This window comes from Punica granatum, chromosome 1 (assembly GCF_007655135.1).
Source record: "Punica granatum isolate Tunisia-2019 chromosome 1, ASM765513v2, whole genome shotgun sequence".
In the NCBI taxonomy this organism is placed as follows: domain Eukaryota; kingdom Viridiplantae; phylum Streptophyta; class Magnoliopsida; order Myrtales; family Lythraceae; genus Punica; species Punica granatum.
The window spans coordinates 47,950,954-48,022,445 of NC_045127.1; the positions used below are offsets into that span (position 1 = coordinate 47,950,954).

At 38.0% G+C, this 71,492-nt stretch overlaps 5 protein-coding genes, 3 long non-coding RNA genes and 1 pseudogene across 13 annotated transcripts; 2 read left to right on the forward strand and 7 right to left on the reverse strand.

Annotated features, from left to right (window-relative positions):
• Positions 1-3,865: 3,865 nt before the first annotated feature.
• LOC116192488 lies at positions 3,866-5,069 on the forward strand. The gene is made up of 2 exons (XR_004154088.1): positions 3,866-4,282; positions 4,441-5,069. It is a non-coding gene; the product is annotated as an uncharacterized LOC116192488 (long non-coding RNA).
• A 1,995-nt stretch (positions 5,070-7,064) lies between these two features.
• LOC116192518 (geraniol 8-hydroxylase-like) lies at positions 7,065-9,232 on the reverse strand. The gene is made up of 3 exons (XM_031521090.1): positions 8,707-9,232; positions 8,162-8,590; positions 7,065-7,837 (listed from the first exon to the last, which is right to left on the reverse strand). Exons 1-3 carry the CDS (start codon positions 8,968-8,970, stop codon positions 7,223-7,225), a joined length of 1,308 nt encoding a protein of 435 aa, XP_031376950.1. The 5' UTR covers positions 8,971-9,232; the 3' UTR covers positions 7,065-7,222.
• Positions 9,233-15,521: 6,289 nt separating this feature from the next.
• Positions 15,522-18,682, reverse strand: LOC116192546. The gene is made up of 2 exons (XR_004154104.1): positions 16,987-18,682; positions 15,522-15,866 (listed from the first exon to the last, which is right to left on the reverse strand). It is a non-coding gene; the product is annotated as an uncharacterized LOC116192546 (long non-coding RNA).
• Positions 18,683-19,832: 1,150 nt separating this feature from the next.
• On the reverse strand, positions 19,833-22,073 carry LOC116192000 (geraniol 8-hydroxylase-like). The gene is made up of 3 exons (XM_031520380.1): positions 21,461-22,073; positions 20,896-21,324; positions 19,833-20,736 (listed from the first exon to the last, which is right to left on the reverse strand). Exons 1-3 carry the CDS (start codon positions 21,926-21,928, stop codon positions 20,125-20,127), a joined length of 1,509 nt encoding a protein of 502 aa, XP_031376240.1. The 5' UTR covers positions 21,929-22,073; the 3' UTR covers positions 19,833-20,124.
• A 3,443-nt stretch (positions 22,074-25,516) lies between these two features.
• LOC116192001 (copper chaperone for superoxide dismutase, chloroplastic/cytosolic-like) lies at positions 25,517-28,105 on the reverse strand. 4 transcript variants are annotated; one of them, XR_004153994.1, is made up of 5 exons: positions 27,946-28,105; positions 27,691-27,762; positions 27,432-27,586; positions 26,324-26,558; positions 25,517-26,097 (listed from the first exon to the last, which is right to left on the reverse strand). XR_004153994.1 is itself a non-coding variant. In XM_031520381.1 (4 exons), the coding sequence occupies exons 3-4, from the start codon at positions 26,359-26,361 to the stop codon at positions 25,809-25,811; spliced, it is 327 nt and encodes a 108-aa protein (XP_031376241.1). In that variant the 5' UTR covers positions 26,362-26,558; positions 27,452-27,586; positions 27,691-27,934; the 3' UTR covers positions 25,517-25,808. The 4 variants fall into 4 exon arrangements, 1 of the variants encoding a protein (XP_031376241.1); XR_004153993.1 differs by having other exon boundaries at positions 27,452-27,586; positions 27,946-28,104; XR_004153995.1 differs by having other exon boundaries at positions 27,452-27,586; positions 27,691-27,812; positions 27,946-28,079.
• A 15,312-nt stretch (positions 28,106-43,417) lies between these two features.
• On the reverse strand, positions 43,418-44,627 carry LOC116205526. The gene is made up of 2 exons (XR_004156526.1): positions 44,085-44,627; positions 43,418-43,597 (listed from the first exon to the last, which is right to left on the reverse strand). It is a non-coding gene; the product is annotated as an uncharacterized LOC116205526 (long non-coding RNA).
• Positions 44,628-45,244: 617 nt separating this feature from the next.
• Positions 45,245-48,535, reverse strand: LOC116190824 (geraniol 8-hydroxylase-like). The gene is made up of 2 exons (XM_031520185.1): positions 47,589-48,535; positions 45,245-46,025 (listed from the first exon to the last, which is right to left on the reverse strand). The coding sequence occupies exons 1-2, from the start codon at positions 48,486-48,488 to the stop codon at positions 45,414-45,416; spliced, it is 1,512 nt and encodes a 503-aa protein (XP_031376045.1). The 5' UTR covers positions 48,489-48,535; the 3' UTR covers positions 45,245-45,413.
• A 3,076-nt stretch (positions 48,536-51,611) lies between these two features.
• On the reverse strand, positions 51,612-54,932 carry LOC116192036 (copper chaperone for superoxide dismutase, chloroplastic/cytosolic-like). 3 transcript variants are annotated; one of them, XM_031520432.1, is made up of 7 exons: positions 54,583-54,932; positions 54,448-54,474; positions 54,221-54,293; positions 53,984-54,118; positions 52,905-53,128; positions 52,585-52,677; positions 51,612-52,096 (listed from the first exon to the last, which is right to left on the reverse strand). In XM_031520432.1, exons 1-7 carry the CDS (start codon positions 54,835-54,837, stop codon positions 51,833-51,835), a joined length of 1,071 nt encoding a protein of 356 aa, XP_031376292.1. In that variant the 5' UTR covers positions 54,838-54,932; the 3' UTR covers positions 51,612-51,832. The 3 variants fall into 3 exon arrangements, with proteins under 3 accessions (XP_031376292.1, XP_031376293.1, XP_031376294.1); XM_031520433.1 differs by lacking the exon at positions 54,448-54,474; XM_031520434.1 differs by lacking the exon at positions 52,585-52,677 and having other exon boundaries at positions 54,583-54,929.
• Positions 54,933-55,940: 1,008 nt separating this feature from the next.
• On the forward strand, positions 55,941-57,850 carry LOC116206996 (annotated as a pseudogene).
• The last annotated feature ends 13,642 nt before the right edge of the window (positions 57,851-71,492 follow it).

Below are 71,492 nucleotides of genomic sequence, written 5' to 3' on the forward strand. Positions count from 1 at the left end.
CTTATTAGTGAAATCAAATAACTATTATCATATTGGAGATGCTACAGTGGTTGGTAGAAAAAAGTAACCACCACTGCTGTTTCTTTTTTGGCCATTGGATCTCCTTATATAAGATCTTGGCCGTACACATGTCATATACTTTTTTAGTTTAAGATTCACCTCCGATAATTTATCTATTGATATTTTTAGCTATGCAACTTCTCATTGATGATTGGTCTCGCCCGAGAACGAGTTGAATCCTCTTCAATATTAAACCGAACTAAAATGCACATATTCAACCAAATAAAAGACAATTTGCATTCCGTGATGTAGGTACAGTGTTGGCTGAATAGGTTGCTTAGATCCAGTCGAATTTGCTTGAATCTATAGGATTAGCTCTTGAAGCCGAGAAGGTCAGTGTTGATTAGCCCCAAAATTGCTAGAATCCGGTTGTACAGTTCTCGGATCCTTAGGAAAGTCTGTCCAAATTGATTAATTGTCCAGAATGGAATAATCAAGTTTGTACAGTATCGTTAGACATGCCCATGTTAGAATTAGGGTATAAATTGGATTAATTTGATGAAATGGATGAATATCTGTGTGTGTGTCCATGGCCGAATTGAGTAATTAGTGTCCAGGTGTCATTTTTGTGTCCGGTGCCGAATGTCGATGAGATTGAAATTTTCGTGGCCGATTCTAGGGATTCTTCGAGACTTCAATTGGTTCTTGTTCAATTGGAGAAGAAGAACATTAAAAAACATATATTTGGTGTTTCTTTGTAATTTCGTTTATGTTTTTAATTTTTTTAAGTAATTAAATTATTTTTTATTTGGTTGAACCGGTGTGATTTGGTTCAGCCAATATCAAAGAGGATCTAGCTTATTCTCGGGTGAGATCGATCGTCGACAAGAAGATGCGTGATCGAAAATATCGATAGATGAACTATCATGGTGAATCTTAAACTAAAAATATATAGAACATGTGTACGGCCAGAATTTTATATAAGAAGATCTAATGGCCAAAAAATAAACAATCGTAGCAATTATTTTTTGCTACCAACAGTGGTAGCATCACCCTTATCTTATATATCTAATAGCATGATGTTATTGATTTTAAATTACTATTTTCAAATTAAAAGAGGAAGCAGTGCAGTAACGCACGCTCTCACCTGACCATCAAATAGTTGCAGGTTCGATACCCAGTAGGACTATCTGTATCCCTTTATTAGCGATTAGTCCTTTTCTTTCATTTTACTAAATCCATAAGCCTCTCTTGTAACAAAAAAAAATACTTTTTTCAATAATTCATGACATACATTTTATATAATAAAAATTAGCAAAAAATAAAAGGATCATATTCTATCCCGTGTTATACATGTGTTCTACTCCTAGTTTTAAAAGATTTCAAGGAAGGAGAACGAAATTTAACTGCACATTATATTTTGCAAGTTGGGAAAGCGTTAAGCTGACAGCTCAATTGTGTAGTCTCTCATTAAATTAATCCAATAATTGCCATTGGCGTAGGGATGCATTGCTGTGTTCACCGAAAAAATTGCGATGCATCGCCGGGCTTCCCATGTGCTTATATCATGATCGATCTCATATGTTAATATAATTTACTATCATCTCATTTGATAATGTACTTCATATGGGGTTAATTGGAACTCAACTAGCTAGCTAGCAAGTTACATTTAGGGGCTGACAGATCCACGTGAAATTAAACATTGATTATCAAATCGATTCATTATCACTTAGTGGATGAACTAACATCGCACATAACACCGATATACTGAGACTTTTCTGATGGCAAATGATTTTATAGGTTGTTTGAGACCACAGATTTGCGGAGATGAGTAGGACAAGGTTACCCTTAAGGTTCTCATTCTAGCGATTATCGTTAGAAAATGGACCACGTGAGTAGCAGAAACTTTAAAATCAATAAAAATTAATTTTTTATTGCATGCTCGATTATAATCAAAACTTGAGATCACATCTCGACATGGAATATTACCTTATAATAAACAACGAGATATAATGAATTCACAAGTAAAGTTATTACCTTTATACTTACTCTTGTCAGATTCGGTTTGTTTCGATTGATCAGTGGAACCGTCCGATTGTCCGATCTGTAGCTCGTCCACACAAGCGTGTCACCACCATGGATAGCTTCTTCTCGATCCGTCCACTCTGTTCTAAGTCAACAAACTCGAACGGATCACTACGGAAGGAGAAGACCACGTCAAGGATGTCTTGGAGAACACCGGTTCACCAAACCAAGACCAGGATGGCCTCCAATCGATGAAGGCAGAGGTGTGGCTGAGCTGGGGTACTTGGCTGAGCCTACTTTTCTCCCTCTCTCAAATTTCAGTATTGAGAACAAACGGCGCACCTTAGGGTTAATCGTAAAGAGACTATATCTTTGTGTAGATTGTTAGATTTACCATAAGGATCTAATTGCAATTATTCATTAATCTATATTAATTAATAAATCACAAACTAGTCCTTGCACTTTATGTCATCTAATGACTTGCCCTCCAAGTAAGAGAGAAAGATCACTTTTGTTCTTGACACAAGTTTCCACTTATAGGTAATCCATTTATGGAAAACTTTCCAAATAAGAAAACTTTTGTATTTCCTCAATTGGATTTACCTTGACATTGGATTCGGCTTCGAGATGTGCTAGCACTCTTGCAATCACCTTGCAAGCCTCCTCCAATAATTAATTCCTAATTAACTTCCTTAATTAGAATTAATTTTTTCCTCGGCTTAAACACGCTCAATGCGTGTGACTAACTAGGTTCATCACCAAGTGGTAATGAGATTATAATATTAACTCAGTTGACATTATCGGAAACTCTTTCCATAACCAAAAACACAATTTTCAAAATGCCCTAAGCTCCCAAAGTTCATGAGTGACGCCTAACAGCATATCATGACAATCCAAATAGTGACGAATGTATAATTAAAATATTCTAGTGAACTTGTGACCATATACACCATGCACTGAGTCCTTTCATTACAAGATCCCGATCTAGCTAGGGCCGTGGTAAATGTCAAACACTTTAGTCAACCATATAGATCCTCTGGTTTCATTCTTAGATTTGCAGTACTTAAATAGAAACTCTTTTTTATTCAAGTCTATCTATGCCAGCCGAGGATTCTCGATCCACAATAAAACTCATATCCATAAGACATTTTCCTTGTTTACTCATGTTAGTGAATCCCTTCTTGATCAGACACATACCTCTAAGTATAACTAACTAGGACCACCATCTGCCGAATACTCATACTAAACACAAATCCAATAGCAGTAGCAAATTCTAACTACCCATACATGAGATATCGTTCCATATCAGGTCTAAGGACTATATACACTAATACGGTCTAGATAATATTCATTAACATTAGTAAATTACCATATGACTATTATCTAAGCGTCACGTTCGACCATTTATCACATAAGCATCCACATATCTATCCTAATAACGGTTGTAAGATAACATGTGACTCACTAATCTATCTTCATTAATCTATATACTAATCATGGATACAGACAGAGGTGACGATCTATCCGGAGAGATAATGCCCGGTTAAATCTCTTATGATTGTGAACAGTTTAAAAATATTTTTACCGAATTACCGTGTCACTCATATTCTTAACTTTTTAAGAATGAAACATTCAAAATATTGTAGGGACTTTATTCTAATAAACACGGACAATATATGAATAATATAATAAACTTCATTGCCATAAAAAGAATTATCCAAATATATAAACTGGCTCTATGGCATATTACTAACAATTATTTCTTGGTAAAGACACGGATTGGAGAGGTAGTGCCTTTTGTATGGTGATCACGAACTTGTCTCCCATTTCCATGGTTTCCGGAGAAACACCATTTCCGAGCTTCCCATTAATCTGAGGAGTTAAGGAGCGATCTCCCAAGAACCTCTCGGGAATAAAAATCGTATGGATTCTTCCACGTGGCCGGATCTCTGCCTATAATATGGCCCAGTCAATGATCCTTTCGAAAATATCGAGCCACCATGTGGTGTAACCAGGCGTCCTCCACCTCACGCCCTGCAGGTCTAACCTCTTGAGCACTGGAAAGTAGTCCGCTGGGTTCGGCTTTCCCTGCCTCCACCAAGCTCTGCCCCACTAATTCCTTTAACTACCTGGCTGACTCCGAAGTGGTGTCCGCCAGGTCTAAGGAGAGGATCGTGTTCCCCAGTAGGTTGAGTGAAGTCCTGAATCTCGCCTGGCCTATGTTCATGGAGCTTCCCGTCTCACTGCACTTCCTGAGGTGAGGCAGGAGTTTCTGGAGCTAAATATGTCAATTTTCACATGTTAAAAAAGAAGACACAGGAGTTATTAAATGCTTTGGTATGTTCATAGATTTCATTTTCGATGCATAGTATTTTTCATTTTTTTTCACACACCTGGATTTTTCCGGTGGCGTAGGTGTTGGCTTGTGTCGAGGTTCTTTGGTGTGAACAGGCACACGTTGCAAATCCAGCGGGGGTTCCTCCAGAGTGGATAGACAGGCATCCAAGCCAGCCCGAGGTCATGAGACGGCGGAATGGCACAACTGAATCGGGGATATAAAGCTGTTGGAGAAGGAGACAATGTGGGTATAAAGGATCTACCATGCCATTTGAGCCGAGGGGATGACCATGGTGGTGATGTGGCCCAGCTTCAGGCTCATTATTGGGCCGTGGGCACTGGCAAGCTTGGTTAGATACGGGCCTTGGACCTGGAGGCAGCTTTCCACCTTTGCTGGACTTACTTTTGTTGCTGTTGCTTCAGTGGGCTTTGTTGAGACAGCAATGCAACTCCAATGAGACTCCAATGACCTGAAAGACACAGAGAAGGCAAAACTGGGGTAGGTTGTTCGATTTGGCCCTTCGATACCGAAATCAGCATTGACAATAACGCACACAGCTAGTATCCTAGCAAGATAAAGAGTGGAGAGAAAGGGAGGGAGCAATGAATTGTCAGTCGAAAGTAACTACTTGAATCGGATCGTTTCAGATGTATTTATATTCTAATTCATGATCATATGGCCTTCATGGCCCCCAGTTTGATACAAATATCCATTGTAATTTAGTCTCCATCATAAATTACTTACAAGGAAAAAGTTATATCTGCAATATACCCCTCACTTGATACATAATTAACCAGTTAATTTCTAGATATTTCCACTCAGCCACGGATCAATTCGACCAAGCATGTGATGATTTTTACATGAATTACAGGACTTGTCGCTGCGGATGGGACATAGTCACTTATATAGTGGCGTGTGCGGAGCAACATCTGAAATATGATATTGCAATGCCGCAGAATCGTCAAGCTGGCTAACAGTTTCATTATATCATTAATTTATTAATCTAACAATGTCATTACTTGAGAAAGGGTGTATTACGGGATATTGATATCCGGATACATCCCTGTGTATAGCTGTGCATACGATTAACTAGGACACGATTAATTAGGACATGTATGTTTCCCTGTATATCATAGGAAAATCAGCTGGACACTTTCCTGACTTTGTTTTCTTTGCTTATCGTGCACGATCTGCAATCTATATGTAATGACTCCCAAGTTAATGAAGGTCAAGTAATTCAGCCAATTCAATCTCTGATTCTTCACATGGTACTAGAGAAAGACATCGATCATATCATCATTGATATTCATCGTCTTTTCAATTCATCATTTGTGGCTGCCTCCAATGCATATGCCTTCAATTCTTTTGACAATCCCGGCAACATTTTTGATTTCATGTGTGCTGAGTGGTAAGAATTATCTCACGTGGTCCAACATTGATGCAGAATGCTCTTCAGGCCAAGAGCAAACTTGGTCTCTTAGATGGCTCCATTCCGCAACCAGAGGCAGGCTAACCTGATGAGGCGAATTGCAGACTCTGCAACTCCATGGTCTTAGCTTGGATCACAAACACATTAGAGGCGGAACTGCAACTGAGTGTGGCGTGTACCAAAAACGCCATAAGTCCCAGTGGGACGATTTATGTTTAATTCTGCCAATTCAATCTCTGATTCTTCACAGGGTGTTTGTTGAGAAAGGAAATTTACAGAGAGTGCTTGAGGTATATGGTGAGAAGTTTAATTGTTTTTCCTAATTTTTAAGAAGAAATAATATTTGGATGAAATATTTCGAATCATCATTTTTAATTGATAATAGAGTTGCAAACGTCACTTTGAGCTGCAGGTAACTAGCTGCTTATGATGAAAACTGTTTCTCCTGACTCTCTGTTTTTTAAGTATAAATCATATAATATCGAGGAGTTTTATCTCCCAAATTAAGATTTGGGCTTTCTGAAAATCGTATTTATTTTTATGTAATAAAGCCTTAGTGCAATAGGGATGACCATGATGGAAATCAAGAGATATTAAGTTGAACTCTTTTTAGGACAATTTTTTATTTTACAATTTTTGCCTCATAGATCTCACTCTATATCCATAGCTGGAGTTTTCCCTTGTGCTAATATCATGAGTAATTTGTCAATGATAACGACATACTTTTAATTTTATAACATATATAACCTAATATAATTATCTCATTTATAGAGTAACGCAAAGGGAAGAGGATAAAATAATGCATATTATCCCCATGGGGCTTAGCGGATAACCATGTGAATTGTTAGGTTGAATGTGAATAGAATAAGACGCATATCCGGGCGTGTAAAAGAACTGATAAAGTTTCATCTGTACATCGAGAAATTTTTTAAATTTATCGAAAGAATATTTTTAAATATTATTTTTAATATTTATTATCTAGTCAAAAAGTTTTTTTATTATATAATAATCAAAGATGATCATAAATAGTAATTTTCATTTTCCTAGCAAATGTAAGAGACATATAACTACAGGTTGAACGATATAAGGAAAGGATTGTGGTGCGATGATTCCTTATTGCGCTTTATGACTCTCACGGATTATAATTGACGGTTGATTGGTTGACTGATTGATGAGTTGATTTTAAATGAATATATCTAATAAATAATTCTACCTCAATCAAATGACGAACATTGAATCAATCTCTTTGTTTTGGAAGTATGGGATTGAATCGATCCATTAAAAATGCCGCATAGGACATATATACGAAGCCTTTAATGATGCCAAATTTATCATGTAGTCCGAGACCTTAGTCCCTTCAAAGAACAATGCCGTGAGTCGACACTTATAGAGGACCTCAGACAATACACATAAGTTTCTCATTCTAGAAACTATTTCTTGATCGGTAAAGGCAAGGCTCTGAGAGGCTGCGCCTTTTGTACGGTGATCCCAAATTTCTCCACCATTTCCATGGTCTCCGGATAAACCCCATCTTCGAGCTTCCAATCAAAGGAGTTAAGGAGTGAACCGAGCATCAGGTGCAACATTCTCATGGCCAATGGCAGCCCCGGGCATAATCTCCGTCCTCTGCCAAACGGCAAGAGCTCGAAGTTTTGTCCCTTGACATCAATGTCCAGCTGCCCCAAGAACCTCTCTGGTATAAACTCGTCCGGGTCATTCCAAATGGCCGGATCCCTGCCAATGGCCCAGACATTGACCAGGATTTGGGTACCCTCCAGGATGGTGTAGCCGCCGACCTGCACTGTCGCTCCGGCCCTACGGGGGACTAGCAGTGGGAGCGGCGGGTGCATCCGCAAGGTCTCCTTTACCGTTGCTTGTAAGTACGGTAGTCGAGCAATATCAGATTCCTCGACAGCGTTGCCCCTACCAATCACCTGTTCAAGCTCGGCCTGAGCTTTTAATAACCTTTCAGGATTACGCAGCAACTCGGCCATTGCCCACTCCAACGTACTTGAAGGGGTCTCACTCCCCCCGGTAAAAAGGTCCTGGACATGATTGAGAAATTAAAGAAAAAAAAAAACAGTTACGAGAAAGTCACTAGAAGACTAGTTCATCTCACCGTAAAACGAAAGAAATCAACCAAAGGTGTTATTGAAAGCATAAATTAACCACACCGTCTCAAACAGTATTAACCTTTTGGATTAGACGAATTTGGTCACTTCAAACTCTCAAAAAAGATAAGGTCATGGTATTAACAAGGTAAGGTAATGGAATTAATTCATCATATCATCGAAATTCATTTTTGTTTCTGTTCTGGCGGAGATTTTTTTGACAGGAAAACATTAATAGAAATAAAAATTTAAACTGACCAAGAACAGATGCTTCATGAGAAACAGATCCATGCCCTCCTCTTTATCTTCGCTAAGGTCAAGAAGAGCATCCAACATGTCATTCTTCCTCACAAAGCCTGAGATCTCCCTGTCCTGCAGCCTGTCGTTGATGATCCTATCGAAAACATCGAACATCCGCCCGAAGTAACCGGTCATCCTCTTTCTCACACCCAGTGGGTCCACCCTCTTGAGCACCGGGAAGTAGTCTGCCAAGTTTGGCTTCCCTGCCTCCACCATGATCTGCCACACCGACTCCTTGAACTCTTTGGCCGACTCAGAGTTGGGGTCTGCCAGGTCCATGGAGACGATCGTGTTCCCCATCAGGTTGAGTGAAGACTTAAACCCCGCCTCGCCAATGTCCACCGAGCTTCCCTTCTCACTACACTTCCCCATGTGCACCAGGAGTTCCTGTAGCTAAATATGTCAAATTTCATATGTAGAAGAAGAAGAAGATAGACAGGACTTTTGAACAGCCCACCATTTCTCGCTTTTTCTATGATGTATATTAGTTTTCTTGTTCACACCTGGATTTTTCGGCGGCGGTGGTGTTGGTTTGAGTCGAGCGTCTTTGGTGCAAACAGGTGCACATTGCAAATCCGGCGGAGGTTTTTCCAGAGTGGATCAGAGACGGGGACCCAAGGTAGGCCGAGCTCATGATGGCGGAGGGAGGTGATGGACTCGGGGATGTGGCGGTTGGAGAGGGAGACATCGTGGGTCTGGAGGATCTCTCGTGCCATTGGGGCCGAGGAGATGACCATGGTGGTGACACGGCCCAATTTCAGTCTCATGATCGGGCCGTGGACACTGGCAAGATTGGTTAGGGACCTGTGGGGTCAAGAACCAAGCTCGAGGAGGTTCCCGATCACTGGGAGCGGCCTCGGTCCTGGAGGCAGCTTCCCGCCTTGGCCCATTTTAACTCTGTTTGCAATGTAGACGAGAGCCTGGAGCAGCCCCCAAGAGAGGTAGAGTCCCAACATCAAGACCAACAAGTCCATAATCTCTCTATGCGTGCTCGCTTGAGAGCTTTCGTTTTCTTGGTAACTAGCGAGAGAGCTTTACTTACGTGCTCAACTATATTTATTGCACAACCAGTAGTGATAGCCTATTGATTTTAAGCTCACTCCCATGTAATTTAGAGACTCCCAGGTCTCGAGTTCGAATTTCCGAAGACATGCTAGGGTGGACTCTTTGACTTGAGCTTGGGATTATCTTCGACTTCTGTGAGTTATACTAGGCTCCTGATTGTCTGATATGTTCACGATTGAACACGAGAGGTCGAACATTGCGTAGCGGGAATGACAATATTGCTGTCACTCCTGCCCACCATTATTAAAAAGAAAACTACATTTATCGCACAAGGGAAGCTTTCAACGTTGCCAGGTGTGTCCAAAGTGACCATTTCCAAAAAATAGGGCAGGTAGCAATGTCTCTATCACTCTTTAAATTAATCCCATAAAAAAATTTTAATTAAACGGCAATTTAGTCTTCTTGGATTATAAGGAGGTCTTATCAATCTGTTAAGAAATAGAGAACGAGAAGGCAACGGGCATGAGAAGCTCTAAATCAACACGGAACGAAGCTCTTAACACTTACAGAACCTTTTGTGGTTTCTGTAAAATACCCACTTGGGTCTACACGGACTTGAGCCCATCTGCAACTCAAAAGCTTAAACTGATAGGGTTACTGGACCCAACCTAACTAGAGGTGCACCTTTAGCTACCTCGGAACTGGACCGGACCACTCTTGGGCCTGATTAACATAAGGCGCACTCTTGGCTACCTCGAAATTGAATCTGGCGTGGTGTGAGCCCACATGAGCGCGCGGAAGCATAACCCGCTCTGATACCATGTAAAATACCCACTTGAGCCTACACGGACTTGAGTCCATCTGCAACCCAAAAGCTTAAGCTGATAGGTTACTGGACTCAAGCCTCATATAAGCTTGTGGTTTCTTTCTCAATTTTTCGATGTGGGACAACATATCTCAATAGTTTCTTTTATTTGATAAACAAAAGGTGACCAACAATAGTGGCAATTTTGTTGCCTCTCGCTATGAACTAAACAACCAGAGCATACACTTACCTCATCAACGCAGTACCACAAAAGATCTAGTATAGTTCACGGAAGTCAATGTCCTCCAAAATCAGGTCAAAAAGCACACTTTTAGCAAATTAAAATAGAACTTGCCCCAATATTCAACTTTGAATTTTAAGTAATTATCCTCCTCTCTTGTGAGTTTTTGATGAGTTACCACAGTCAGTGATACTCGATCTGGTTTTCGATCATAATTTTCTTTTATGAGGAAGATCTATGTGTCTAAAAGAGGGTGTAGCGATCAACATGACTTAGTTTAAGCGGTTCGTAGCGTGTTCTCCTGAAACAAGGTATCGAGTTTGAGTATTATGAATGGAAAAAATCCATGACGTGAGCATTTTTCCTTAGTGGACCGACCCCTCTATACTGGATTAATCGGGTCCAATTGCACTTTTGAATACCAGTATTCTCGCCGAAAAAAAAAAATGGTGTAATACAATGGCGCATGCTCTTGCTGGCAATCAAAAGCTTCCAGATTCGATATCCAGGGAATTACCCGTATCCCTTTATTAGCTCTTAGGATTTCTATTTTATTATACTAGACCTACCAACCTTCCATGTAATTCAAAAAAAAAAAAGAGCACACTGGTTTTATTGGCGAGGATTTAACCCAAAACCCCCTCGTTACAAGTTAGCATTTATGCCACTCCACTAATATTTCTAACTCATTTTCTATTATGATTTACCGTTGCTGTTATAATTGTACTTGAGGTCCGATAATATGTCATGATGGTCATTGGTAATCCTACTACAAAAAAATCTAACCATCAGTTTACCCACGTGTTCTTTTTTTATTTTTCTCTTCATTTTATGTCCTTACTCCTTAGTCCTTACTAAAATTAGCTCATTTACACCCATGGAAGTGCAATTTATTGATCAGCTCTGTGGGACTTGATCCATAGTTTACTTTTCAATGCTTACCTGCACATGTCACGCCACTCTGGACACCCATTCTCAACAATTTACTAAGAGCTGGACTCTCTTCTGTACTCAGGTAAACTGTCACGAGGTGAGCTTCCTCTAATCTTTCACATACCCTGCCTAGGGACAGATCGCACAGATTAACATGAATCGCACAATATTGGTAATAGCCTGCATTTGTACTTTGGGCCTGCCTTGGTGATAGCCTATACAAGCGCTTAAAATTCGCTTTAATACTATGTTCAATTTTCATTAAATCTATGAGTGGTTAGACCCATTTTCAACTTAAAAATTTGAGTAGCACGGTGGAAAGCTCTATATAAACTCAAGAAATCGCACTTTATAAGCCCGTATAGGATAAAATCCATATTGACTTTCAAAACTTACCTTATACATTATAAGACCATTTGGAAGGGGGGAAAACAATGGGTACGGGAGGTTTTTTTTCAAAATATTCCTGTTTAATTCATACCAATTTTTCTAGAACAAAAACTTAAAACCATTTGGGAGGATAAAAAAAACCGCCAGCCCATTGTTTCGGTTTTTTTGAACGGTTTTTTCGGGGACTGAAAGTGGAAAACGTATGAGACCAATTGAAAAAATTTCGAAAACAATCGAGAATCGCAAAAAAAGAATAAATATATTTTCCTTTCTTTTTTCCACAGGAATGAACTAAAATATATAATAACACTACAATATAATTATTTCTGAACAATCTAACAATGATTTTACTAGAAATATATATAGATATGTACATATATGAATTTTGGGTGGGTTCAGGTACCACCGAGATTTTCAGTTGATCCCGTTATTTTCGTGTGGATTTTTCATGCCTTTAAAAGCCATTCATTTAGATTTTAAGTTTTATGAGTTCGGTTTTTTCCAGTCAAGTTAGGTTCAGTTTGTTTGGGTTTTCGATTTTTCAAATTTTTTTTTTACACCCTACCTTTATTGAATTGGGGCCACGTGTTGCACCATTTACTTACAGAATATTAGTATAATTATATTGTTATTCCAACTATATCTCTTGATGATAAGCAGAAGAATGTACCAACTGGAATACAATATTTTTATTTCACCAATGTGTCTTTCTTCTTTGGTGTACATCACGATACTCAGAAGTCCAATTAGCCCCGCCAAGTTAAATTCGAGGCGAGTTGGCTCATTAAGAGGTAATACTCTACCAATCACATGAATTTTCTACATTCACAAAACTTGAGTCGAAAAATCTTATTTAAGGTAAAAAAAAATATCAAACCGCTTAAATCAATTCATTTTGGTTGTCACCTATTTCAGCATAATGCATTAGTATTTCTTTATTTTCCAGAACCTATACATAAACATGCATTTACTTAGATCATATATTAAAAGTTCTCAACATGACTTTAACCTATAAAAAAAATCAACATGGATTGTTTCAAGCAATTTGATACTTGTTCTTCTTAAACAATATCTCAAATTTAAGTCCTTTAAATACAGAAAGTCCGTGATTTCGAGCGATTTATCCCGAACTGGATTAGTTGGGGCAGATGGATTTCCAAACATACCAACATAAAAACATAAAAAAATAAAAGTAGAAAAAAAAAGAGCAAAGAATGAATAATGAATAATGATAGTTGTACATGTTATTGATGTAGGGTGATTCTAGGACGAAACGCTAACTTGTGTTTCATGATAGAACATTAATTTCAGCCATTAGATCTCATAAACTTTTAATTTCATCCTTTTTTATTTACATATTTTGTCCCTGGTATTTCTAGTCTTTCGTATTTTTGTTTCTCAATTTTCGCCTACAATACTATACCGCTACTCTCGAATATTCCCACCACATGTGCCAATTATATTCTGCCACGTCACTCATCATTGCCACGTTACCCACGATTGCCATGTCCACCACAACTGCCACGTCCACATTCAACCCGACACATGTACCAATCATAGTATGGCATGTCACATATGACTGAAATGATCTAATAAGTGGGTTTATTAACCATGTTTACAAAATCAAATTTCAAAAATTAAACAAGAAAATTTAGATAAATGATTTTCAGAAAATTATGGTAAGATAAGTATAATTTATTGTTGGTTTATGTTATAAAAAATTAAATAAAGTTAAAAAAACAATATAATTTTTGTTTAAAAAAAAGACTGGGGTCTTGCCTGAAGAAGATGGAGGGGGGTGGCTGCTCCAGGCGCCGACTATCTTCTCTAAGCGATGGTGGCCAGTACTCGGGCCACTACCGCCTCGGATCTCCCCAAACTCTCTCTTCATGCGATCTCGCCATTCTCATTACAACTCTTTCCGTTCTTTTATTTTGCAAGCCTTACACGCAGATAGTTATATTATGACTTTTCAATCAACCTTTCACGATTCATAAAGAATCACCCACATTCAACCTAAAAGACGTGTGGTCGAAATCCCAATTTCAGTCAGAAGAGATCTAAGCCATTCCATTATTCACACAAACCCTTCGATGACTTATCAACGGACTACCATGAAGCTGCCTCTAATAACAAACAAAATCAAAGAGTCATCGGCCGAAATAGATGGATCTTTACACAATTACTCACAAATCGATTGACTGCATAAATGGGGAAAATGATTTAACTCAAGCGACAATTGTCCTTCGAAATGTAGTTAAGATCACACTCTTAACATAGGGTAAGAGGCTCTTCGGAATCTACTCTTTCGTTTTTTTTTTCCTTGTAATGTCTTGGCAGGTTCAATGTTGAATCGGTCTATTAAACTGGTCAAGATTTAGGTGCGCATCATCAACACGTAAGTAGTCCTCCACTTTTATTGTACTTTACATGTGACACGATAAATTTGTAACATCATTCAAAGATCTATGGACCAAAATGTTGTCTTTATTATTGAGACGGTTAAAAAAGAAACTAGCGTTGCACCAAAAAATATAATTTACCGTTTCATTATAGAATTTTCCATTGACGTACTTGCCGTGATATGTATATTTACCATATATTATGTACATTAGTAGCCTTTCCTACTCCTTTTCTCTATCTTAGGAAGGTACACTCGGAAATTTCTTAGGCTTGGCAAGAAATTAATTTATTAATCTACCCAAAAAAAGAAATTAATTTATTGGAAAATTTTCGTAATTTATCGAGATACTTAACATTTTTAGAAAAAATCATTTAATCTCTATTCGCACAAATGGAGAAAGCAATTATTTTTCTAGAAGAATTTTATTGTTTGTCCACGATTTGCAATATAATTATTGATAGCCATAATTTCATCAAGGTTAAAAAAAATTTAAAAATCGAGAGAATTTAAAAATATGAGAAATATCGGCATTGATCTCCCATACTTCACGCTTTAGATTTTATAGGTTATTTACTGGAGTTTTCACTGTGCTACGTGTGGCGGATAGATTAAGCAAACTTATATTAATATTTTCAAGTAATAAAATAAAATTATATTAAAATGAATTGAAAAGGAAAACTAAAGAGGAATAGGAGGTGGGGTGGAAGAAACGGAAGAGAAAAGGAGGGGGAAAAGGGATGTGGGGAGCGACAGGGATAATAAGTTTTACAGTTTGTCCTTATATCTATAAATCTATCTATCTATAAAAAAAACTAAATCTCTTGTCTTTTATTTTTATTTTTTATAAATGGCTTATACTTGTGAGCCTTATATATATACACATTTTTTTTATATTTTTAATAAAATTTTAAGTATATATGTACATAAATTTATATACATATTTTTTTAATATATGTATATTATTTTTTAAATAAATATACATATTTTATATTTTTAATAATTTTGCCTATATATAACAGTTTTATTTCAAATCACCACCAATTTAAATAGTTTTTACCATGAGGTTGGAAATATCCTAATTTTTTTTTGGTAAAATGCAAGGTTACACTAGTCTATTAACAATCCTTACTTCGGCATTGGTTTGGTCATCGTCACAGCATGCTTTAAGTGAATTTCGAAGACCACTTAAAATTAATGGGATTCTCAATTATGATTTTTAGACTAATTGAAATAAAATTTGTTCAAACTGAACTTTTATTTATTTATTTATGCATTCATGTTCTTTTTATATTCATTCCATATATAACATTAAGTTATCTTAATAGATTTCGATCTTTTCTCCCACGTTAATGTATGCTTTTCGAGATAAGATTAATATTAGAGTCTCAATTAAGTTTGTACATAATAAAATTACAATAATTATAATTATAATATTTCATATTTACAAGTTTGTTGTGTTATTATATTTGGTGGATCTTTTCAACATCACAATGCACCCCATATATTTTTTGCTCTTTATGGCTAAATAAAAGAATCCTCATATTTAAGTACATCGTAGCTGTCACGATTTGAAATTTCATCATCGTTTCCCCTATATTATCACATAAACTATTACTATAAAACTGTTTTTCACAACTCCCAAAAACATATAACCAATCCAGCAATATCTAATATATATATATCTACATCTCGAAAGAGAGTAATTTTTTTTTCTTTCTCAACCACATCACTAAACCAACTAAATAAAAATTTCAAGTCGTTATTCAAATACATTCTATACAAAAAGAATACTCATCAAATAATTAAAATCCATACATAGTCCTCTGAGCTGATCCCCGATATTCCAAAAAGTTCTCCTGTGCTGCTAGTCTAACTCCTAGCTCATCTGAAAAATATTTATGCAGAGTGTGAGCTGCATCTCAGTGAATACTATTTCCAAAGCAAAATGACTTATTATTAAATAAATAATTAATTTCAAACAACCAAATATTCAAATAAATAATACAATCTCATCCAATCCAACTATCAGTTCACCCGCACAATTACACAATATATATATATAGATACAAACTACAATAATAATCATATCTAATGCAGTAATTAAATTTAAGTTCTACTAATAACAAATACACACAGCTTTTCCAACTATTTCTTTAATATCCAATATCATATAAATATCAAATATCTATTCATTAGCATTCCATAGAACCCCACAACATAATCACCTGACAGATCAAACTCGAGCAACAACACAGCTTTCACAGAACATCTTCAAACAATCTCAACAATCATCACATCTCCAGCAATCTCAGCAATGATCACATCTCCAACAAACATACCAGACAAAAATGTACAACACAACCAATCAATATAGCCATAGGGTTACATTTCCTCGCAACAGAGTTATGACGGTACCGTGATCCCGCACATCTCATTCATATCATTCTGAACTCCCAATATCCATATCTCATAAGCGGGGGCCGCCTATTAACCATTGGCGGTAAGAGTTGACCTCAATTTATATTCCGTCAGGTCAAGCGCCGATTGAGCCCCTTTTTCTATTCCGCCGGGTCCACGGCCGATTAGGCCCCTATTTATATTCTGTCGGGTCCAGCAGCCGATCTGGCCCATATTTATATTCCGCTAGGTCCAGCGGCCAATCATGCCCATTTTATAATCCACCGGGTCCAGCTATCCTATGGCTATATTAAAAAACACAAGTATAATCAATTGCAACAATGCCATCTCACCTCATATATCATCATAATCAGCATTCACAATCACACTGCATATCCCAAATTAAAATGAAACAAAAAGACATCTCTCAAATCAATTCACTCAACATAGCAAGACCAATTTCTTAATCTCTAACTATCATAATATTCTTCTTCAATAATTTATATGACTATAATACATCATTTTACAATTGAATAGAGTATTCACATAATATATATATATATATATATATATACATATATCATTTCACAATGGAATGAAGTACTCACCGTATACTCAAAAATATTTCTTCAAACTTGACCTTGAGGGTGCACAATCGATGTCCTCAACTCCTATCAATCATGAGTATAACCTGAAAAACAAGTTATGCCTAACAATCATTTTCTCCATTAATTCTCATACTAAATCGTCCCGCAATAGCCTTGGAGGATCAACGAAACTAAGATATAAACACAACAATAGCACTAGCAATCCAACACTCCATATAAGACAACAACAAAATTCTTATTATTAGATTCTTACTCTAAGTAATTTATGAAGATTACTAATCCATCATAACGTGTGTATATATTGAGGTAACAATTCAACTCACTAAATCAGCCCACATATCTTAAATATCCAAAGAAAATAATCTCATCATACTTAAAAATAAATATCAAAACCAAACTAGCTCAGATAATGGCACTTAGATCAACAAAAAAGAGTTAATTATAGGTCTCCTACTTGACATCTTTCTTTTTATTATCACTAATGAGATAAGTTCCTATAAATTCCCATACGTGAATACTAATAAGGTTATAAGCACAAGAATAGTGTCAATAATCATATCCTTTACCAATATTCGTTCATAATAATAAGGTACCGAACAGAACCCTTTTGGCCTCAATAAGAAATAACTCACGAGTTCACTCTAATAGCTAATTATTCAATTCTCCTAAGTTTTTCTAATAAAATTACATAAACTTCTGTTTTGAATTCCACTTTTAATTTCCCCAATTTAGCAATTCAATTATACCACGTTCTTCAATTCACCAAGGAAAAGACCTAATTGTATAAATGGTGCCTCAAAACTCTAAGCTCAATAATCTGTACCCAACACATCAATAATCTAAATGGGTCTATAAGCTTTACCCTCCCTTCACTATCAATCCAATTAACCCAACTTCTAAATTCACAAGAATAATAATTTAGTAAATGAGGCTTAAACTAGGAAATCAATTAGAAGCTCATACAATAGAAAAAGAGAAGCTCGAATGAGCTCGACGAAGACCAAGAAGGTCGTTAATAACAGACTCCTGTTTTCCTCTTTTTTTATTCTTTTTTTTCCTCCTAGCTCTCTCTGTCTCGCTCTCTATCTCCCCCTCTCTGTTCTTCATTTTCTTCCTCATTTCCCCCCAAGTCAAAAACAGGACAATGAAAAGAAAAAGAAAGAAAACCCCGATTCATCAATAGCACAGCCATGAAAGAACCAAACCAAAAACCCACAGCTTCCCACGTTTGACAGAATGGTTAAACTCGCAACAAATCAAACTTTCCCCAAACCGAGAAATTCGAATCATATAAAGTTCAATCAAAGTTTAGGAAATGAACAAAGCAATCAATCGAGATTTAGCAAAATGATGAAGCAAAGTTCCAGTCCGTTCCTCGCCTTCGGGTGAGCTCCATTCCGATTCTCTCTCTTCCCCTGCGTCTCTCCTCTTCCCTTCTTCTTCTTCTTCTTCTTCTTCTTCTTCCACCGGCTCCTTCTCGAGCTCTCTGTCACTCTCTCTCTTGAACCTTCTCTCTCTCTCTCTCTCTCTCTCTCTCTCTCTCATTGCAAAAAGCAATGAAAGAGACGGTGGAAAGCTTCAAGAAGGAGATAATTAAAAATTAATTAAACATAAAGTATTATGTGCTAAGAGAATATTAGAGGACTTGTGGGCTTACTAACTCCAAGCCTACACTAGCATATCAGCCCATTAGCATTTTTTTCTTTTTCTTTCCGTTTCAAGCCACCTACATTATAGTTATATGTATGTGTGTGTGTATATATATATATCAACATCTATATAAGTCCATGGTGTCAACCAGCAGCTATGTGTAGACATATATACATATAAAATACATATCGCATATATGATTAGTTATATTGGAATCGAAATTACCGGATTTCACAGTAGCATAATATTATGTGTCAAAAAGTTATCGGGATGAAATGAAATATATTGCAGTAATAACAAGCTACAATAGTAACATAAAAAAATGAGATAATTATCAACGCAGAGGAGCTAGATAGAATTATATGCTAATAAATATAATGGCAAATCTATGTGTACTACAAATAGATATTGGACGGTTCTATATATACAAAATAAGAATTAATATTTTCAATTTTATAAAATTAGTTGAAACTCTATCATATATAATTCTGTTTCTGTTTTTATTCAAATCTCTATATTTAGAAAAGATTTTATTTTCAAAATACTAGTAGAGACACGCGTGCGTTACAAGCAAAAGCAATTATTACTACTTATTTTAAAATAGTTTTACTATAATATGGATTTTACATGAAATAAATTCGAGAGAAAGAAAGAAACTACAAAAGAAAACTGTACTCTATATTCACATATAGCTCAGCAGCTTCCACCTAATGGGCATTATTTGCTCTAGACAGCATTTCTAGCAATGGAGGAAGGATAACTATTTTATTAACTCTATATAATTTCTATAAGGCACATCTAAGTAAAAACTACTGGTATTATTACATGTTTGAGCGCCTAAAAGTGCATGGCCATTCCTCTCGCAATGGAAATCTAAGATGTTAGAAAACTATATCAGGAAAATAATAAATACCGAAGTGCTAATTATCATAGGAGAACACTTTTGATTGGAAGAAGCATGAGATGAATCCAATAATGATAAAACCACATGGATATATACAAGACACATCACATACGACGAACATTTATCCTGAAGTCAAAAGCTATATTAAGTTTCACTCGATTCATATTAAGCTATATTAAGCAATATTAGGTTGGACCTTTGATTGCTGTACAAGAAATGCTGCTGAGGCTGAAGAAAAGACAGAAGGCACTACCGGAAATCGCATGGAAATCGATTGGTGGGTGTTGAATCGAGAATGAAAACTGGGTGGTGCTTAATTGATTGCATAACAAAAGATGAACTGCCCGAAATCAGAATATTTACTGGGTGCTGAATCTAGCTCATTGAGTAACCAAAATGAATTGGTTCACAAAGCAGACAAGATCAGAATATTAATATAACCAATTGACATAGCAGACAAGATCAGTTATACTCTGATCAGACGAGACTCTGCCTATTCTGATGTCCTCTGCTATGTGTATCTTAAGGATATGTGGGCTCAGAGTCGAACTATAAGTAATTATATAAGTTTCTCATTCAAGATATTATATCTCGATTCGTAAAGGCACGGCTCGGAGAGGTTGTGCCTTCTGTAAAGTGATCCCGAACTTCTCTCCCATTTCCATGGTTTCTGGAGAAACACCATCTTCGAGCCTCCAATTGGAGAAGTTAAGGAGCGAACCAAGCATCAAATGCAGCATTCTTATGGCCAATGGCGTGCCCGGGCATATTCTCCGCCCTCCGCCAAATGGCAAGAGCTCAAAGTTCCGTCCCTTGACATCCATGTCCAGTCCCAGGAACCTCTCTGGAATAAACTCGTCCGGGTTTTTCCACGTGGCAGTATCTCTGCCTACAGCCCAGACATTGACTAAGATTTGTGCGCCCTCCGGTATGGTGTAGCCGCCAACCTGCACCGTGGCTCTGGCTCTTCGGGGGAGTAGCAGTGGGGCGGCTGGGTGCATCCGGAAGGTCTCCTTCACTGTAGCCTGTATATATGGCAGTCGTGCAATGTCAGATTCTTTGACAGGGTTGCCCCTGCCGATCACCTGTTCGAGCTCGGCCTGTGCTTTGGATAACTTCTCAGGATTACGAAGCAGCTCAGCCATCGCCCACTCCAATGTGCTTGAAGTGGTATCAGTCCCCGCACCAAACAGATCCTGGACATCATTGAGATATTAAAAGAGAATAGTTAACAGGAAGAATACTAAAAGGCAATTTCATGGCACCCGAAAACCAAAAGAAACCCGACATGTTCCTGATTTGCATATTTGATGTCAAAGGATAATCGGAGAACTCAAGAAGAAATTTTTACTGACCAAAAACAGGTGCTCAATTAGAACGAGGTCCAAGCCCTCCTCTTTATCTTTGCTAAGGTCAAGAAGAGTTTCCAGCATATCATTCTTCCTCCCAAATCCAGAGACATTCTGGTGCTGCAACCTGTTTTTGATGATCGTACCGAAAATATCGAGCATCCGTCTGCCGTAACTAGTCATCCTTTGCCTCACACCCTGTGGGTCCAGCCACTTAAGAACCGGGAAGTAGTCCGCCACGTTCTGCTTCCCTACTTCCACCATGATCTGCCCAACTAACTCCTTGAATTCCTTGGCTGACTCCGAGGTAGGATCTGCTAGGTCCATGGAGAGGATCGTGCTTCCCAGCAGGTTGAGTGAAGTCCTGAATGCTGCCTCGCCAATGTTCACCGAGCTTCCTGTCTCACTGCACTTCTTGACATAAGCCGAGAGTTCCTGGACCCGAATGCATGATCAATTTGATATAAGAATTAGACAGGTAGGTGATGAATTAGTATGGAATGTTCACTAAGCGTACAAAGCATGCTATCTCGGTTTCATCTTCCATGTATAATACTTTCCATTTTCACACCTGGATTTTTTGGTGGCGGAGGTGTTGGTTAGAGTCAAGGGCCTTGGGTGCAAACAGGTGCACGTTGCAAATCCGGCGGAGGTTCCTCCAGAGCGGAGAGACAGGGACCCAAGGCAGCCCATGCTCATGATGGCGGAACGGGGTAGAGGAATCGGGAATAAGGCGATTGGAGAAGGAAACATCGTGGGTCTGGAGGATCTCTCGAGCCATTGAGGCTGAGGAGACGACCACAGTGGTGATGGAGCCCAGTTTGAGGCTCATGATTGGACTGTGGGCACTAGCAAGCTTGGTCAGGGACCTGTGGGGTAGAGACCCGAGCTCGAGAAGGTTCCCAATCACCGGGAGCGGCCTCGGACCTGGAGGCAGCTTCCCAACTTTGCCCGATTTACCTTTGTTTACAATGTAGAGGAGGGCTCGGAGCAGCCCCCAGGAGAGGTAGAACCCCAACATCAAGATCAGTAAGTCCATCCTCTCTATCTGCTAAACTTAGCTTACGGTTTCTCCAGGTAAAATAGCTCGAGAGCACACTTACGTGCTCAACTATATATCACGCGAGGAAGCTTTTTATTTCGAATCTTTGCCAGGTGTGTTCGAAGGGATCATCTCCAGATAAAAGGGTCGGCATGCAATTTCCGTCTTTTAAGTTAACGGACAAGAATTTCGGATAAGTTGCAATTGGCTTTCTGGATTAAGTGGAGTCACATCGGTTTAGTATAAAATGGAAAAGTATTCTTACTCATTTTTTCCGTGAGTAAAAAAATAGCGTTGTTTTCTAAATGCATTCATCTTTTGGTTACAACAAAAATGATGGGACAAGGGGGTACTCTTCCCTTTCCATCCCTCCTTTCCAATTCAATCCAAATAATGGTGGAGAGTAAAGGAAGGGGGATCCTTTCACTCATATATTTTTCGTGCGTTTTTTTTTTCTCCGATTAATAAAAATCTCAAGGTATGGGCCTTAGGAACGGGAAAGATAATATAAAGGGGTACAGAAGTTTTGTTGGTGAGAACCGAATATAAGACTTCTTATCCAAGTAAGAGTGTATACCACCTGCACAGCATTCTACGGGCTAACGGGATATCAAATTAGATGACGGGATTACTTCTCGGTAGTGGAGGAGCTCTGCCATTGCCCACTCTAATGTGATTGATGTGGTTTCAACTTGCCCAGCGATCGGATCTTGAGTAAAAATAATCACTGATTCTATAAGCAGTTAGGCAAATATCCATCTTAAAAGTTCGAGTTAATAGGACGGTAGTCCAATCTTCTCATATTCCCAAGATTTTCCGATGTGGGACTCTAACTCTTAACATCCACTCGTGACTTTAACACTTGCCAACACGCGCCACATGCATTGAACAACTACCCTCAACAGCAAACTACGGGTCGAACTTCCACTCATGTGCTTGAACTTATAACTGGGGTGGGTCTTCCACCTCCACTTTCGGGCTAAACTGACTCCGAAGTGGGGTCTGCCAGGTCTAAGAAGAGGATCGTGTACCCCAGTAGGTTGAGTGAAGTCCTGAATCCCGCCTCGCCTATGTTCATGGAGCTTCCCGTCTCACTGCACTTCCTGACGTGAGCCAGGATGCTCACGTGGATTCCAAAATTGATGCAGAATGCTCTTCAGGCCAAGAGCAAACTTGGTCTCATAGATGGCTCCATTCCGCAACCAGAGGCAGGCGAACCTGATGAGGCGAATTGCAGAGTCTGAAACTCCATGGTCTTAGCTTGGATCACAAACACATTGGAGGCGGAACTGCAACTGAGTGTGGCGTGTACCAAAAACGCCATTAGTCCCGTGGGTGTTTGTTGAGAAAGGGAATTTACAGAGGGCTTGGGGTATATGATGAGAAGTTTAATTGTATTTCCTAATTTTTAAGAAGAAATAATATTTGGATGAAATATTACGAATCATCATTTTTTTATATTAATATTAGAGTTGCAAACGTGACTTTGAGCTGCAGGTAACTAGCCGTTTATGATGAAAACTGTTTCTCCTTGCTCTCTGTTTTAAGTGTAAATCGTATAATATCAAGGAGTTTTATCTCCCAAATTAAGATTTTGGCTTACTCTGAAATTCGTATTTATTTTTATGTAATAAAGCCTTAGTGCAATAGGGATGACCATGATGGAAATCAAGAGGTGTGGAGTTTCTATTTTACTATCTTTGCCTCATGGATCTCCCTCTATATCCATAGCTGGACTTTTCCCTTGGGCTGATATCATGAGTAATTTGCCAATGATAACGACATACTTTTAATTTTATCACATATATAATCTAATATAATTATCTCATTTGTAGAGTAAAGCAAAGGGAAGAGGATAAAATAATGCATAATTCCCCCCCGATTAGGTATTCAGGGGCTTAGAGGATAACCGTGTGAATTGTGAGGTTGAATGTGAAACAGCCGAAACCACTACATCGGCGCCCGGGTTAAGCCCTCTCGGGCATTAAAATGTTGTTCAACGTGTTTAATCTGTCACCGATATGACCTTGACTGATTTCATGCTCTCTCTCTCTCTCTCTCTCTCTCTCTCTCTCAATGATGTCAATAAACGACAAAATAATTTGTTTGACCCGACACCATTACCTCCAAACTAAGTTTTTTTTTTTTTTTAAGAGCTCATCCATTAAAAGGATTAATAGAGTACAACATAGAGATCAAGACCTCAAAGATTATGCACTATAACAAAACATTTTAAAAGTGAGTGCAATGAAAAAAAAAAACAAGATAAGAGCAGCGCTACATATCAGAAATGAAATCTGAGACTCTATTGATCCCCGACTTAGCTAACAATTTTCGATTCCTTGGGTGAGTGCTAGTAGCAAACATGAGCAAAGTGGACGGAGAAGAGAAGGATGTAGTGAATAAGCTTCGATAATCGATATCTCCACGGAAAGCCAGATGATTCTTTTGCAAATCCAATTTGGTCTTATTTATTCAACCGGTTTGTTCAGTTTTTTATTGGTTCATTCCACGGAGAAGAGAAAGATGTAGTGAGGGGGACAGCCGTGGAATACTTGGAGCAACTTGGGCCTGATTATACAAGATTGAGTCGCTATCAATCAAGGTAATGTGAGCTTTCGTCGGCTAGCAGGAGGACGAGGAGAAAGTAAATAAGGGGGACCGCCGTGGAATACTTGGACCATCTTGGGCCTGATTATACAAGATTGAGTCGCTATCCATGGAGGTTCCGCGAGCTTTTGTTGGCTAGCAAGAGGACGAGGAGAAAGTAACTAAGGGGGGCCGCCGTGGAATACTTGGGGCATCTTGGGCCTGATTATACAAGATTGAGTCGCTATCCATCGAGGTTCCGCGAGCTTTCGTTGGCTAGCAAGAGGACGAGGAGAAATGGACTACGCTGAAGAGGAAATGGACTACTCAGACTAGCTTCAGCCCAAGTCCAATGCAACTGAAGAGGCCTATTCCCCCCGTTATTGATCGAGCGCATAGCTCAATGGTCATCCATTAGTTCGACTTGCGAACTCTTGTTCCACTGTTTGTATCGCCGAAACAATCGTTATTTGCGAATAAAAGAGAACAGATAAGGGAGTACAAAGAGAAGGGGATCGATCTATTTCTTAAAAACATTATGGTAGATCTCAAAAATAAAGATTCAAGAAGACGTAGGATGCTAGTGGTTAAATATCAAGCGCTCCACTTCAACATCACGAGTTCGAACCTCACTGACGACGTAGAACTCTCCATTATGTGAATGTATTATGGAATGACGGTGACCGGCCATAATGCTTGATCCAGCTTAATTGAGACAGCCACAGCGGACTAATAATCCTACCTATGAGTCCTTTTGTTTTTTTTTTTTTGGTGAATAAGACATAAGAGTCTTCATTTTCGCCTGTCTGCCATCTTATGTTATTCAAACGTCTTTTCCAATGTCCCTTTCCTTACTGATACGTATCAATTCCTGTAACTTTGATTTTATTCACAAAGCAAGCTATTTGTCAGAGAGGTTCAAGAAACATAGGAATTATTGTACAGGAAACAAACAGCTGGCGGGAAAATTTTACATCAGCTGTGAACAATGGCATGTGCGTCAATAGATGGAAGCTCAAACTTGTTCTCTGAAGTATGCAATAGTTAGCACATAAATCTTATGGTCATGATGAAAACAGTCATGCTCGCCAACATCTTTTAATCAGGTGAAGGCCCTACATGAGCAACCTGCAGCCTTAAGATCCGACACTATGAACGACAGAAGAAAAGCTCCTCAATCAGTGTATAGTGTTGCCAATAATTTCAAGCACACACGGCTTACAAATTAGTTGTACGAATCTGATGACAAGACGTGAAAATTCTGGCATTTACAATAGGGCTAGAGCAATCAAACCTTTGCAGTGACAAAATCATTACTGCTAGACTCCCATATGATTGTTCCGTCACACGTGCAGAGCTTCTTGTAGTTCTCACCTACACCGGCACTTCTTGCTATTACAGCAGCTTCAATGCCTGCCTCCGACTTATCTTCAGTTCGGTACAGAACTACTGACTGCCCAATCAGATCAGCAACCCTCAGATTCTTTTTTACACCCAAGAAGAAGGCCTCGCCCTTCTTGTCAGCTTCCAATGTTTCCAGGTCGCCAATCCACATGTCCAATGTGGCAGCACAGGAACTGCATTAGCCCAAAAAGTAGTATGGGGATCAAATCAGCAATAAACAGAGAGTATTGGAAAGCCTGACTCCTAGCATCTATTCATCAAAACAATTACTCTGACGAATGATAAGATTATTCCCTGCTTATGCACGATTTTGAGAGAAACGCTAATCATTATAATATGGAATCCAAAAATAGTTTCATATGCATCAGATGCTAGTAGAAGCATAATTTGCAAATCAACCTTCTCCATGGTCCCTTCAGCCTCAGGATTGAAGACATCCCCAGTGCTAGCTGCGCCTCTCTTCAGATCATCAAACTCATTGATGGACCAACCATGTGCTCCAGGAGAGAGTCCACTAAAGTCGGCCTCAATCCGTGCCAATTCAATATTCAATTGAGCAAATCGAACTACGCCGAAAATATCAGGGCCTTTGAACTCAGCGACAGCAGCAGAAATTAAGAAATGCAACTCGAATCTGCAGATATGTTACTCCCATGAGATTTATCGAACAGTCAAAGAGAGACTGGACTGAGTGACTACAACATAAACTTATTAAAGAAAAAACAGAGAGAAATATAAATAATGAATGAATACAAAGTGTAGGAAGTTCCAATAGACTAAAGTTTGTACTTTTTTGCCTACTTTAAATCAGCCTCTGTTGATTAAAGATTCCCAGAAAAGACTTACTTTTTCTATCTATGAAGCATTCAAACCGAAAAAGTAAACCCTTAGCATCTGCAATATTCCTGTAAGGGTTAAAGTTCATATTTTAACATAGCCTACATATGATCGTCCAATACCCAATTTAACAAAGTGCATTGCTGAGCACAAATAAATGAAAGGACAAAAAACAAAATAAAACTAAAGTTCCATCTGATTATGTCAGAATTTCGAGGTGACATAAAACACACTGCATGATTCTCATCTTTGAAATCACTTATGCCCTTAATTGCCATTTGCCAGTTTAGCACCTAGATAAGTTCTATACTATAGGCTGTTGCTAAAGCAGTGAAATGATGTCTTCATATTCATGTCATTTCCTGTTCAAGTCATTGGAAAAATAAAATCCTGATCCCAGACAATTCTCAACGTAATCGGAATTTGAGAGCCAAATGATACCGCATAAACTTAGACATCTGCATTTCCCCATCCTAATTAACAAACCCTGTTTATCATTATTTTCACAACTCAGAATCTCACTGCTTTCAGCCTTTGAGGATATCCAAGTTATCTCTACTTTTGATAGACTACTTCCAATCAGGGTAAGAGGCATAAGCGTAACTGACGTCCAAACGCTACATAACATTCAAAAAAATGATGTCTAAGTAAGATAGAGCAGCAAACTCACAGATAAATTCGATTACAGACCTTCAGGTACCCCTTGGCCTATCAGACGGGCTTTGCAGCCTGTCTGCTCCAATGCTTCTGTCAGAACTTTCACAGGAGAACGACTCAAAACTGGCAACACCTGATTTGTCAAATCCGCCTCAATGTTCTTCAACCCTGGAAGAAGTTCATCACAGAAAAGGACCAGATTACTTTTCAAGATTCCCGGAAAGGCTTGATTGGAGTTTTAACATATATATTCACTGATTTTCATCACTTACCATCAACGTCTGCAACTTATTCTTGACCGAGTTAACGCATCCCTCGCACTTCATATCCACCATAAACTCAGTCTGAATCGTAAAACAATACTAATTCAGAATTGACCAATGCCCCATTTCAACTGAATTAACAAGAATGGACGAAAAACATCATCGTCCCAAGAATTATCTACATCAGTTGTTACAAAATCTACTAAAAAAAATTGAAAATTGAAGAAAGACTTCTGAGAAGTGGAAATGCCATTTTCGTTTGACCTTTTCTGCGACTTTTGATGATGAGGAGAAATTTCTGGGTTTAGCTTCTTTCACGTTCACGAGAAAATAGAAAATGAAATATGATTATTATTTTTTAGAATATATGTATCTATAATTATATATATACATATATACTTTTTCAGTTTGCTCCGGAAGGATTTCAATTAATTGGAGTTTCAATCAGGTTAAATGATAAATAATTTTGTTGAGATATATTGTCCAATTTGAAAAAACTAAAAAAGAAATCTATAGCACAATCTATTACTTTGAACTTTATAACCCGCGAATTTCTTTTTAAGAAATCATATTAAGGGAAAAGACGTGTTAAACCACCGGAACTAATTTACACTGGTAAAGTATATTTATTTGTTACTAGAAGAGCTTAATATATAGTTACTTCATAATGGTTGTCAAGTATATATTCTCCTAGTGAAAATGTTTCACTCAATAATCTAAAGAAAGCCAATCCACTGACAAAAGTGTTGATTGAGTGGTAAGTAGCTCACAAGAGGATAACACAGGTTTGAACCCTAGCAAGCGCACTTGTATTTAATCTCCCGACTTAATTACTCAGAACCCATTGGGCTTCTGAATATTAAGGTAGACACCGAAAAATAATAATAATAAAGCCAATCCGGCCCCGCTATATTAATTAAATGGCGTAGCCAATATCTAATCCATAACTCAAGTATATTGGTAAGGGCGTGATCATCAGAGCTCTGGACTCAGGAATTAATCTTGGTAAGCGCGGCGGCTGGGAACTTTGGGAAGGGCGAGAGTGCTGCCGCTAGATCATGCAGGGGCAAGCGGGGACTCTTCCTCGGCACAATGTTATCCTGGGTCATTGAGAAACTCTGATGTAAATGGTAAGGTAGTCCTTTGAGCGGAATTGCTGCTTTGCTCAAAAGCATGCGCGCACCCTGACTGGTCCCCTGCTGTGATCAAATCAGTGATCATGACTACTGCCGATATCCTAACCCGTGACAAGAAACCCATCCTGGATGAAAAACTGTGTCCTGCAAACTACTTCGCCACAGGCTCAGGCCACGTTGCCCCACCCACAGCAAACCACCAAGGCCTCATTTACGACATCAGGCCAGACGACTATATTCCCTACTTGTGCGGATTGGGATATAAGGAGGCCGTGATAATACAAATAGTACAGACAATTCAGAGATAGCAAGATAACCAGAACAGAGAAGAAAATTTGAGAGAGAACACACAAAACTTGCTTCATTCATTAACTGCAAGTCTACACACTTGTTACACAGAATAACTGAAACATAAAGGACAGAAAAATAACTGTCACTACACCTGGTAACTACCTAATACTCATGTTCAACTTTCCTACAAAACAGGAACTAAAAAACAACTAAAAGATAAACACATGTAACTTGTTCTCTCCTGCAGAACACAACACACTACACTGATTTGCCTTCTGCAGAACATCACACAACACTGATCCATTTCCAACATTCTCCTCCTTGGATCAGAGGCTGCTACAAACTCCAATTTGCCTCCTAAGCCACTCAAACCTGTTAACTGAAAATGCTTTGGTAAAGATATCAGCCAACTGGTCTTCTGTCTTGCAATAAACTAGCTTTATATCTCCAGCTTCCTGCACTTCCCTCAGGTAGAAAAACTTCACTTTAACCTGCTTAGTCTTACCATGAAATACTGGGTTTTGTGAAATAGCCAGAGTGGCTTGATTGTCCACAAATATCTGAGTCTCTTCTTCTTGTTGAAATCCCAAGTCCATCAGTAGTTTTCTCAGCCAAATAGCCTGATTAGTTGCAGCAGTTGCAGCCATGAACTCGGCTTCTGCAGTAGACTGTGTTACGACCTCTTGCTTCTTTGAGCTCCATGAAAAATACCCTGAGCCAAGAGTGAAACAATACCCAGATGTGCTCCTCATGTCATCCACACAACCAGCCCAATCACTGTCAGCAAATCCACTAAGTTTTAACTGGTTTCCCTTAGTGAACTTTATTCCAAAAGTAGCAGTGCCCTTAAGATACCTCACAACCCTTTTTGCTGCAATCATATGCAATTCACTTGCACAATTCATGAATCTCGAGAGAACACTTACTGCAAACATAATGTATGGCCTTGTTGCAGTTAAGTACATAAGACAACCAATTAGACTTCTATAGGCTGTAGCATCAGTAGCTTCTGCACCATCACCTTTATGCAATCTCTCTTTTAAGTTCATTGGAGTGCTTGCACTTCTACACTCTTCCATCCCAAATCTCTTCAGTATTTCCTTCAAATACTTCCTTTGGCAAACAAACACTCCATGATCTCTCTGATGAATCTCCATGCCCACGAAAAATGCCATTTCTCCCAGGTCTGTCATTTCATACTTCTTCATCAAATCAACCTTCAGTTTTTCGACTTGATGCTTATTATTTCCAGTCACCAGTAAGTCATCTACATAAAGTGACAAAACTACAACATTCACTCCTTCCTTCTTTACATAAAGAGTGAACTCACTCAGGCTTCTTTCAAAACCCAAATTCTGCAGATAGCCATCAATCTTGTTGTACCAAGCCCTTGGTGCTTGTTTCAAGCCATACAAGGCCTTTATAAGTCTGTATACTTTGTCTCCAACACCCTTAACAGCAAATCCTTCTGGTTGCTCCACATATATCTCCTCCTCGAGCACTCCATTTAAAAATGCTGACTTCACATCTAGTTGGAAGATTTTCCAACTCTTCTGTGCTGCAATGGCAAGCAGTAACCTAATAGTATCCAGCCTTGCTACTGGAGCAAAGGTCTCAGAGTAGTCAATTCCCCAAACTTGTGCATAGCCCTTCACAACTAATCTAGCCTTGAGCTTGTTCACAGAACCATCAGGGTTCAATTTGGTTCTGTAAACCCACTTTACTCCTATAACCTTCCTGTCTCGAGGCCTATCTGTCAATTGCCAAGTCCCATTCTTCTCAATCATCATCATTTCTTCTTTCATAGCCTCAATCCACTTCTGATCTTCATAAGCTTCTTCAAAATTTGCAGGTTCAAAGACTGCAACATTGCTCCTCTGATATATTTCAGCTAAAGGCCTGGTTCCCCTTACTGGTTCATCATCTATCATCTCATAAATCCAGTCATTTGCACTGACTGGAACTTCTGGTTGCTGTGGAGAACTAACTGATGACTTCACTTGATTCTCATTGTTCCAGCTCCATTTTTCTTCCTCCAAAAACACCACATCTCTACTCATAATCACTCTGTCAGTTTGAGGTTGAAAAACTCGATAACCTTTAGACTGCAGGCTATAGCCAACAAAAATTCCTGGCTCAGACTTCTCATCCAACTTACTTCTTTTTGTCTGTGGAACATGAGAATAACACAAGCATCCAAACACTCTAACATTCTTCACCACAGGTTTAACACCATACCATGCCTCATAGGGTGTTTTACCTTCCACAGCCTTAGTTGGAAGTCTATTGAGCAGAAATACAGCAGTATTTGCTGCCTCTGCCCAGAACTTTTTAAGTAGCTCTTTCTCGTGCATGAGACACCTAGCCATCTCCATGATACTCCTATTTTTCCTTTCACTCACCCCATTTTGTTGAGGTGAATAAGGGACAGTAAACTGGTGCTCAATCCCAGCAACTTCACAGACAGTCCTGAACTTACCATATGTGAATTCAGTCCCATTATCTGATCTTAACTTCATTATTTTTCTGCCACATTGATTCTCAACATAGCTCTTAAACTTTTCAAACACTTCAGCTACCTCGGTTTTTGCTTTCAGAAAGAAAATCTAGCTCATCCTACTCATATCATCCACGAAAATTAGAAAATACCTGCTGCCACTTAAGGAGGCTTCAGACATTGGTCCACAGACATCTGTGTGAACCAGTGCTAGCTTCTCAGTTGCTCTCCAGTTGGATCCTTTGAATGGCAATCTGTTTTGCTTGCCAAGAAGACAAGCCTTGTAGGTTGAATCTTTCTCCTCCAGTATTGGTAGCCCATCTATCATTTCCTGCCTTTGCATAAGAATCAGGCCTTTGTAATTGAAGTGGCCTAGCCTTTTGTGCCATAATTCTGGAGCAACCTCTTCTGTTCTCATGGCCAAATGCTCCTTTTTCAATGGATCAAGGGAGAAGCACTTACCCTTCATAGGAACTTTAAACAACTCCTGGCCCTTTGAGTCTGTGATCAAGCAGCACTCACCTTCAAAAACAACCTTATATCCTTTGCTCAGTAACTGACTCACACTCAGGAGATTCTGATCGATTTCAGGAACATAAAGAACATCAGAGATTACTCTTGCACCTGAGTTACTCCCTATGACAACATCTCCTTTTCCCTCCACTGAAATATATTCACCATTTCCAATCCTCACCCGAGACTTCACAGTGGAATCTAGCTCCTGAAACAGGCTTTTGTTACTTGACATATGGTTTGTGCAACCACTGTCTATGAGCCAACCATCTCTTGCTCCAGCTGTATTGAAGCAAGAAGCAACAAAAAGTTGCTCAACCTCCTGATTATCTGCCACCTGAGCTTCTCCTCCTTGCTTCTGACCACCTTCTCTGCAGATTTTCTCGATATGCCCCAGCTTATGACACCTTCTACACTTTATATTTGGTTTTCTCCAGCACCTAAAAGAAGGGTGTCCTTTCTTCCCACAGTGTTGGCAGGAAGAATAACTAGCATTCTGTTTTCCCTTGTCTTTCTGATCAGCTCCACTGCAACTTCTTTCCCTTTTTTGTGCTTTTGAATCTTCTGCATTTCCCTTCTAATTATACCACTTCTTTCCTGTCCCACCAGCATTAATCTTCAATTTAGCTTGCAATGCTCCCTCTAAAGACCATTTACATCGCAACATTCTTCTCTGCTCTTGTGCTTGTAGAGCACTTAGCAACTCAGCCAACTTAATGTCTGACAGATCTTTGGTGTTTTCCAAAGAAGCTACAGTTGCTTCAAATTTTTCTGGCAAAGACACCAAAATTTTATGCACAAGTCTCTCATCCTTCATCTCTGACCCAAGAACCCTGATTTTATTTGCTATATTTATCAACTTTTCAGAATATTCCTTCACAGACTCACTCTCATCCATCTGCTGCCTTTCAAACTCTCTCATTAAATTCAACACTTTCATGCCTCGAACCTTCTCATCTCCTTCATATTCAGTTTTAAGAAAATCCCAAATTTCCTTTGCAGAACCAAGTCTCATGATTCTAGTAAAAATAGTAGGAGAAACTGCAGCATACAGACATGACCCTGCCTTAGCTTTTCTGGTGGTTCTCTCCTTGTGATACCTGATCTGATTCATGGTTGGGTTGTCGGGAAGAGATGCTACTTCATAATCCTGCTCTACTGCTTCCCACAAATCACTGCCCTCCATGTAGGCTGCCATCTTTACAGCCCATGCTTGGTAGTTCTCCCCATCAAATACCGGTGGTGCTATGGCAGACATGCTATTCGAACCTACCTCCATCTTATGCTGACCGGAAAGAGACTTACTCAAAGCTTACAAGACTTTCAAGTAACCAGGATCACTCACAAATCTCTCAAACACTCATTCACAGGTCCCTCAAGATCATTTACAGCTCTGATACCATTGATAATACAAATAGTACAGACAATTCAAAGATAGCAAGATAACCAGAACAAAGAAGAAAAATTGAGAGAGAACACACAAAACTTGCTTCATTCATTAACTGCAAGTCTACACACTTGTTACACAGAATAACTGAAACATAAAGGACAGAAAAATAACTGTCACTACACCTGGTAACTACCTAATACACATGTTCAACTCTCCTACAAAACAGGAACTAAAAAACAACTAAAAGATAAACACATGTAACTTGTTCTCTCCTGCAAAACACAACACACTACACTGATTTGCCTTCTGCAGAACATCACACAGCACTGATCCATTTCCAACAGGCCGAAGTTTCTGTCATAGCACATAGAAACATTGTGTGCTCACAAATACTGAGCGTACCCGAGGCACAGTTGAACCATCCTTCCTTCAGTATAGTTTTTGGCTTCAGCCCGCAAAATTATACGAGGACAGTAACAAATGTGGGGCCTGCTAACTCATCCTACACATGTAAGATTCATGCTCCAGCTGGAGTCGATGTCAAGGTGAGCCCAAGAGTGATCACATTCTCATGGACACACCGGACAGCTGCATATACCGGGACATTTAGCAAGAAGCCAGGCTCGAGCAATGTGAATCAATACTCCAAGGGATCATTGTTATGGGTGTCGAATAGGCGGCATTTCGCCAGAAGCCTGATTGCGGTCAAATTTCAGTGAAAGCAATTGTCATCTGAGCTATAACAGAAATCCGATGTCTATGGCTCTGAAGTTGAACATAGGTTTTGTATTCGGATAATACTTTTATTTCTTTTCTTCTTTAATATATTCTATGTCTAGTTATTAGATGTTTTCTTTTTTCTCTTTGCCTAACTTAAGCACAGCATTTCATTCAAGACAGCTCTTCATTGTCTTTAAACCTTGCCCAAGTTAAGGAAGATGTTCTAGTGCAGAGGCAAAGGACACCGATTCGGAATCAAGAAGTGGAAGTTACGTACCCATTTATTTTGCTTTAGTTACTATCATTGTAATAGACTTATAGGCCTCCTTTGTTACAAGAGAAGAAAAAAAATCTCAAGCCTTTACAATCTTCAGTTACATTAGCTTGTGTTGGGACGGTTTCTCTCCTATATGGAGAATGGTGAGGGCGGGTGTTGAAGGTAATCCCATATGGAAAGTTGAGAGGAAATCCATAAGCTTATAAGAGACAATGGTCTAGCAACCTATTGGCTTAAGCTTTTGAGTTGCGGATGGGCTCGAGTCCGAAGTAGGCCTGTGGATTTTTCCTAACAATTGGTATCAGAGCCCAAGATAACGATCCTGGGGAATTGCACACGCTATACGTGGAAACTCACACCACACCAAGGCTCGAGTGTGGAACTCGTGGCTAGTGAAGGGCCTAACAATTGGTATCCGAGTCCGAAAGTAGAAGCCTGGCTCGAAATCCTCTACATAGTCGAGGAGGGGGAGAATTGTTGGGACAGTTTCTCTCCTATATGGAGAATGGTGAGGGCGAGTGTTGAAAGTAAATCCATAGGCTTATAAGAGACAATGGTCTAGTAACCCATTGGCTTAAGATTTTGAGTCCGAGTCCAAAGTAAATCTGTGAATTTTTCCTAACAGTTTGTGTCGGAATTTCAATTTATTTCAGACAAAGCAAAAGTGAATAATTACCGGAATGGTGTTGGAAAGGCAATCATGCCTTTAAAAACCATTCATAAAGACTTTTACGTTTTATGAGTTCGGTTTTTTTTGGGTTAAGGTAGGTTCAATTTGTTTGGGTTTTCGATTTTTCAGAATTTTTTTACACCCTACCTCTTGGTCGTGTGTGTTGTACTGATCATTTTATTGAATTGCGGCCAAGTGTTGCACCATTTACTTATAGAATATTATTATAATTATATTATCATTCCAACTTTATCTTTGGAGGATGTACCAACTGAAATACAATTTTTTTATTTCACCTATATGTCTTTCTTGTTTGGTGTACATCATGATACTCAGAAGTCCAATTAGCCTCGCCGTATCAAATTCGAGGCGAGTTGGCTCATTAAGAGGTAAAACTCTGACAATCATATGAATTTTCTACATTCACAAAACTTGAGTCGAAAACCTTTTTTAAGAAAAAAAAAAGTATCAAACCGCTTAAATCAACTCACGTTGATTGTCACCTATTTCAACATAATGCATTAGTATTTCTTTATTTTCCAGAACCTATATATAAACATGCATTTACTTAAATCATATATTAAAATTTCTAAAGATGACCTTAACCCAAAATAATAATAATAATAATAATAATAATAATAATAATCATAAATCAACATGGATTGTTTCAAGCAGTTTGATACTTATTCTTATTAAATGAGATCTCAAGTTTAAGTCCTTTAAATAGAGAAAGTCCATGATTTCAAGCGATTTATTCTGTAGCGGGTCATCCCTTCTCAATCTGGATTAGTTAGGGCTTGATGCATTTTCGAATATACCAGAATGCAAACATAAAAAATAAAAACAGAAAAAAAAGAAGCAAAGAATGAATAATGAATAATGAGAGTTGTACGTGCTATTGATGTAGGGTGATTCTAGGATGAAACGCTAACTTGTGTTCCATAATAGAACATTAATTTCAGTCATTAGATCTCACCAACTTTTAACTCATCCATTTATTATTTACATATTTTGTCCTTAGTATTTCTAGTCATTCGTATTTTTATTTCACAATTTTCGCCGACAATACTATACCACTATTCTCGAATATTCCCGCCACATGTGCCAAATACATTTTGCCACTTCACCTATCATTACCACGTCACCCACGACTGCCACGTCTGCATTCAACCCGACACGTGTACCAATCACGGTATTGCATGTCACCTATGACTGAACCAATCTAATAAATCGGTTTATGAACCATGTTTACAAAATCAAATTTCAGAAAATTAAAAAAATTAGATAAATAGTTTTCAGAAAATTATGGTAAGATAAGTATTATTTATATTTGGTTTATTTTTTAAAAAAATTAAACAAAGTTGAAGAACAATTTAAAATTAAAGAAAAAAAAGACCAGGGATCTTGCTTGAAGATGATAGGGGTTGGCTGCTCCTGGCACCCGCAATCTCGTCTGGGCGATGGCGGCCTGTACGAGGGCCACCACCACCCCGGATCTCGCCAAACTCTCTTGGCGCGATCTCGCCAATCTCATTACAACTCTTTATGTTCTTGTATTATGCAAGCCTTATACGCAGATAGTTATATTACAACTTTTCAACCTACTTTTCACTATTCATAAAGAATCACCCACATTCAGCCCAGAAGACACGTGGTCGAATTCCCAATTTTAGTCGGAAGAGATCCAAGCCATTCCATTATTCATACGAACCCTTCGATGACTTATCAGCAGATTACCATGAAGTTGCCTCTAATAACAAACAAACCCAAAGAGTCCGCAATCGAAAAAGATGGATCTTTAAACAATTACCCACAAATCTATTAATTGCATAAGTAGGGAAAACGATTCAACTCAATCGACAATTGTCCTTCGAGAGCTGGTTAAGATCACACTCTTTACATAGGATAAGATGCTCTTCGGAATCTGCTCTTTCTTTTCTTTTCTTTTTTTCTTTTTTCCTTTTAATGTCTTGGTAGGTTCAATGTTGAACCGGGCTATTAAACCGGTCAAGATTTAGGTACGCGTCATTAACACGTAAGCGGTCATCCACTTTTATTTTACTTTATATGTGACTCAATAGATTTGTAACATCATTTAAAGATTTATGAGCCAAAATGTTGTTTTTAATATTGAAATGACTAAAAGCACACTAGCGTTCCACCATAAAACATAATTTGGAGTTCCACTATAGAATGTACATTTACCATATATATTATGTACATTAATTGCCTTTCCTACTCTTGTCTCTATCTTAGGAAGGTACATTCGGAAATTTCTTAGTCTTGGCAAGAAATTATTTATTAATCTACCCAAAAAAAGAAATTAATATACTGGAAAATTTTCGTAATTTATCGAGATACTCAGCATTTTTAGAAAAGATCATTTAATGCTTATTGGCTCAAATGGAGAAAGCTATTATTTTTCTAGAAAAATTTTAATGCTTATCCACGATTTGCAACATAATTATTGATTGCCATAATTTCGTCCTGGTTAAAAAAAATTTAAAAATCGAGAGAATTTAAAAAGATAAGAACTATCAGCATTGAGCTCCCATACTTCACGCTTTACTGGAGTTTACTGGAGTTTTCACTTGTGCTACGCGTGGCAGATAAATTAAGCAAACTTATATTAATATTTTGAAGTAATAAAATAAAATTATATTAAAATGAATTGAAAAAGGAAACTGAAAGGAAATCAAATATTATGTGTCAAAAAGTTATCAGGATGAGATGAAATATATTGTCGTTAGAACAAGCTAAGTAACATAAAAAAAATATGAGATACTTATAAATGCAGAGGAATTAGCTAGAATTATATGCTACTAAATATAGTGGCAAATCTATGTGTAATACAAATAGATATTGAATAGTTCTATATCTACAAAGTAAGAATTAATATTTTCAATTTTATAAAATTAATTAAAACTCTAACATATATACTTCTCTCCTTTCTCTTTATAGAGATAGTAGTATATGGATAGATATATAATACTTGCAATTAAAATGGGATTTTTGGTGGAAGATTCATTTTCCATAATTGCCTTTGAGAAATATAAAGTTATAAATGAGATCCATTAAATAAAGGGTGAATTAGAAAAAATCTAGACAACCACAACTAGAAAAAAAAAATCCACTTTTCTATTTCCTTCATTTTTTTATCACAACTCCTCATATTTTCTCTACCTTGCTCACCACTTTCTCTCTTCCCTCCGAATCTCTCACGGTCTCACCCGTTGTTTCGCTTTTTTATTTTTTTGATTAATTAATTTCATTAATTTATAAGTTAATTAGTGTAAATCTTTTACCATCGCTCTAAAAAAATCTTCGGATTTTACAAAATTATGTAAAAAGATTTACTTTTCAGATATTTTTATAGGACAAGAGAAAAAAAGTTGCGGCAAAACGTGCACAGCACAGGTAGTGGTAATGTCTTGTTTCGTGATTATTGGAGGACACCGTGGAGAGAAGCCAAGAGCAAAACTCTAATGCCAAACTACTAAAAAATAACCCATGAGGGAAATCAACAAAAGTGGCTCATGATGGTGAAGCTCTCAATTTCTAACTCAAAAGTTGCGATTGCATTTTACTTGAGACTATTGATCCAATAACCCAACACGAGCAATTATCAGTGAATTGTCGCTCGATATGTGATCATAAATGGATTATGTCAATTATATCACGTAATAAACATTTGGGGACCCATCGGCTATGGTATGATATTGTGTCTAATTAGTTCGGTTTGAGAGATTTTCATAATACATAAATGTGCCTCTAATAAATATTGTTTTCCCCATGGGACCAATTTGATTATGCCTCTGCGCAATAACGTGTGGATATTGAAGCTACTTAACAATTATTTATGCAGTCACATTTAGCGCAATACACAAGTGCAATAATCGTGGCCATATAGGTTCAACCACGCTTAATTGGCTCACTAAATATATTTCTATATGATTTATGGCAAAATAAATGTATTTATGATACCGAGTTTGTGGTCACAGAGGTACAAGCACAGCTCGAAGAAGATGAGTCATTAGTAAGGTCAAGCTAAACTTCTTCTCCATTTTCAGCTCTTCCACTTTCACCTAAGCCTCCAGTCGAAATTCTGCCCCAATAACATCGATGACAAAGTTGGGCCCCAATAACCGCTAGGGAATGAACGTGTCACTGTGTCAGGGTCATCCCAAGAGGCCGGACCCTGACCTATGGCCCACGCATTGACGAGGATCTGCACGCCCTTGGCTATGTTGAACCCGCAGACCTCCGTCTCCACCTCAGACTTGTGGGGCAGCAATAATGGGGCGGCTGCGTGCAATCGCAAGGTTTCTTTGACTACGGCCTGCAGGTAGGGCAGGCGGGGATATCAGATTCTTTGATGGGATTACCTCAGGCGGGGGCTTTTGCACTCCACAATTTGTCGGGGTTGTGGAGAAGCTCTGCCATTGCCCACTCTAACGTGGTCGAGGTGTTATCTATTGTACCGCGGAAAATGTCCTGCTGGTAAATAAACGCTTATGCTTCGTTTCTTTTGCTGAAAATACATTCTAGGAAAATGATTTCGTAATTTTCAGTACTGGGAAACTATACAATCTTTAGTCAACAGGAAAACACTTGTCAAACTACAAACAAAGATCAAAGTCGTAAAAAAATGAATTCCCTCGGAAATTCCTGATAATGATTTTCCAGAATTTGACCATAACCTCTTTCTTTCATTCACATCAGTTAGCTTCTCACGAGTTCCATCTTCTGATCGGGGGTGGGGGCCTCACCAGCGATCACCACCCCCTCCTCTAACGCACTTTGCGACAATTAGCGATCTCACTTGAGGGTGTGGGGTGTCAACCAGGGAGGTCACCACAGTCCCCAGTCATCATCTGTCTTTGCGATGACGGCTAATTTTCTTTTTCAATATTTTTAAAGCTCCGAAATTTGTCTTTCATGCTACAACTAAACAAATTAAATTGATTTTGGTACTGTCCTATGTACACTTAAAAAATAAAGTACTTTCCCTAAAATTACTTTCAATGTGAATGGATTTTAATTAGAAGGAAACAATTTACAGCAAGGAAACAAACCGAGCCTTAGCTTACGTGAGCTAACTTTACCTGTCCCGTGCGCTACGGGGAGTTCACTGGACCTAGGAGAATAGCTGGGCGAAATCCAAACATCCCAGATTAGCCAAAAGAAAAAAAAAAAAAGCTCTTCTGGATAGAATGACCTATTAGGGAGACTCTGTACCAATTTATTGAGAGTTGCGTTAAATTATCCTCCGTGTATCCAGAATTTTGATCTGGTTCTGTTTTTATTTTTATTCAAATCTCTATCTTTAGAAAAGATTTTATTTTCAAAATATTAGCACAGACACACGTGCGTTGCATAGAGAAGCAATTATTACTACTCATTTTAAAATAGTTGTATTATAATATGAATTTTACATGAAATAAATTCAAGAAAAAGAAAGAAACTTCATAAGAAAACTGTACTCTATATTCGCATATAGCTCAGCAGCGTCAACCTAATGGAGATTATTTGCTCTAGACATCATTTCTAGCAATGGAGGATGGATAACTATTTTATCAACTCTATATAATTTCTATAGGGCACATCTAAGTAAAAACTACAGGTATTATTATTGCATGTTTGAGTGCCTAAAAGTGCATGGCCATTCCTCTCGCAATGGAAATCTAAAATGTTAGAAAACTTTATGAGGAAAATAATAAATACCGAAGTGCTAATTATCATAGGAGAACTTTTGATTGGAAGAGGCATGAGATGAATCCAATAATGATAAAACCACATGCATATATACAAGACACATCACATAAGACGAACATTTATCCTAAAGTCAAAAGCTATACTAAGTTTCGTTCGATTCATATTGTTTTAGTAGTCTTCACAAAAAGAAACTGGAAAACATTTATGTGGACAAAGTAATCAAGGTAAATATGGATGTAATTTTCATTATTTCAAAAAGATTATATTACGGAGGAAGTAGTCTTGGTGCGGTGGACAAGACGTCCACTCGGGACTAAGGAGTCCCGGGTTCAATCCTCACCACTAGGATTGTCCCTTTATTTCATTTAATTTCTTATCTTTGTACTAATTCCATGGGCCTCCTATAATTGAGAAAAGACTATAATATGAATAGTGGGATAAAATTGCTTAAAACAAATCATTTCCATGGTAAATACAACCTTCTCATTGTTTATATATCTTGGAAAGATGTACATAAAAGTTAGAATGTTTAAGTAGCTAGAGTGTGCAATAATAAATTTCATTGAATATGGGGAAGGAAAGCATGGTTTTCATGCTTGTAATTCCATAAGATAAAAATTGTTCATTTACATGTCTCTATCTTGGAGAAATGTATCTTAACAGCAAGAGTAGGTCAAATGGCTTATCAATTAAAATTGTGAAACTATAAATCCAGGAATTTCAATACAGAGTAACGAAACCAGCTTAAACCATGATCCCACATAGGACACTTGAAAAATTCCATGTCAGACATAAATTAATTTAGACCGTGTATAATCTTCACGCAGAATACATAAATAGAATTAACTTACATTACACTCGTACTTATGAGCTCTCACTGTGTCCTTTAATATAAACTACGATATTTCCCCTGCTTGGTTCTAGAGGATCTTTGAATCGAAGCTTTTCGTGAAAGGGCTTCTGAGCCGATTCAAACCACCCTTTCCTTCCTCTCCAACTTTGAGTTTCTTCATCCCATTGGACTACTAATAAATAAAGTAAGTTTCACCCAAAAAAAGAAAAAAGAAAGTAAGCAAATTGCACAAATTTTAAAGTAAATTACACACATTCCAAAGTAAATTATTCAAATTTTAAAATAAAATATACAAATTTTGAAGGTTCCTACTGAAATTTTTAGTAAAATACTTATAAGTTTTTACTCTCTTTTGATTCCTCATTCTCTGGCGGGGAGGCTTGCCCTCGCGAGTTCAGCACATCCCTTGTCCTTCGCTGCTGTGGCGACAAAGATCTCCTAGGACAGACTAGAACTAGCCAAGAAAAGTTGTGATTATTAGTATTCAACCTCCCCATTTCATTCCCTTCGAAGGTTAACTGGAGCTCGAATAAGAAACAGCCGAAGGAAATGATCTTCAACGTGCCCTGGTTGAGCCCTCTCGGGCATTAAAATAATCTTCAACGTGTTTAATTTGTCACCGATATGATCTTTGACTGATTTCATGCTCTCTCTCTCTCTCTCAATTATGTCAATAAACTAACAAATTACAATAATTTGTTTGACCCGGCACTATTACCTTCCAACTAATTTTTTCCTTTTTTCATATTTTATAACTCATCCATTAAAAGAATTTTTAGAGTACAACATAGAAATCAAGAAATGAAATATGAGACTCTATTGATTCCCGATTTAGCTAACAATTTTCAATTCCATTGGTGAGTGCTAGTAGCGAACATGAGCAAAGTGGAGAGAGAAGAGATGGACGCAGTGAATAAGCTTCGATAATCAATATCGACATGGAAAGTCAGATGACTTTTTAATATAAGAGATCGCGTTCTTAGTGTCTGACTCGATGATGAGAGAAGAGTCAAAGAGTGAATTATTTGAGGAAGAAATTTAAAGAGCTTTCCTTATAGCCAACTACCGGGCATAATTCAGATCGATTATGCCCGAAGAGGACGAGAACATGCACTAATGCCAGCTCGAGTCTTTCGAGATACACATCCCATGAATTGTAGCATCCGTATTAATGGAAACTGGGAAAAGTCTTGAAAAGCTAGATTTAAGTGGCTCATTTCTAATCCATGGCTTAGACCAGAATAGTGTATTTTGACCATTTCCAATCGAGATTGAAATATGGAGGACAAGATTTGACGAACAAGAGGATCCACACAGAGCACGTACCAATGATGGAAGACTAAGGACATCTAGAGGAATTGATGACTGAGAGGGGAGCCAAGCAACGGAAGACAGCTGGTGGATATATATCACAAATAACCTTTTTTCCGTAGAGAATTACCTTCCAACTACTAAAGTGGGGGAGAGAACCAAGGTTGTCAGAATCGCGATTCTACCTAGAATCGGTCGAGGGTCGTAGAATCGTGAATCGCGATTCGAATCGTGAATCGTAAGATTCTACCTATAATTAAAAAAAACATATATATATATATATGTAACATACTTTCATGAGAAAAAAATCAATTTTTGTTCATTCAAATAAAGATCACAAATCAACAAATCAACAATAAATCATAAAAATACAAAATATCATTACAAATTACGGAAATTTAAGGTCAAAAATTTAAATCATAACTCAAATTCCCGAAATAAAAAGTTAATAACATATGTCATAGCTCATAACATAAAATAAACAACCATATCAAATCTCATTCAAATTTTCATCATCACCTACATCATCATCATACAAGGTACCTGCAAAGCAGCTCTTTAGCTATATAACAACACCGACAGATATACGCATAAACCATAGAAATGAATACCACAATTTAATACGAATAACACCATTCACATGAAAATCTTCATCATCATTCAATTCCACAACATATTGAAATGGGGCTGGTTGATTATGAAAACGAAAGTGACAGCATGAAATTCGACACAAAACCACAGACGTGACACAGATGGGCTAATACGACATTGACTCATGAATCAATTCAAAGCAAATGATGGTATATCTAACGATCCATAATTTCCATCGAAAAAAAAAAAAGGAAGAACCATGACCGTGTCCAATCTGCCGCACGACCGAAAGGGCAAGCGGATGAAATTGACACCGAATTGCTAAAAGGTTACTCGGATCAAGCCAAGATCAGCACAGAGGTACCAAGAAACGACGCAATTGGGCGATCATAAGCACCCGAATTCCATAGATCTAGGGTATTTAACTTTTCATACGTACAGATGAAAGGAAGGAACACGAGGAAGAGCAGGAGGCCGGGGCTTCCCCTGAGGAGCTCGTTGACAGGGGCGTAGAGAACGGTTACGGCGGAGACGACGGTGGTCAACAGGATCTGAGCAGCCAGGATCCCATAGACCTTGCGGATGAAGCCCCACCGGAGCTGGTTCTCGCCGTGGCTGAGGCCCGGGTAGAGCGTCTCTATGCATATATCTGTCGGAAGAAGCAAGTGGTGGACCGTCAGTCGAATCTTGTAGAAGCAATGGAAGATTTCATCGAAGATTTCGTAGAAGCAATCGAACTGGAACGAGGGAGAAATTAGGGTTCATCCGACGGGGAAGAAGGAAGAAAGGGCGGGCGGGCGGGAGGGAGAGGATTTCGGGTCTAGGCTTCCGGGTCTGGGCTTCGGCCCGCTTTCTAGCCCGGGCTTGGGCCGAATTGGGCCTGAACGTGGAATCGCAGAATCGGACCGATTCTGCGATTCCACGACTTAGCGCGCGATTCCAACACGATTCTACAATTCCGACTCACTCCGTAGAATCTGAATCGGTGACCCCTCTTGAATCGTAGAATCGTACGATTCTACGATTCGAATCGTGATTCTGACAACCATGGAGGGAACGCATCCAAACAAGAAAGAAAAAGTCCACAATCTTTATTGTCATGCATAATTATCATTTACATCGCGTTATCAACATTTGGAAATCCATAGACTCTTGAATGATAATGCATCTAGTTAATTTTATTGATGATAAAGTTCTCTGTAACATATTGCAGTTGATATGATAATTGTGATCGTCCATTTATAAAGAACCTTGACAGTCTTCAATTTCGCATTTTTGTTATCTTTTTAAATTTCTTCCTCAATGTCAATTTGGTTATTCATAGTCATCATTTTCTATAGGCGTTGATTTCATCTGTTAAACAAACGGATTAAGGCACTAGGTCTGAACACAAGTTTACCGTGGCGAGTGTGTCGACAGGCAATTCCTTTCATTTATGCAGTGTCGTGCTCCCGAAGCGCAGTTTTGGTCAACTGAAGGAACTATATAAATATATGAGCAACCTTTAGGTCTTGAGATTCCGATACTATGAACCACAGAGAAGCAATAAAACACCTCAATCGGTCCATGGTGCTGCCAAAAGTTCCGAACACATAGAGCTTATGACAAGTTAAATTTTATTCATATCTGAGAAGTACATAAGTTTTGCCACTTTTAATGGCGATAAACGAAATCCCTCTCTATGGTTTATTACTAGCACGCTGTAGGAGCCCCTATCTTACGGGTTATATGCACTAACTAGATCACGTAGCAAACAATGGTTTTGGATTCACAGAGGTACGGGCACAGCTCGAAGAGGATGAACCATTCGCAAGGTTATGCTTAAAGCCTCCTCCATGTTCATGTCCTCTGGTTTCATCCCATTTTCGAGCTTCCAGTCAAAGCAATTCACGAGGGAGCCCAGCATTAAGTGCAACATTCTCATGGCCAATGGCAAACCTGGGCATATTCGTCGGCCTGCCCCGAAAGGAATGAGCTCGAAATTCTGCCCCTTAACATCAATTCCCGAGTTGGGCCCCAAGAACCTTTCTGGCATGAACGCGTCCGGGTCCTCCCACGAGCTCGTGTCCCGACCTATGGCCCAAACATTGATGAGAACCTGCACGCCCTTGGGTACGGTGAAGCCGCAGAATTCAGTCTCTACCTCAGCCTTGTGAGGCACCAGCAAGGGGACAGTCGGGTGCAGTCTGAAGGTTTCTTTGATTACTGCCTGCAGGTATGGCAGTTGCGGGATATCAGATTCTTCCACGGGGTTACCCCTGCCAATTATCTGCTCGAGCTCGGCTTTTGCTCTCGATAACTTATCTGGATTGTGGAGAAGCTCCGCCATCGCCCATTCTAATGTGGTCGAGGTGGTATCTGTACCAGCGACAAACAAGTCCTGTGTATTACATTAATCAACTTTAGTGAAACCAATCAAGGTAAATAAGTTTTCTAGCTAGTCTATACTAAATATAAAGGAGTGGATTGGCCTCTTTCTCTCCTAGCTAGTCTATACTAAATTTTCTAGCTAGTCTATACTAAATATAAAGAGTGCATCGTTTAGAATTTTCACATAAATATTTGATGGAATTTATAAGTAAGATAATTTTTGACAATTTATCTAAGTCTACCAGAAATAGGTTGGAATGTTTTTATCGAAAGATTTTTAAATAAATAAAGATACTTTTCAATAGAACTTTTGCTGAAAATGATTACTAAAAAACTTCTTCAAATAAATTTTAGATGAAACTTATGTCGAGAAAAATAGAAATTTATGTGAAGTATTATTTAATTAAGTATTATTTAAAAGAATACAAATTGGTAAGTTTAAAAACAAAACAATTTATGTGAAGCGTAAAATAAATCATAAAATTGTAAGTTTAGATAAGAAGTCCTTGCACGTTGGATTACCCATTGGTCTTTTAAAATGGAGCCTATGGATTCGAATTTGATTTGCACAAAATTAATTTCGTTGGACTTGGACCAAGGTGGCTCGCAGTCGGATTGGTTCATTTCGGATCACTACCTATCTGGTTTGTCTATCAGAAAACATAGGGATTTTCTACTATTTTTTAAATTAAAAATTCAGGCTTTTACTCGCCAAGGAGTAAAATATAGTTACTAAAATTTATAACAACAGAAATAACTCTCAGTCGCACATCACTTGGCATAGCTCCATAGCTACAGAGCTTGACAGCTAAATAAATGTATAGATGAGATAATTTACTTAGTTGCTAATTTACTATTATGTTGTAGTGTTGAGTTGCTATTAGTTAATATTAGAGCAATTTACGAGCAACTACTCATTGTATTTACTGAAAAAATTCACATAAAAGGTTGTATCCACTTAGTGGACAAACTTATCATTTTATAGAAAAAGCACGAAGGTCATTCATTTGAAAACAAAGACAGAACTAAGAGCGAGTTCCACCATAAATTATCTTTTGTCTTTAAGTATATAGACCTTTTGTTTCCGCATAGAATAGTAATATATACGGATAGGGATAGGAAATGATCAACATGGACCCAAAGATAAAGAGAGTTATACTGAATAAATAAATAACCTGAGCACAGAATTTTTTTTTTTTGGTATGTACCGTGATATCCAGAAGCTTAACAGATCCTGATTTATCCAGTTCGAGCCGTGTCGGCCCACCGAAGGGTAAAATCTCATGAGCACAGAATTTCAAAATAAAATTTAAACTTTTGATAAATGATGTTTTAAATATACTCGAAAAAAAATTAGATTATTTAATTTGCAACCGAGCTTCTATCAATCTCTTGCTCTCTTTCTTTCTACCAAATTATAATTACTTGCTTGGTTGATTTCGTTTATTAATGCCCCCTACTCCAATTTATATTAGAAAAAAGAAAGGAAAAAAAAAAAGCTTGTCTTTAAGTATACTGAGAAGGTAGAACGAAACAGTAAGGGAAACAAGTAAGGGGAAATGTTATTAAGTACCAAAAGCAGAAACTTGATATGGTCCATGCTAATCCCTTCATTGTCGTCTTCATTAATATCAAGTAGAGAATCCAAAACATCATTGGTCCTTGTAGGATCAGCTGATTTCCCCCTTAACTGCAACCTCTTCTTGATTAGGCCATCAAATATATCGAGCATCTGCCCAAAATAGACGGCCAAATGACGCCTCCGGCCGTTGGGGTCAATCAGCTTGAGCACAGGGAAATAATCGGCGAGGTTCGGTTTCCCGACCTCGACCATCAAGTTCCATACGATATCCCTGAATTCCTTGCCACCATCATCGGAGCCGGGGTTTGCAAGGTCCAGAGAGAAGAACGTGTTCGATAAGAAGTTTAGTGAGGTCCTGAAGCCGGTCTCGCCTATTTCCACTGGCTCTCCAGCATGGGCTCTCTTGCGCACCAGGGCAAGGACCTCGTCCACCTTCTGGTGGCGGAGCTGCTGGGTGGTATCAAGCTTCCTAGTGGCAAATATGTGCGAGCTCATTATCCTCCTTAGGGACCTCCACAACGGTGATACAGGAAGCCACGCAACGCTTAGCCTGTCATGGTCATAGGGTGTGACGGCGTCAAGAATCGTTCGGCTGGAGAAGGCCAGGTCATGGGTCTGGAGGGCTTCCCGAGCCACTTGAGCCGAGGAGATGACCACGGTGGTGATGCGGCCCAGTTGCATGGTCATGATGGGGCCATAGGTCTTGGCAAGCTCCGTGAACAACTTGTCGGGCCTATCACCAAGCTGGAGGAGGTTGCCCACGATGGGAAGCGGCCGTGGGCCCGGAGGCAGCCCCTTACGGCTTGGTTTGCCTCTGTTTGCGATGAAACATAGGGCTTGGAAGAGACCCCATGAAAGGTAAAGACACAAAAGCAAGACTAAGAAATCCATCCCTTTCACTCACTTTTTTTTAGATACACATATACTGGATATGCTTCCACGGGGCACTTTATATATAAGCTATAAGAGCATCTCAAATATGCGTGGGTTGAACAGTCAAGAAACACGTAATCATAAGAATTCTCAGTTTATTAACTGTGATAAATTCGAACGTGGACTTAGTTTTAACTGCGAATTACTTTCTATAAATTTTGAATTTTTATACTGCAAATAAAGTATATATATATATATATGTATATATCTAATGTGAGTTCAATTAATCATTGAGCCAAGATTATCGCAGTTAAACACGTGCCTAAACCTTTAGGAAATTTACCAACTTTTATGATCACTTACAATAATATTGTTTTAACCTTTTTTGTTTTTTAATCGCGTAAAAAGGAACCAATTCAGATCATTCTAAGATGAAATAATTACCATTGTACATGCTCTATTTTTCATTTAAAGAAATTATCTCCCTCACACAAAGTTTCCTCCCTCTCCTCTCAAGTCCTCTCTCGTTTCCCATTTACCAGTTAGTTTCTCCTTTCTTTAACTCGACTATATACCATTTTAACTCAAATAAAGAATATTTCACGTCCAGCAAAAAGAAAAAATATATAGGAGAATATAGCGTAACCAAGAGGTTTTAAGTTTATCTCGTGATAAAATTATCATACTTCTTTATTAATTATTAGAGTTTTTATTTCATTATATTAAACTTATGATCTCTCTTGTAACCAATATATATATATATATATATGTCGTGTGAAAAAAGGCTTTAATTTCTTGCAATTTTGATTCGGAATAAGTAGTTTCAAATTCAATTCTCATCCGTATCACTCATCACGCCTCTTCCTTTTGCTTTCCATTATCCTTCTGAGGATCATGATTATATCTTATAACCCAATATCTACATACAGTTCTAGGTTGTTTATATGTCATTGTCCAATATGTACATTTTTTCCTAACTAAAGCTCAAGCCTTTTACTTGTCAGAAGCACCTTTTTTTGTCAGAAAAAAACAGAAAAGGTGCAATTTATATATGATTATGAATATTAATTTATGAGTGTTGGTTCATATAGTCTTCTCTGATACATCTTGATGCATGTTCAAGGAAAATATGACATGGTGTGACATTTGATTGTTTTGACATTTCAATATTTAACATGCACCCTTGGGCTGCCGCCGCGCCAACCAGTCAAATCATGCGTCAATTGACATGATACATTATAATTGTTGGTAAGTCAGTTTCTCGGCAAGCCTTTCAAAGGATGGATATTAAGGATAAGATATTGCACGGGCGTGATGTCGCAATAATAGCTTTTGCCGGTACATGAACCAGTTGCAAAGTTTCACTAGCCTTTCACTGCCTATATCTATCGGTCTGACTAGAAAAGTCAGTCGTACTGCATAAGACAATATGGACGGACTCAAATTCATCTTTGACTTGGCTAAAGTGGCGGGCCGCAAGTAATTGAGGGGGACCGCCGTGGAATACTTGGAGCTACTTGGCCCTGATTATACAAGATTGAGTCGCTATCAATCGAGATTCCGCGAGCTTTCATTGGCTAGCAGGAGGACGAAGATAAATGGACTACCCTGAAGAGGAATCTGTTTGTCGCTCAGACTAGCTTCAGCCCAAGTCCAATGCAACTGAAGAGGTCTATTCACCCGTTACCGTTCGAGCGCATTGCTCAATGGTCATCCAGTAGTTCGACTTACGAACTCTTGTTCCACTGTTTGTATTGCCGAAACAATCGTTATTTGCAAATAAAAGAGAATAGATAAGGGAGTATAAATGATGCGACAAAAGACGTGGCGAATTGGTATCTTCGAAAAAACAGGTTCTAACGACCTTATTTCGAAGGAAACGGGTATTTTTAAGGCGAATTTCATCATTTAGGGCCTCAAACGGGTATTTTTATGTTATTTGAACATTTTTGTAATTTTAGGAGAAGTTTATGTCTTTCGTGTAATTTAAGCGTTTTAATTCCCATTTAAGTTTTGTAAAACCCTAGGGTTAAGGACAGTTATTATTATTATTATCATCAATAAAGTTTTGGAGCTACCATACTCTTTTGCCCATTTTCGGATTTGATTCGAGTTTGATGTCTATTCCCTGACATTCGTAGAATCAACAGGTTATAGAATATTGTTTTCTAGTATTCGTGCACGAATCAACAGATTGCAATTAATTCCGCTGCGTCAACAAGAGAAGGGGATCGATCAATTTCACAAAAACATTCTGGTAGATCTCAAAGATAAAAGATCCTAGAAGACGTCGGAGTCTTCATTTTCGCCAGTCTGCCATCTTATGTTATTCAAACGAATCAATAATAGCTATTGCCGGTACATGAACCAGTTGCAAAGTTTCACTAGCCTTTCACTGCCTATATCTACCGGTCTGACTAGAAAAGTCAGTCGCACTGCATAAAGTGAAGAGGGCGACCGCCGTGAAGTAACTAAGGGGGACCGCCGTGGAATACTTGGCACAACTTGGGCCTGCTTAGAGTCGCTATCGTTGTATAGCAGGAGGACGAGGAGAAATGGACTACGCTGAAGAGTCGCTCAGACTAGCTTCAGCCCAAGTCCAATGCAAGTGAAGAGGTCTATTCCCCCGATATTGTTCGAGCGCATTGCTCAATGGTCATACCTTAGCTCGACTTGTTAACTCTTGTTCTGCTGTTTATATCGCCAAAACAATCGTCATTTGCAAATAAAAGAGAACAGATAAGGGAGTACAAAGAGAAGGGGATCGATCAATTTCTCAAAAACATTCTGGTAGATCTCAAAGATAAAGATCCAAGAAGACATAGGAGTCTTTTTTCTTTTTTTTCTTTGGTGAATAAGACATAGGAGTCTTCATTTTCGCCTGTCTGCCATCTTATGTTATTCAAACGTCTTGTCCAATGTCCCTTTCCTTACTGATACGTATCAATTACTGTAACTTTGATTTTATTCATAAAGCAAGCTATTTGCCAGAGAGGTTCAAGAAACATAGGAATTATTGTACAGGAAACAAACAGCTGGCCGGGAAAATTTTACGTCAGCTGTTAAGTAATTTCACGATAGATGGAAGCTCAAACTTGTTCTCTTAAGTATGCAATAGTTAGCACATAAATCTTATGGTCATGATGAAAACAGTCATGATCGCCGAAATCTTTTAATCAGGTGAAGGCCCTACATGAGCAACCAGCAGCCTTAAGATCCGACACTTTGAACGACAGAAGAAAAGCTCTTCAATCAGTGTATAGTGTTGCCAATAATTTCGAGCACACGCGGCTTACAAATTAGTTGTACAAATCTGATGACATGACGTGAAAATTCTGCCATTTTCAATAGGGCTAGAGCAATCAAACATTTGCAGTGACAAAATCATTACTGCTAGACTCCCATATGATTGTCCCGTCACATGTGCAGAGCTTCTTGTAGTTCTCACCTACACCAGCACTTCTTGCTATTACAGCAGCTTCAATGCCTGCCTCCGACTTATCTTCGGTTCGGTACAGAACTACCGACCGCCCAATCAGATCAGCAACCCTCAGATTCTTTTTTACACCCGAGAAGAAGGCCTCGCCCTTCTTGTCAGCTTCCAATGTTTCCAGGTCGCCAATCCGCTGCAAGAGACATTTTAGAAGGGAAAACACGGTCCGTCATAAACTTCAATTGAGGAAGCTGAAAAATGAAATAACTCCACACCAAGTAAGAAAATTATTCAATTGGAATGCGTCTCACAGATTATCCACACAGATCATTAACTGGGAGAACCAACTAACTAAAACCGACCACAAGCTGCCAAAGCTTCACGTTCATCCTAAAAGGGTTCACATAATCCTGAGCTCAGATGTTTGGGCTAATCTGATCCGTCTACTCTATCTTCCTAGGTTGTCCTAGGGCCTCTGCTGACATCACAGTGGATACATATGCAGTGTAATTCAAATAGATAAATTGTAATTTAGCCAAAGGCATGCCAGAGCAGAACCAAATGGCCTCTTTCCTAATTCAAGATCACTAATGTTATTCTCCTTTCTATTCTAATTCGATGGGGCAATTCAGATTTTTTTTGTCTGTTTCAGAATTGAAGGTTTCCTTTTCCTTTACTCACATGGACCTTGTTTGGACGCATGCTAAGTGGCACCACCTTGGCTTCAAACATCACTAAAAGATGTGTCACATGTCCAATGTGGCAGCACAGGAACTGAATTAGCCCAAAAAGTAGTATGGGGATCAAATCAGCAATAAACAGAGAGTATTGGAAAGCCTGACTCCTAGCATCTATTCATCAAAACAATTACTCTGACGAATGATAAGATTATTCCCTGCCTATGCATGATTTCGAGAGAAACGCTAATCATTATTATATGGAAATCCAAAAATAGTTTCATATGCGTCAGATGCTAGTAGGAGCATAATTTGCAAATCAACCGTCTCCATGGTCCCTTCAGCCTCAGGATTGAAGACATCCCCAGTGCTAGCTGCGCCTCTTGTCAGATCACCAAACTCATTGATGGACCAACCATGTGCTCCAGGAGAGAGTCCACTAAAGTTGGCCTCAATCCGTACCAATTCCATGTTCAATTGAGCAAATCGAACTACGCCGAAAATATCAGGGCCTTTGAACTCAACGACAGCAGCAGAAATTAAGAAATCTGCAACTCAAGACTGCAGATATGTTACTCCCATGAGATTTATCAAACAGTCAAAAAGAGACTGGACTGAGTGACTACAACATAAGCTTATTAAAGAAAAAACAGAGAGAAACATAAATAATGAATGAATACAAGGTAGTGTAGAAAGTTCCAACAGACTAAAGTTCGTACGTTTTTGCCTACTTTAAATCAGCCTGCGTTGATTAAAGATTCCCAGAAAATACTTATTTTTTCTATCTATGAAGCATTCATAGATCGTCCTGCAATATGCAATATTCCTGCAAGGGTTAAAGCTCATTTTTTAACATAGCCTACATATGATCGTCCAATACCCAATTTAACAAAGTGCATTGCTGAGCACAAATAAATGAAAGGAAAAAAAAAAACCTAAAGTTCCATCTGATTATGTCAGAATTTCGAGGTGACATAAAAACACACTGCATGATTCTCATCTTTGAAATCACTTATGCCCTTAAATGCCATTTGCCAGTTTAGCACCCAGATAAGTTCTATACTATAGGTTGCTGCTAAAGCAGTGAAATGATGTCTTCATATTCATGTCATTTCCTGTTCAAGTCATTGGAAAAATAAAATCCTGATCCCAGACAATTCTCAACGTAATTGGAATTTGAGAGCCAAATGATACTGCAAAAACTTTGACATCTGCATTTCACCATCCTAATTAACAAACTCTGTTTATCATTATTTTCACAACTCAGAATCTTACTGCTTTCAGCCTTTGAGGATATCCAAGTTATCTCTACTTTTGATAGACTACTTCCAATCGGGGTATGAGGCATAAGCGTAACTGACGTCCAATCGCTACATAACATTCAGATAAATTCGATTACAGACCTTCAGGTACCCCTTGGCCTATCAGACGGGCTCTGCAGCCGGTCTGCTCCAATGCTTCTGTCAGAACTTTCACAGGGGAAGTACCCAAAACTCGCACAACCTGATTTGTCAAATCCGACTCAATGTTCTTCACCCCTGGAAGAAGTTCATCACAGAAAAGGACCCGATTACTTTTTGAGATTACCGGAAAGGCTTGATTGAAGTTTTAACATAAATTCACTGATTTTCATGACTTACCATCAACAGTCAGCAACTTATTCTTGACCGAGTTAACGCATCCCTCGCACTTCATATCCACCATAAACTCAGTCTGAATCGTAAAACAATACTAATTCAGAATTGACCAATGCCCAATTTCAGCTGAATTAACAAGAACGGACGAAAAACATCATCGTTCCAAGAATTATCTGCATCAGTTGTTACAAAATCTACTCAAAAAAATTGAAAATTGACGAAAGACTTACAAGTAGCTCCGGCAAAACCCCACCATTCTGCCAATCGAGAATCGAGAAAACCGAACAGACGTGAGAACTTAGAAGCTAATCGAGCGCATTAAACTCGCCAATCGAGGCAAAGAGAAGTTGGGTTCCATTAAATACCTGCTGGGATGTGGGAGCTTCCATGGGCAGAGCTGAGGGAGACTGGGCGAAGCTCTGGACGAGGTGGAAATGGCGGGGGGCCCTTGGTGGATTCGTGAAAGAGGAAAGATGGGTTTTTGCGAATCGAAATGAATTGGAAGATGGAGACGAAGACGAAGAGAAATAGGAAGAAGAGAAGGCAAAGGTTGCAGGGATCGAAGATGCTGCTATGGCAGCAGAGGTGTTGGGTACTGCTCTGAGAAGTGGAAATGCCATTTTCGTTTGACCTTTTCTGCAACTTTTGATGATGAGGAGGAATTTCTGGGTTTAGCTTCTTTCACATTCACGAGAAAATAGAAAATGAAATATGATTATTATTTTTTAGAATATATGTATATATAATTATATATATGCATATATACTTTTTCAGTTTGCTCCGGGAGGATTTCAATTAATTCGAGTTTCAGTCATGTTAAATGATAAATAATTTTATTGAGATATATTATTTCATGCGGAAAAATAAAAAAAGAAATACATGATTTTATAAATGATTGAGTATCGCAACTTATTAGCTCGAGTTTTATAACTCGTAAATTTCTTTTTTTATTTTTTCGTGTGGGACAATATATCTAAACGTTTGCCCTCACGTGGCAACGTGCGGCTTTGATGCTTCGCCTGCACGTCCTACGTGGACTTGAACAAATTTATTTCATTCGTAAGACTCGAATTCGAAATCATATTAAGGGAAAAGACGTGTTAAACCACCGAAACTAATTCACACAGGTAAAGTATATTTATTTGTTACTAGAAGAACTTAATATATAGTTACTTCATAATGGTTGTCAAGTATATATTCTCCTAGTGAAAATGTTTCACTCAATAATCTAAATAAAGCCAATCCGGCCCCGCTATATTAATTAAATGGCAATGAACAACTGCTTAAGAAGAACCAGTTTGCTGGAATCGAACTACTTGTGCTCAAAGTAAGGGAGTATAACAATGAAACTGCTGCTTATCGGTACAACCAGCCCAATTTTTCGTGATCTGAATAACAATCAGTTATTCATTTTTTAAGGGTTAACATCTACCCTGCTTATCGGAAAACACAAAGTTTGTTACCAAGTCCCTGATGCAAAGTCTTCGGTTGTGTAAATTGCGAGGGACAGCCATTGCCGTTAGACAAAATGTCAAATGGAGTCGGCAACAATACTATCCATGGTGGCGGCTTCACGACCTCCGATCTCTCTTTTTGATTCATTCCCAAAAAAAACTGTCCTAAATTAGCTAATCCTCAATCTGTTGGATCTTCTTCCTTCAATCTCGAATCTGCAATATCTATGTGAGTTTGATGGTGGCACATAATTCTAGTTTTAGCAATAATGGGGGACAAGAAGTTGGGGAGGTCGCTGACAATGAAGGCGATCTTTCTCCTTAGCCTGGTATTTGCACTCGGCTTCTCCCGGGCTGCTGCTACTTTTGATGAATCCCGTGCAGATGGTGATGGCGTGGAGGATGACTTGTCCACTTACATTATCCATGTCAAAGCACCAGAAGATCAGGTGGCTTCCATAGTAGATGATCTCGAGTCATCTATTCGAATAAGAATGTGATTACGGGCTTCGCAGCGAAGCTCACCCCGCTTGAGGCCAAGGCCCTGCAGTTGATAGAGGGGGTCATGTTCGCAAAGGAGGAGGAAATGCTCCCCCTGCACACGACCTACACGCCTGCCTGCTTGGGCCTGAACCAAAGCGTAGGGCTGTTAAAAGACGGAAATCTTGGTTCTGGACTCAGGAATTAATCCCGACCACCTTTCCTTCTCAGTTACCCCCTCCTCCTGCCAAATGGAAAGGCAGATGTGATTTCAATGAAACGCACTGCAACAACAAGATCATCGATGCAAGAAATTTTGTCCCCTCCCGTAATGGTCGGCCACCATTCTATGAGGAGGGGCATGGAACTCACACTGCAAGCACGGTGGCTGGGAACTTTGGGAAGGGCGCAAACGCATTTGAGATGGCCGATGGAACGGCAGTTGGGATGGCGTCCCTAGCCCACTTGTCTATCTATAGGGTGTGTATCAATGCTTTATGCCCTGAAACCGCCATATTAGCAGGGATCGACGCTGCAGTTTCTGATGGTGTTGACATTCTCTCGCTGTCTCTGGGTGCACCTGAGCTCTCATTTATTAAAATCGAGGTTGCCGTGGGAGCATTCGGGGCAATCCAGGAGGGAATTTTTGTAACCTGCTCAGCCGGGAACCAAGGTCCAACGGGAAAGACATTGTCAAATGAGGCTCCATGGGTTCTGACCGTCGGGGTGAGCACTGTTGATCGGACCATGAGTGCCACTGTCCAGCTTGGGAATGGGGCCGAGTACCAGGGCCAGTCTATCTTCCAGCCACAGGACTTCTACTCGAGAGTCCTGCCGCTAGTTTATGCAGGGGCAAGTGGGGACTCTTCCTCGGCACAATGTTATCCTGGGTCATTGAGAAACTCTGATGTAAATGGTAAGGTAGTCCTTTGAGCGGAATTGCTGCTTTGCTCTAAAGCGCGCGTGCACCCTTTCTGTTCCCCTGCTGTGATGAAATCAGGGATCATGACTACTGCGATATCCTAACCCGTGACAAGAAACCCATCCTGGCTGAAAAACTGCGTCCTGCAAACTACTTCGCCACAGGCGTGGGCCATGTTGCCCCAGCCAGAGCAAACCACCCAGGCCTCATTTACGACATCAGGCCAGGCGACTATATTCCCTACTTGTGCGGACTGGGATATAAGGATGCTGAAGTTTCTGTCATAGCACATAGAAACATCGTGTGCTCACAAATACCAAGCATACCCGAGGCGCAGTTGAACTATCCCTCCATCAGTATAGTTTTTGGCCTCAGCCCGCAAAATTATACGAGGGCGGTAACAAATGTGGGGCCTGCTAACTCATCCTACACATGTAGGATTCATGCTTCAGCTGGAGTCGATGTCAAGGTGAGCCCAAGCGTGATCACATTCTCAGGGACACACCAGACAGCTACATATACCGTGACATTTAGCAAGAAGCCAGGCTCGAGCAATGTGAATCAATACTCCCAGGGATCACTGTTATGGGTGTCGAATAGGCGCCATTTCGCCAGAAGACTGATCGCGGTCACATTTCAGTGAAAGCAATGGTCATCGGAGCTATAAGAGAAATCCAATGTCTATGGCTCTGAAGTTGAACATAGGTTTTGTATTCGGATAATACTTTTTTTTTTCTTCTTTAATATATTCTCTGTCTAGTTATTAGATGTTTTCTTTTTTCTCTTTGCCTGATTTAAGCACAGTATTTCATTCAAGACAGCTCTTCACTGTCTTTAAACCTTGCCCAAGTTAAGGATGGGGTTCTAGTGCAGAGGCAAAAGACGTCGATTCGGAATCAAGAAGTGGAAGTTACGTACCCATTTGTTTTGCTTTAGTTACTATCATTGTAATAGACCTATAGGCCTCCTTTGTGACCGGAGAGGAAAAAAAAACTCAAGCCTATACAATCTTCAGTTACTTACATTAGTTTGTGTCGGAATTTCAATTTATCTCAGACAAAGCAAAAAGTGATTAATTACCGGAATGGTGTTGGAAAGGCAATCATGCCTTTAAAAACCATTCATAAAGACTTTTACGTTTTATGAGTTCGGTTTTTTTTTAGTTAAGGTAGGTTCAATTTGTTTGGGTTTTCGATTTTTCAGAATTTTTTTTACACCCAACCTCTTGGTCGTCTGTGTTGTACTGATCATTTCATTGAATTGGGGCCAAGGGTTGCACCATTTACATATAGAATATTATTATAATTATATTATCATTCCAACTTTATCTCTTGATGTTAAGCAGAAGGATGTACCAACTGAAATACAATCTTTTTATTTCACCTATATGTCTTTCTTGTTTGGTGTACATCATGATACTCAAAAGTTCAATTAGCCACACTGAATCAAATTCGAGGCGAGTTGGCTCACTAAGAGGTAAAACTCTGGCAATCACATGAATTTTTTACATTCATAGAACTTGAGTCAAAAACCTTTTTTAAGGCCAAAAAAAAGAGAGTATCAAACCGTTTAAATCAACTCACGTTGGTTGTCACATATTTCAACATAATGCATTAGTATTTCTTTATTTTCCAGAACCTATATATAAACATGCATTTACTTAAATCATATATTAAAATTTCTAAAGATGACCTTAACCAGAAAATAATAATAATAATAATCATAAATCAACATGGATTGTGTTGGGAATATAAAATGTTAATCCCATATCGGAAGCATAAAAGAAAATAGAATAGTTTATATGGGATTGGGCCTCACAACTTATCAGCTCGAGCTTTTAAGTTGAAAATTGAGTCCAAGCCCGTATAAGCCCAAATGAAAATTTAAGAGATTGTTTCAAGCAGTTTGATACTTGTTCCTATTAAATAAGACCTCAAGTTTAAGTCCTTTAAATAGTGAAAGTCCCTGATTTCAGGCGATTTATTCCGTAGCGGGTCATTCCTTCTCGATCTGGATTAGTTAGGGCATGATGGATTTTCAAATATACCACTATTGATGTAGGGTGATTCTAGGATGAAACGCTAACTTGTGTTTCATGATTAAACATTAATTTCAGTCATTAGATCTCACCAACTTTTAACTTATCCATTTATTATTTACATATTTTGTTCTTAGTATTTCTAGTCCTTCATATTTTTATTTCACAATTTTTACCGACAATACTATACCACTATTCTCGAATATTCCCGTCACATGTGCTAATTACATTTTACCACGTCACCCATCATTACCACGTCACCCACGACTGCCACGTCCACCACGACTGCCACATCCACATTCAACCCGACACTTGTACCAATCACAGTATGGCATGTCACCTATGACTGAACCGATCTAATAAACCGGTTTATGAACCATGTTTACAAAATCAAATTTCAGAAAATTAAAAAAGAAAACTTAGATAAATGGTTTTCAGAAAATTATGGTAAGATAAGTATTATTTATATTTGGTTTATTTTTTAAAAAAATAAACAAAGTTGAAAAACAATTTGATTTAATTTTTTTAAAAAAGACCAAGGGTCTTGCTTGAAGATGATAGGTGGCGGCTACTCCCGGCGCTCGTGATCTCATTTGGGCAATGGCAGCCTGTACTAGGGCCACCATCGCCCGGGATCTCCCCAAACTCTCTTTGCGCGATCTCGCTAATCTCATTTGAACTCTTTCCGTTCTTGTATTATGCAAGCCTTACACGCAGATAGTTATATTATGACTTTTCAGTCTACTTTTCACGATTCATAAAGAATCACCCATATTCAGCCTAGAAGACACGTGGTCGAAATCCCAATTTTAGTCGGAAGAGATCCAAACCATTCAATTATTCATATAAACCCTTCGATGACTTATGAACAGATTACCATGAAGCTGCCTCTAATAACAAAAAAAATCAAAGAGTCTGCAGCCCAAAAAGATGGATCTTTACACAATTACCCACAAATCTATTAACTGCATAAGCAGGGAAAACGATTTAACTCAATCGACAATTGTCCTTCGGAATCTGGTTAAGATCACACTCTTTACATATGATAAGATGCTCTTCGGAATCTGCTCTTTATTATTTTTTCTTTTTTTCCTTTTAATGTCTTGGTAGGTTCAATGTTGAACCGGCCTATTAAACCGGTCATGATTTAGATATGCGTCATCAACACGTAAGCGGTCATCCACTTTTATTGTACTTTATATGCGACCCGATGGATTTGTAACATCATTCAAAGATCTATGGGCCAAAATATTTTTTTAAATATTGAAATGACTAAAAAGACACTAGCGTTCCACCATAGAATATAATTTGGGGTTTCATAGTAGAATTTGCCATTGACATACCTGTTGTGATATGTATATTTACCGTATATATTATGTACATTAATTGCCTTTCCTACTCTTTGTCTCTATCTTAGGAAGGTACACTCGGAAATTTTCTAGTCTTGGCATGAAATTAATTTATTAATCTACCCAAAAAAAGAAATTAATACACTGGAAAATTTTCGTAATTTATCGAGATACTCAGCATTTTTAGAAAAAATCATTTAATGCCTATTCGCTCAAATAAAGAAAGCTATTATTTTTCTAGAAATATTTTAATGCTTATCCACGATTTGCAATATAATTATTGATTGCCATATTTTCGTCAAGACTAAAAGAAATTTAGAAATTGAGAGATTTTAAAAAGATGAGAACTATCGGCATTGAGCTTCCATACTTTACGCTTTAGCTTTTATAGGTTATTTACTGGAGTTTTCACTTGTGCTACCCGTGGACAATAAATTAAGCAAACTTATATTAATATTTTCATGTAATAAAATAAAATTATATTAAAATGAATTGAAAAACGATACTGAAAGGGAATGGGAGGTGGGGTGGAACAAACGGAAGAGAAAAGGAGAGGGAAAAGGGATGTGGGGAGTAACAGGGGTAATAAGTTTTACAGTTTGTCCTTATATCTACCTATCTATCTATCTACCTATCTGTACAAAAAACTAAATCTCTTGTCCTTTTTTTTATTTTGTTTTTTATATAAATGGTTTATAATTGTGAGACTTTTATATATATATATATATATATTATATTTTAATAATTTTTTAAGTATATATGTACATATTTTTATATACATATTTTTAATATATATTATTGGGTAAATTACAAAAAAAAACCCAAGTTTTGCAAAATGTCTCAATTTTGTCCTAAATTTTGTTTTGTAACAGAAAAAACCATAAGTTTGCTAAAATGTCTAAAAAATGACATCCGTTATAACTTCCGTCAATTTTTGCCTGCGTGTGACCTACGTGGACTGTTAAAGGGACCCACCATTAGCAACAAAAATTGACGGAAGTTATAACGGAGGTCATTTTTGAGACATTTTAGAAAACTTATGGTTTTTTTTGTTACAAAACAAAATTTAGAACAAAACTGAGACTTTTTACAAAATTTGAGTTTTTTTTTGTAATTTGCCCTATATTATTTTTTAAAATAAATATACATATTCGTATATATGTTATATATATTTTGTATTTTGTATTTTTAATAATTTGTTGCCTATATATAATTGTTTTATTTCAAGTCGCCACCAATTTAAATAGTTTTTATCATAAGGTTGGACGCATCCTAATTTTTTTTTCTCAGTGAAATGCAAGATTATACTAGCGTATTAACAATCTTCGCTTCGGCATTGGTTTGGTCATGGTCACGGCATGCTTTAAGTGAATTTCAAAGACAACATAAAATTAATAGAGTTCTCAATTAAGGTTTTTAGACTGATTCAAATATATTTTTTTCAAGCTAAACTTTTATTTATTTTATGCATTTATGTTCTTTTTATACTCCTTGCATATACTATTAAGATATCTTAATAGATTTTGATCTTTTCTCCCACGTTAATGTATGATTTTCGAGATAAGATTAATATTAGAATTTCAATTAAGTGTGTACGTAAGAAAATTACAATTATTAAAATTATAATATTTTGTATTTACAAGTTTGTTATATTATTATATATGGTGGATCTTTTCAACACCACAATACACCCCCATATATTTTTTGCTCTCTATGGCTAAATAAAAGAATCCTCATAATATTTAAGTACATCTTAGCCGAATATTATGTGTCAAAATGTTATCAGGATGAGATGAAATATATTGTCGTTAGAACAAGCTAGGTAACATAAAAAAAAATGAGATACATATAAACGCAGAGGAATTAGCTAAAATTATATGCTAATAAATATAGTGGCAAATTTATGTGTAATACAAATAGATATTGGACAGTTCTATATCTACAAAGTAAGAATTAATATTTTCAATTTTATAAAATTAAGTAAAACTCTAACATATATAATTCTCTCCTTTCTCATTATAGATAGTATATAATCACTATCTTTAATATTTCATATAAACTTTTGTCTTCTTATACTTTTCTTATCATATCATTTAATTAATTTTCTCTCCTTTTCTTCTCTACGTCTATATGTTCATAAAACCTAAGACAATTTCAAATTTAAAATGTTATATCAATTTTAAAATAAGTCACTTGGTATTAATTTGTTAGTATTTTGTACTTTTTAACATTTAAATATCATTTCTCACACTTCGATCATACGAAAATAGTGTTGATTGAGAAAATTTCTTGGAGACCTCCAGCATCGAACGGGCCCATCCTAGCTAGCTTAACATGTTATTTTTCTTCTTTTCAAAATGATTACAATTTTTTAGGACAGTCTAGTAAAATCACATTTAAAATAATTACCAGGAGACCCCATAGGTTTCCATTATATAGCAGTATATGGCTAGATAATACTTGCAATGAGATGGGCTTTTTGGTGGAACATTCATTTTACACAATTACCTTTGAGAAATATAAAATTATAAATGAGATCTATTAAATAAAGGGTGAATTAATAAATTTATTTACTTTTCTAACCACCAATTCCACTTTGCAGGCGTGCATATGAGACCTTGGGGATTAATCGGACAAAATCTAAACACTCACAACTAGAAAAAAAAAAAAAAAAAAACCACTTTTCTATTTCCTTCATTTTTCTATCTTTCTCTCTCCTTTCTCACAACTCCTCATATTTTCTCTACCCCGCTCACCTCTTTCTCTCTTCCCTCCGAATCTCTCACTGTCTCACCCGGTGTTTCGCTTCTTTATTTTTTGATTAATTAATTTCATTAATTTATTCGTTAATTAGTGTAAATCTTTTACCATAGCTATAAAAAAATCTTCGGATATTACAAAATTATGCAAAAAAAATTTACTTTTCAGATATTTTTATAGGACAAGAGAAAAAAAAGTTGCGGCAAAACGTGCACAGCACAGGTAGCGGTAATGTCTTGTTTCATGAATATTGGAGTACACCGTGGAGAGAACCCAAGAGCAAATCTCTAACACCAAACTACTAAAAAATAACCCGTGTGGGAAATCAACAAAAGTGGCTCATGATGGGGAAGCTCTCAATTTCTAACTAAAACGTTGCGATTGCGTATTACTTGAGACTATTGATCCAATAACCCAACACAAGCAATTATCAGTGAATTGTCGCTGGATATGTGATCATAAATGGATTATGTCAATTACATCACGCAATAAACATTTGGGGACCCATAAGCTATGGTATGATATTGTGTCTAATTAGTTCGGTTTGAGAGATTTTCATAACACATAAATGTGCCTCTAATAAGTATTGTTTTCCCCATGGGACCAATTTGATTATGCCTCTGCGCAATAACTTGTGGATATTGAAGCTACTTAACAATTATTATGCAGTCACTTTTAGCGCAATACACAAGTGCAATAATCGTGGTCATATAGGTTCAACCACGCTTAATTGTCTCACTAAATACATTTCTATATGGTTTATGGCAATATATATATATATATATATATATATATATATATGATACCAAGTTTGTGCTCACAGAGGTACAGGCACAGCTCGAAGAAGATGAGCCATTAGTAAGGTCAAGCTAAACTTCTCCATTTTCAGCTCTTCCATTTTCACCCGAGCCTCCAGTCGAAGCAATTGATGAAGGAACCCAGCATTAGGTGCAACATTCTCAGGGCCAATAATGGCAAGCCCGGGCATATCCGTCGACCTGCCCCGAAAGGAATGACCTCAAAATTCTGCCCCTTAACATCGATGACCAAGTTGGGCCCCAATAAAACATGGGATCGCCGCTCTCGATCTGAAATCACAGTACTTCAGGCTTCATAACTCAACAAGATTCTTGATGGGATTACCTCTGCCAAGCACCCGGTTGAATTCGGCTTTTGCACTCGACAATTTGTCGGGGTTGTGGAGAAGCTCTGCCATTGCCCAGTCTAACGTGGTCGAGGTGCTATCTATTGCACCAAGGAAAATGTCCTGCTGGTAAATAAACGCTTGTGATTTGTTTCTTTTGCTGAAAATACTTTCTAGGAAAATGATTTCATAATTTTCATTACTGGGAAACTTATTTGTGGTATACAAACTTATTTGTAGCCCATTTTCAGTCTGTGCAATGTTTGCTACAAGGTCATCTAAAAAATCATTGCGAATAGACTTAAGCGACTTCTCGATAGTATCATCTCCCCGAACCAAACCTCTTTCATTGAGGGAAGATGGATCAATGAAAATGGGCTACTTGCTCAAGAAATCCTCCACACAATGAAAAAGACAAAAGCGCGCAGAGGATAGATTGTGATGAAAATCGACTTCATGAAGGCCTTCGACAAGCTAGAATGGAGCTTCATAGTTAAGATCCTAGAAAAACTCAAATTCCACTCAACTTTCATATCCTGGATTTACCAATGCATCTCCACATTCACATTCTCAATTTTATTGAACGGCTCGCCCCATGGTCACTTTTCACCATTCAGAGGTATTAGACAAGGAGATCCTATTTCACCTTACCTCTTTGTAATATCGATGGAAATACTGTCTCGGCTCCTCTACAGGGCGAAAGCCAATGGTGATATCAAGGGCATTCAGATTACAGATATCACATTTAATGTTTGCAGATGACCTACTTATTCTCTCGAAAGCAACAGAAGCAAACATTAAGAATGTCAAGAGCATACTCGACAAATTCTGCTCCTGGTCAAGCCAAGAAGTCAACTGCTCCAAATCAGGCCTCTTCTTCTCTAGGAGTACCCCGGCGGACACGAGAAGAAATGCAAAGATCATCCTTGCCATGAGGAAATTAAAGGAGGATGCCAAATATTTAGGGAACCCGTTGTTCGTCAAAAGGAAAAGAAAGGAATCTTTCCAATTCCTCATCGATAAGATTAAAAGCAAGCATGCCTCTTGGAAGGCAAAGGCACTTTCTTGGGCGGGAAGAGCTACTTTAATCAACTCAGTGATCAACAACACCCCATATACACCATGTCATTGTTTCGGCTACCCAAATCCACATTAAACACCGTAGACAAAGTGAGAAATAGATTCTGGTGAGGGCACAACAAACGATGAAGGAAGCTACTACGCCCCCAAGAATTGGGATACTATCTGCCAACCAAAATCAGAAGGAGGCCTTGGTTTCCGAAGGGCTTCAGACTCGAACAAGGCAATACTTTCCAAAACAACTTGAGCTCTAACAAGAACAAACAATAGCCTAGCTGGTAGAGCTTTTAGGGCAAAGTACGGTAACTTCCTCAATTCATCCAATCACTTCTCTTCATCGCCAATTTGGAAAGGACTTCAATGATGCAATGACACTATACAGGTAAGTACATGCTTCACTATAGGAAATGGCTCATCCATCTCAGTTTGGCTCGACCCATGGATCCCAGGTACGCAAGATCGCAATCCGTCCCCGAATTTAAATATAGCCCCCAACCCGGAGGTAAAGATACACGATCTAATGCTTCTCAACCCAAAGAGATGGAACGCTCCATTACTCACAAACCTCTTCGAGCAAAGCACAGTGGAGAAAATTCTCAAAATCCACATACCCTAGGAGGACTATGAAGATGCAGCACAATGGACACCAAACGCATCAGGGAAACACTCAGTCAAATCCTTTTATCTCATAGATCAACATAATATATTCCAAAGCAATAATAGAATTGCATGGAAAGCAATTTGGAAGCTGAAAATCCATGAACGTTTCAAACTCCACCTCTGGAGAATTGCTAGTGAATGCCTTCCCTAGTTTAGTGAAGAGAACACCCCGTGTCCTCTCTGCCAAACTAGTTCCGATAAAGCCGATCATCTCTATTGAGATTGTATCTTTTATCGTGTTGCTTGGAGGAAATCACCCTGGGACTTACAGTCAAGTGTTGTCCCATATACATCCATCGAGGATTTCATAAACTTCATTGCCCGCCCGCCTAGGACATTGATTACAAGCGCCTCTGATAAAATTAGTTTTTTCCTTATATGCTGCTATTATCTTATAACAATTGTGGAACTCACGAAATGATGCTTTGCATATAGGAAAACCAGAAGACCTCCGCGGAACCATCAAGAGAATCAAAGACTACTTCATGGAGCACAACAGAAGAGGACACAACTCGAAAAAGCAAGAAGGGAGCTCATCCATGCCATCCCTGCAACTTGAACTTGCACAAGAACCAATAGGACTTGATTGGAGCATTATCAACACGGATACAGCTTGGAGCACCAGTAGATCATGTCTCTCAGGGGTCCTACATCATCCACATAGTCCTCCAACCATTTCATGGTTCCAATCCTCTCAGGATGACATGCCAATCCAAGTAGAGGCTCGAGCAGTACTCCTGGCACTCTCAATTGTGGCAGGAAGGGAAAAGCCAAAGATCTGGTTACGTTGTGATGCTCTGATACTAGTCGATGCCATTTTACACCATACAACTCTCCGTGGGAAATTAGGAGCATAGTTCGGATATTATCTGTACTCTTAATAGTTTTTCAGACTGGATATGTTCCTGGATTCCAAGGTCGGATAACATCCTCGCCCATGACTTAGGCCAATTTGGCTCAAAGTCAAATTTTATCTCTTTATGTATGTTCCAAGGGTATCCGAACCTAAATTCAGATGTTGTCTCTTCCAATTATTAATAATATTATGCATTATTCATAAAAAAAAAACAGGAAAACACTTGTCAAACTACAAACAAAGATCAAAGTTGTCAAAAAATGAATTCCCTCCGAAATTCCTGATAATGATTTTCCAGAATTTGACCATAACCTCTTTCTTTCATTCACATCAGTTAGCTTCTCACGAGTTCCATCTGTTGGATCTCTGATCGGGGGTGGGGCCTCGCCAGCGTCATCTCGCTTGATGGTGTGGTGTGTCAACCAGGGAGGTCACCACAGTCCCCGGTTATCATCTCTCTTTGCGATGACGGCTAATTTTATTTTTCGATATTTTTAAAGCTCCGAAATTTGTCTTTTAGGCTACAACTAAACAAATTAAATTGATTTTCGTACTGTCCTATGAACACGTAAAAATAATTACTTTCTCTAAAATTACTTTCAATGTGAATGAATTTTAATTAGAAGGAAACAATTTACAGCAAGCAAACAAACCAAGCCTTAGTTTATTGTGAGCTTAGTTTACCTGTCCCATGCGCTGCGGGGAGTTCACTAGATCCGGGAGAATAGCTGGGCGAAACCTGGACATTCCAGATTAGCCAAAAAAAAAAAAGCTCTTCTGGACAGAATGACCTATTAGGGAGACTCTGTACCAATTTATAGAGAGTTGCGTTAAATTATTCTCCGTTTGTCTAGAATTTTGATATGGTTCTGTTTTTATTTTTATTCAAATTTCTATCTTTAGAAAAGATTTTATTTTCAAAATACTAGTAGAGACACACGTGTATTGCACACAGAAGCAATTATTACTACTCATTTTTAAATAGTTTTATTATAATATGAATTTTACATGAAATAAATTCAAGAAAAAGAAAGAAACTTCATAAGAAAACTGTACTCTATATTCGCATATAGCTCAGCAGCTTCAACCTAATGGAGATTATTTGCTCTAGACATCATTTCTAGCAATGGAGGATGGATAACTATTTTATCAACTCTATATAACTTCTATAAGACACATCTAAATCAAACCGCTTGAATCAATTCACGTTAGTAAAGAGAATCGTGACTCCATAAAAATCCGTTGAGAGATTAATTAATGCAAAGGTGTGCAGACTCTATTTATATTTATTACTTAATGCTAAGAAAATATCATTGAGCCTCTTTGCTCGGGTAGGTACAAATGGCACACTATTTTGCTGAATCACGTATATTTTGTATGTAATTTATTCTCCTTTCTGTTTTGTCTTCACTGCCTGTTGTGCCTATTTTTCAACATATTTTACAAATATAGATTCCTAGATCGATTGCGAAGGACTCATTCCATATACTAGTCTTTATATACTCCCTCAACTAAGGCAGAAAGATACTCACCACGCATTGTAAGTGTACTAGTGGAAGATAGTCTACGCATTACCTCGAATTAATTTTGATAGAGGAAAATTATACTTATAATGTGTCTAAATCATCATTTTATCTTTTTATAATATTAACAGTAATACTAAAATGTTCAGAAATATTTTCATTTACTTGATAACATAAGTCAATGAATTAAGTAGATTTTTTAACCCAAAAATATGAAGATAAAATTTGGGTAACCGATACCATAATAAAAAACTAGAACTTAAACATACAATGAAAATAGAGGAAATTTATGTAAGTGGTTATTGTATAAATCAAAATATAATAATTCATTTATATATATATATATATAATAAGCTATTAATAAAATCTAGCATGAACTTCCTTGACCTATCAAATTAAAATTTGTTCAAAAATAATCTCTAATGGGTAATCTCTAATGGGGAAGGTCTATTGCGCAATCGATTGCACATACAATCAAAATAAATTACTACTAGTAAATTAATAATAAATAAAGTAAGTTTCACCCAGAAAAAGATAAAAGAAAGTAAGCAAGTCGCACAAATTTTAAAGCAAATTACACGCATTTCAAAGTAAATTATTCAAATTTTGAAATAAAATATACAAATTTTGAAGGATCCTACTGAAATTTTTAGTAAAATACTTATAAGTTTTTACTCTTTCTTTTGATTCCTCATTCTCTGGCGGGGAGGCTTCCCTTCGGGAGTTCAACACATCCCTTGTCCTTCGCTGCTGTGGCGACAAAGATCTCCTAGGACAGACTAGATCTAGCCAAGAACAGTTGTGATTATTAGTATTCAACATCCCCATTTCATGCCCTTCAAAGGTTAACTGGAGCTGGAATAAGAAACAGCCGAAACCACTACATCGGTGCCCGGGTTGAGCCCTCTCGGGCATTAAAATAATGTTCAACGTGTTTAATTTGTCACCGATATGATCTTGACTGATTTCATGCTCTATCTCTCTCTCTCTCAATTATGTCAATAAACTACACAAATTACAATAATTTGTTTGACCCGGCACCATTACCTTCCAACTAATTTTTTTTCTTTTTTTCTTTTTTTATAACTCATCCATTAAAAGAATTTTTAGAGTACAAAATAGAGAACAAGAAATGAAATCTAAGACTCTATTGATCTCCGATTTAGCTAACAATTTTTGATTCCATGGGTGAGTACTAGTAGCGAACGTGAGCAAAATGGAGGGAGAAGAGATGGATGCAGTGAAGAAGCTTCAATAATTGATATCTCCACGGAAAGCCATATGACTTTTTAATTTAAGAGATCGCGTTTTTAGTGTCTAACTCGATGATAAGAGAAGAGCCAAAGAGTGAAGTATTTAAGGAAGAAATTTGAAGAGCTTTCCTTACAGTCAGCCACTGCGCATAATTCAGATCGATTATGCCCAAAGAGGACGAGAACATGCACTAATGCCAATTCGAGTCTTTCCAGATACTCATCTCTTGAATAGGAGCATCCGTATTAATGGAAACTGGGAGAAGTCTTGAAAAGCTAGATTTAAGTGGCTCATTTCTAATCCATGACTTAGACCAGAATAGTGTATTTTGACCATTTCCAATCGAGATTGAAATATGGAGGACAATATTTGATGAACAAAAGGATCCACACAGAGACAAACTAATGAAGGAAGACTAAGGACATCTAGAGGAATTGATTCACTGAGAGGGGAGCCAAGCAATGGAAGACAGCTGGTGCATATATATATCACAAATAACTTTTTTTCCTTAGAGAATTACCTTCCAACTACTAAAGTGGGGAACGCATCCAAACAAGAAGGAAAAAGTCCACAATCTTTATTGTCATGCATAATTATCATTTACATCGCGTTATCAACTTTTGGAAATCCACAGACTATAGAATAATAATGCATTTAATTAATTTTAGAGTCAGGTGTGATTTTGGTCCATAAAATATCCATTGCCATGGGTTTGGTCACTCAAAATTTTTTGTCATTGTTTCCGTCCCTCAACCTTCATTCCGTCTGATGTTTTAGTCATGCAGTCATCTTGTGCGTGCCAACCGTGACAGAAATCTTACGTGACGGATGAGTTGGACGTAAATCCGTTAACCACCACCCCCCATGATCCCTTTGCAAATATATATAAAAATAAGCTCAAATTCTACCAGCAAGTGTACTGGGTCAGATCAAGTAATATAGTGATGAATAGAGTGTCGATCCCACAAGGATTAATTAAGTACTAAACCTATATTAGATTCTATTATTATCTAAGCAATCAAATTAAGAGAATTAACTAATTAACTACTAATCAACCTAAATCGTCACAAAGAGCAGAAAGAGAATTGTACGAAAATATATCAATTGAAAGTGGGAAAAACAGAATCCACCCTAGTTTCACTAATCAGATTGCCATCATGTTATATAGACTGATAGCTATGTGATTATTCAAGTGAGTTTATCAAGCCTTTAAAATTAAAGTCTTAAACCTCTAATTAATCAATCAGCTCCCGCATCTCTAATTAATAGTGGACTCTAAATTATAATCATACACCTTCCAGTGCTATGATTGTCTAATGCCCTAAATTAATTATCCCTAATGTCTTAGCGAATAACTAACTAGAAACATTGCATTAATCCCTGGATAATCTCTAATTAAACTAATTAACGCAGCTATCGCATTTAACTAATTAGTCTAATCAAGAATTCCTAACAAACACTATATCAACTCCCGTATCAATAGCGTTTCTAACAATTATAACCAATTAAGAATTAAAATTGAAATTATAGGAATTGCAATCATGAATCATCAACACATCTATTAATCCTATAACATGGCGACAATCATCATATTAGCTACCTAGGGTTTCATCATATTCCCACAAAAGAAGCTTAGAATATCATGGAATTGAAAACACAATTATAATTCCAAGGAGTCATTGCAATAGAATTCATATTCAGCAGTAAACTCAAGATATTGAATCCTAAAACAAAAACCCAACAATTCCTTTAAGG

Bases quoted from the DNA above. Each gene is read 5' to 3' on its own strand.
- LOC116192518 (XM_031521090.1), bottom strand. From the start codon at position 8,970: ATGAGACTGAAATTGGGCCGTGTCACCACCATGGTCATCTCCTCGGCC. The intron at 8,591-8,706 runs GTGTGAACAAGA...ATTTAGCTACAG, and splicing joins ACCGCCGCCGAAAAATCCAG to GAACTCCTGGTGCACATGGG. The intron at 7,838-8,161 runs GTCAGTTTAAAT...AATCATGTCCAG, and splicing joins TCATGAAGCATCTGTTCTTG to GACCTTTTTACCGGGGGGAG.
- LOC116192000 (XM_031520380.1), bottom strand. From the start codon at position 21,928: ATGGACTTACTGATCTTGATGTTGGGGTTCTACCTCTCCTGGGGGCTG. The intron at 21,325-21,460 runs GTGTGAAAATGG...ATTCGGGTCCAG, and splicing joins TCCGCCACCAAAAAATCCAG to GAACTCTCGGCTTATGTCAA. The intron at 20,737-20,895 runs GTCAGTAAAAAT...AATGATGTCCAG, and splicing joins TAATTGAGCACCTGTTTTTG to GATCTGTTTGGTGCGGGGAC.
- LOC116192001 (XM_031520381.1), bottom strand. From the start codon at position 26,361: ATGTCTTCAATCCTGAGGCTGAAGGGACCATGGAGAAG. The intron at 26,098-26,323 runs GTTGATTTGCAA...GGGCTAATGCAG, and splicing joins CTGAAGGGACCATGGAGAAG to TTCCTGTGCTGCCACATTGG.
- LOC116190824 (XM_031520185.1), bottom strand. From the start codon at position 48,488: ATGGATTTCTTAGTCTTGCTTTTGTGTCTTTACCTTTCATGGGGTCTC. The intron at 46,026-47,588 runs GTACTTAATAAC...TGTAATACACAG, and splicing joins ATATCAAGTTTCTGCTTTTG to GACTTGTTTGTCGCTGGTAC.
- LOC116192036 (XM_031520432.1), bottom strand. From the start codon at position 54,837: ATGGCATTTCCACTTCTCAGAGCAGTACCCAACACCTCTGCTGCCATA. The intron at 54,119-54,220 runs GTAAGTCATGAA...AACTTCTTCCAG, and splicing joins TAAGTTGCTGACTGTTGATG to GGGTGAAGAACATTGAGTCG. The intron at 52,678-52,904 runs GTTGATTTGCAA...GGGCTAATTCAG, and splicing joins CTGAAGGGACCATGGAGACG to TTCCTGTGCTGCCACATTGG.